The 70,220-nt window shown below is 43.6% G+C and overlaps 5 protein-coding genes and 1 long non-coding RNA gene across 9 annotated transcripts in view; 4 read left to right on the top strand and 2 right to left on the bottom strand.

Moving 5' to 3' along the window:
- Positions 1–9,957: 9,957 nt before the first annotated feature.
- On the bottom strand, positions 9,958–36,503 carry LOC110004128 (protein Wiz-like). Of its 4 annotated transcripts, none has more exons than XM_065965159.1 (17): positions 35,231–36,503; positions 34,508–34,683; positions 33,624–33,813; positions 33,332–33,407; positions 31,918–32,087; positions 30,256–31,806; positions 28,319–28,765; positions 27,186–27,629; positions 22,268–22,390; positions 20,094–20,645; positions 19,039–19,488; positions 17,633–18,151; positions 15,835–16,401; positions 15,299–15,510; positions 13,154–13,415; positions 12,814–12,979; positions 9,958–12,041 (listed from the first exon to the last, which is right to left on the bottom strand). In XM_065965159.1, exons 2-17 carry the CDS (start codon positions 34,607–34,609, stop codon positions 11,690–11,692), a joined length of 6,183 nt encoding a protein of 2,060 aa, XP_065821231.1. In that variant the 5' UTR covers positions 34,610–34,683; positions 35,231–36,503; the 3' UTR covers positions 9,958–11,689. The 4 variants fall into 4 exon arrangements, with proteins under 4 accessions (XP_065821231.1, XP_065821232.1, XP_065821233.1 ...); XM_065965160.1 differs by having other exon boundaries at positions 27,186–27,626; XM_065965161.1 differs by having other exon boundaries at positions 33,332–33,368.
- LOC136183126 (uncharacterized) lies at positions 24,433–30,199 on the top strand. Its single transcript, XR_010668944.1, has 2 exons — positions 24,433–25,341; positions 28,342–30,199. It is a non-coding gene; the product is annotated as an uncharacterized lncRNA (long non-coding RNA).
- Positions 36,504–36,652: 149 nt separating the features above from the next.
- Positions 36,653–41,202, bottom strand: pglyrp6 (peptidoglycan recognition protein 6). Its single transcript, XM_020659686.3, has 5 exons — positions 40,851–41,202; positions 38,355–39,185; positions 38,057–38,267; positions 36,826–37,120; positions 36,653–36,735 (listed from the first exon to the last, which is right to left on the bottom strand). Exons 1-5 carry the CDS (start codon positions 40,912–40,914, stop codon positions 36,721–36,723), a joined length of 1,416 nt encoding a protein of 471 aa, XP_020515342.2. The 5' UTR covers positions 40,915–41,202; the 3' UTR covers positions 36,653–36,720.
- A 958-nt stretch (positions 41,203–42,160) lies between these two features.
- Positions 42,161–48,261, top strand: LOC110004129 (trafficking protein particle complex subunit 5). The gene is made up of 3 exons (XM_020659689.3): positions 42,161–42,250; positions 45,214–45,490; positions 46,866–48,261. Exons 2-3 carry the CDS (start codon positions 45,221–45,223, stop codon positions 47,160–47,162), a joined length of 567 nt encoding a protein of 188 aa, XP_020515345.1. The 5' UTR covers positions 42,161–42,250; positions 45,214–45,220; the 3' UTR covers positions 47,163–48,261.
- Positions 48,262–49,209: 948 nt separating this feature from the next.
- Positions 49,210–61,662, top strand: mcoln1b (mucolipin TRP cation channel 1b). The gene is made up of 13 exons (XM_020659687.2): positions 49,210–49,419; positions 50,908–51,137; positions 51,249–51,410; positions 52,493–52,649; positions 53,530–53,611; positions 53,718–53,814; positions 54,755–54,854; positions 55,249–55,355; positions 55,669–55,818; positions 55,931–56,032; positions 56,160–56,282; positions 57,411–57,617; positions 58,720–61,662. The coding sequence occupies exons 1-13, from the start codon at positions 49,383–49,385 to the stop codon at positions 58,852–58,854; spliced, it is 1,689 nt and encodes a 562-aa protein (XP_020515343.2). The 5' UTR covers positions 49,210–49,382; the 3' UTR covers positions 58,855–61,662.
- A 6,386-nt stretch (positions 61,663–68,048) lies between these two features.
- prr36b (proline rich 36b) overlaps positions 68,049–70,220 on the top strand; it is a 28,741-nt gene continuing 26,569 nt past the window's right edge. The window contains exon 1 of the mRNA XM_020655024.3: positions 68,049–68,356. The gene's annotated coding sequence lies outside the window, so the exon portion shown is untranslated. The remainder of the gene's footprint in view (positions 68,357–70,220) is intronic.

The raw sequence follows: 70,220 nt of genomic DNA, 5'->3' as shown, positions 1-70,220 counted from the left end.
AGAGACTCTTTAGACTGAAACCTGAAGATGAGAACAATAACTCAAAGCCTGATTCAAAGGTTTGAGAAGAAGAAGAGAAAGTCACTCTGTGTACGTCTGAACAAACTGTCAGAGGAGGAGATGAGAGTGTGTAGAAGAAGATATAAGTGACCGACAGCAGGTTTTTAAGCCTAAGGGGGGGGGGGGACTCTCTCTGTCTCGCTCTCTCTCTCTCTCTTCTCTCTCTCTCTGGTTTCATACTTATCATCCACTCTCCAATTCAAGGCACAAAGCCCCCCCCCCTCCCCAAAACACTTACTGAAGAAAAACTTTAACTCTGGACTTGACAGGAAAACGTATTTTTAGTGTTTTAGCGTGATGTGTCACCTCGTGTTTTTACTGACTCAGACGATAGAGAGACAGAACAGAAGAGGCTCCGCAGTTTGGCTCTGATCCTCATAACGCCCTCAGGCTGTCATTTGTCATCTCAAATGACAGAGAGAGAGAGAGAGAGAGAGAGAGAGAGAGAGAGAGAGAGAGATCCACTTGGCTGGTCTGGGTCCCCAAAGCTGTCAGTAGTTGCCCGCCTTGCCTGTTGACATGCAGCACCACTACCTCCAGCGTCACATCTCCAACCCTGAAAAAATCTGATACAAATTTATGAAAAAGGAAATGTGGGAACATAGGCATGCTCCCCTAACACTACTTCATTGGTTACATGACTAAACCTAAGTGACACTCATTTATTTAAAGTAGGATTCAGATGGAAAAAGTGTGGGGACCCCTGCTGTAGAAAAAATCCAAATCTGAAGTGGACCCGCACACACGCTGCTGCTCGGAGGTGGTCTGTTCATGTACTGTTCAGGGAATGTGGTAAATCTCTGCTCTGCTTTTCTCTAAAAATTTGAAATGACATGAAACATTTCAGAGTTTCTTTTGCCAAACAGCACGCAGAGACGGAACAACTGAGCTGAACTGGAAATGTCTACCTCCTCTTTTTTTAACATCTGGGATATAGACTGAAGTACTAACACATGGTGCACATGTGTTTTTCTCCAGACATACCAGAAGACAACTCAGCTCTGTTTTATGGATATTTAACAGGTCAAGAAAGGAGCACAACGTCACTTAATCAAGCGTTTGCATTCCCAGTTTAAAAAAAATATGTGTTTACTCTGACAACGATCAGCGCCATAGGAATGAGTTGAGGCCGAGCAAACACTGAAGGATGCTCAAAATGTCTCTCATTTTGACTTTCTTTTTTTTTTCTCATAGTCCACTGTACAGCTCCTACATTGCACCTTTTTTACATTCTGTGTTTTTTATTTAACATTTTTAAATTGTATTTTTTATATTGTAATATCTTCTTATTCTGTATTATTTAACTTGTTGCTAGTTCTGTTTTATTTCCTTGTTAACTGTTCAGCACCAATACACCAAGTCAAATTCCTTTATGTGTAAATGTACTTGGCAATAAACCCCGATTCTGATTCTGATTCTGATTCTGATTTACGACGGTCATGAATGATGTGCTCATACAGTAGACCCCGGGCTCTGAGTGGTCTCTGGGTGGTCTTACAGCTCTCATGTTGCGCCTGGACGAGGCTTAAACTGACGTGCTGCTCTGATGGATTTTCAACATGTCGGACACATTCTGTTACACAAGTTCAGATTGATGTCTCCTGTATGCTGCAAAGACAAATCCCTCTGCAGGGGATTCTGAATTCTAACTGGAATTGTCTTTCCTGTGAAGGATTGTTCTACCAAACTGTGTGATGTTTCCTTTGTGTGTATTCTTTGTATATTGTCCATTTACAACTCTGTTTTTGCACATTTACATCGACCTCCAGCAAAGTATGTTGTATTTAATCTTTCATATTTAAGACTAGAAGTAATGCTAAGTTAAATCCTGTTTGTATATATTCACATTCTTAGTTTTGATATTTTTAGTGCTTATTTACTTTGTATTTAATATTAAATTGTGTTTATTTGCTAATATTGTGTGTTTGGATAACCTGCTGCTGTAACGCTACAATTTCCCAGTTTGGGATCAATAAAGTAATTCTATTCTATTCTATTCTATATCTGGAGTAATTTAAGGTCCGGTTGGGATGTCCACTCAGGGGGCCTCAGGGGGGTCAAAGGATCTAATCTCAGAGCAGAGGTATGAACTTTTCCTGTTATTTCCCTCCCCGTGAATGAGTTTCTCTGAAGAAATGTTCAAAGAGAAAATGAGGATGTGTTGAGATGAAGGAGGTCCAGAAGAGTCTTTTCAAAGTGGGTCATAGCTTTTCCCCTGCACATGGAGAACATAAAAGTCGTACTTATCTCTGACTTTGGTACCAAAAATGGTCTGGAAATGAAAGAGATCATGGATAATCACTTTTTCAAAGGATTTCCTGCTACTTAAAGACCGACTTGTATACATCTAAAATAACTTTTTTAAGCCTTTGGTGCAGTTTGACCTGGAAAAGTTTTGCTTCATCCCTCTGACTGTGGATTTAAAAAATGATTTTTCATTGTGTTTCTTCAGTCAATCTACCAATCAATGCACTCCTTAATATCTATTTCTTATCCCATCACTGATCGATCTTATCCCACGTTGCATGTTTGACTCTCATCCTGCAGACCTCATAAGAAGCTGAATGATGTCTGAAATCTGTTAGAGAGGTCTGCAGTTTATTTTGGCTTTAATCTGCCGTGTCTCCTTGATCTGTGCAGCGTCTTCATAAAGAGCAGAAGCGAGCGCTGTGAGTGGTCGATATCAAAACTCTGCAGGGGCTGAAAGGAGCTCAAACTGCAAACAGAAAGCAGGCGGGTTAGAGAGTAAAAAGAAAACACCTGGATTAAGCTGTTAGCAGAGAATAACAAAAAGATGGCAGATGCAGAACAGCTGATTCCACATGCTGTACGTGCAGCAGGATGTCTCCTAAAACCTTCATGTAGTGCTGTAGTCAAGACCACTAACCGAGACCAAGACAGACCCGAGACCAGGGTGCTCCCAGACCGAGTCAAGACCAAGACATTTAGGGATCCAGACTGAGTCAAGACCAAGACATTTAGGGATCCAGACCAAGACAAGACCGAGACTTTTAGGGATCCAGACTGAGTCAAGACCAAGACATTTAGGGATCCAGACCAAGACAAGACCAAGACATTTAGGGATCCAGACTGAGTCAAGACCAAGACTTTTAGGGATCCAGACCGAGTCAAGACCAAGATATTTAGGGGTCAAGACCAAGACTTTTAGGTATCGAGACCGAGTTAAGACCAAGACTTTTAGGGATCGAGACCGAGTCAAGACCAAGACATTTAGGGATCCAGACCAAGACAAGACCAAGACATTTATGGATCCAGACCGAGTCAAGACCAAGACCTTCATGTTACTCACAGGTTTTCTTCGTCTTTAAACCTCGGGGTCAGTCACATATCTGACTCTGTTTTTTTTTATGCATAAAGTGATCGTCATGGCGATGCCTGCTGGGGGATAAAGACAGCTGGAGCGTTTTATCCCGGGACACTTTGATGAACATCACAGAGCGAGCAGCTGGAGTTCATTCAGACGTGGAAACTTTGAACATCTTCTGATAAGATTTCATCTTTTTCCTATTTGTTTGTGCAATCCCTGCTTTCAACAGAATGTTTCAGCGTGTTTGTTTTTTTCCATCTCAAAGTGTAAATATTTCTGCAGTGGTGGAACTGGTGACCTTGTGCATGAAGGACGCGGTGATGACGCTCCTTAAAGCAGTTATTGATCACTCTGTTGTTTCTTTTCTCTGAATGTTTGAGGCACATGTCAGCAGCCCGAGGATACGTGTTTACTGAAATGTGTCTTCATGTTTTTTTTATGGCACGCACACAGCAAAGGAAACTTTGTCAAACCGAAAATGAGACCTTAAAAATATACACCAGTGTGTTTTCCTTAAGACACACTTTTTCTGACAAGCTTTTCCTGATTTGTGTTGATTTTAAATTGTTACTATTTACACTTTTGGAATTCCTTTAAAGGCTTTATATGCGATTTTTTGATCCAGCAGATGTCGCCCTTGAGCACCTGCATGAAACCAAAACAACTTGCGCTGCATTGTTGTGTTAGCATGCTAATGCTAGCGATCTTTATTATGCTGGTATCTTCACACTGCATGTAAATTTACCTGAAATGAGCGTGATCTAGAAACACAGTTAAGCAGTGAGTACAGTATGTTATTCTTCTTTTCTCTAGTCCCTCAATTAAACAACTTTGATCCACGAGGGGAGGAGTCAGCCGGCCGTCCTGGCGATGTAAACAAAGTGAAGATAGGACTCTGAAAACTCTGAAAACATCACAGACAGTGGGACTCGGGTGTTACACCCATTGTAGACAGTCATGACTCACAGAGTTATTTTCAGAGGAGATACTTGATTTCTACATTTAAGTGTGAAACATATAAAGCCTTTAAAATAATTGTATGTATTTTACAGTTTTTTTAAAAGGGATTTTATATCTTAAAGTGATTTTTATTCCTTAATCTTGCCTTGTTTATTATTCTATGACCTGCCTGTTTTTATATTTGATGTCCTTGTAAAGCACTTTGTAACTTGTTTTTTGAAAAGGGCTCTATAAATAAAGATTATTATTATTATTATTTTCCAGTCTGTCAATAATAGTAAACGATTCTAGAAGTAATCAGCTCTGCACAGCGTTATGAAGTCGCCGACCACCGAGTCTTACTGTCCCAACGTACACAGATCCACCTGCTGGTCTCACCTGATCCAAACGGATTCTGTTCCTGAGGACGTCTTCCTGAGGATTCAGGCTCACAGTTTGCTCCGTCTGTGTCAGCTTTGTGTCTCACAGGTAAGAGATGAGAGTTAGTGAGATGTTATTGAACCTTTTCTTACTGCACCCTTGTTTTCATTTCAGATTCTTCCTCTACATTATTTATGTGTCCATGATGTTGGTCTGCAGCTGGCCCAGCATGGAGCTCTCTTCTCTCTTTTGTAGGTCCAAACTAAACAATTGATAACAGCACGAGTGACTCCTTCTTCATTTAAAAATAAAGCCAGCGCTTTGTTTTCCCCGCAGCACCATCCTGTCATTTGTTGAACATCTGTTTGGAGTTTCTCCGGACAATCGCAGGAAAACACTGACAGGAGTGTCAGTGGCTCGATCCCTGAAGGAGAAGAGTGGAAGTAAAAATGATGAGAATATCTGAGTTTTATTAGACTAGAGACATTCATCATCATCATCATATTTCAAATAGGCAACTTCAAGTCTGAATACAAATTTTAAATTGACATAATAAATGAAAAAGGTTGGGAACCACTGGACTAGGGGGTTCTGTTGCTCGCCCCATGTACAAAGGCCCGTCTTCTACAGCCGTGGTTCTCAAGTGGTGGGTCAGGACCCAAAGGTGAGTCATGGTATGTGTTTCAAAAAAAAGTCTGTGAAAGCTTTTCCAATGTGTTTGTTTTTTGTCCGGTTTCTTGCTTCTGTCACAAGTTGTGTATCCTCTTTGGTTCAAACTGCACAATTATTCACCAAATAAATCTTAAATCTTAAATATCACAAATTGGGGTCACAATGTCTCACAGAGGAGTTGGTGGTGGGTCCTGAGGTCTAGAACAGTTGAGAACCACAGTACCCTACAACAAAGACCAAATGATAATCTTTACAAAAAATCTGTTAAAATGACACCAGAGTCAAATTTCAAATCAACCACCAACTTAAGACTGACCTTTGGTCTCCATGGAAACAGGAGGTTGAGCAGTATGTTGTGGACAAACAGAACGTACTGTGTCTTTGTTTGAGGTCTTGATCCCAGCTCTCGTGGACCCACCTCACCTCTCCTCTCCTCTGTTCTGTTAACCTTGTGAGTTTCCCACCACCGAACCGTCTGAAGGGGATTCAAACAAAAGAGGACAGATGTTTCCATGAACACGAGGAGCCATTGTCCTCTGGATGAGTTCAGGAGCTTCACGTCCAAATAAAACAAAAGAGAGAACTTTATAGGCCTCTGGACAGTTTCTGACCCCCCACACACACACACACACACACACACACACACACACACGCTGTAAACCCACCTCAGAGGTATTTCAACAGAACATTTAAAGCCCTGTATCGATCAACCACACTGTGTGTTCAATGTCTTCTCTCAATACCGACTGAGATATTAGCTTTTGGAATTCCCTGCTGACGCATAACGCTGTTACTTCAGAGAACTCATCAAGTCCATCATTGATCAGTCGTCTCGCTTCGACTCGTTGCCATGAGTCAGGATAATGAGGATCGATCTGGAGCGAGGTGGATTTGGGAAATTAAAGTCATAAAACATGAAGTAAAGTCGTTAAGGTGTCACATGTCTCCTCGCTTACAGGAAGCTTCTCCTGCAGGCGTTCAGCTGAAATTAAAGGCAGGGTTTTTAGAAAACTAGCATGATTTTGAAAGTAGCATTCCCTCAGTGCTACGTCTGCACCCCCTCCCCTCTATGCTCCCTCTTAAAGCCACGCCCCCTCACTTACACGCACGAGCGCCGTCTCTCCAGAAGCCGACCTCAGCTCATCTCATTGTGTAGAAACTACGTCGTCTCATGTCTCATTCAGCGGGAAGTAAACTCACAGTAAAAACTCATCGGTGACGCGCGTTGAGTGTGCCTGACGTTGGTGTCAGAGGGGACTCGGGTCTGGACTCTCTCATTAACCTTATTCCAATATTTCAGCCTTCTGATTCTTTATATTCTGGGGGCCGGGCTGTGAAGTGTGGGGGGGCCGGATGTTGCCCGCGGGCCGGCAATTGGTGATCGCTGCCCTTTGGAGACTGAAAAATGAGAATACTCTGTGTACCTGCTTTTACACAACACCAGTGGTTCTCAACTGGTGGGTCGGGACTCAGAGATGGGTCGCAAATGTGTGCCTCCAAAAAAATGTGTGTAAACGGAATTTCCTTATTTCAACTCTTTCAGATCTTTTTCTTGAACAAATATAACCGGTATTAAAAACAAAACGTAAACTTACACTTTTTGTGAAATTGTTTACTTGAATTATATTCATTTTATTTTATATCTGTTTATTTGTTTTAGTTTTATTTATTGAGCTGTGTCTATAGGTTTTATTTTGTGTGTATATATATATATATATGTGTATATGCATATTATAATTTCATTCAGTAATTTTGTCTTTGTTTCAAATTTTATGTATATTTTTCCTCATCAAGGCAACGACGATCTGTAAATATGTTTGTATTTTTGATGTTGTCATTGAAGCTCATGTGTATAAACATCTTGTGTAAAATTTCAATAAAAAGTTGATCACAAAAAAAATGGTTGTAAACAAGTCTGTGCTTTGTTCAGTTTCTTGCTTCTGTCACTTCTGTACCGACTGAGGTCCAAACTGCACCATGTTTCAGTAAACACATCTGATTGATTGGAGTTGGTGGTGGGTCCTGAGGCTTGATGTGTAGAGAACTACTGACCTACAATACCCCACTGGATGGAGGTTATTGAAGGTGTCAATGTGCAGACACTAACTGAATACACAAGAGGAGTCTTACATGTGACAGTTTATAACAGAAGCTGTTTCTCCTCTGCTGGACGGGACCCTGAAAGAAAAACACATTCAGAGTATACCCACTTCACTGCTCCCATCCTGATTCTGAAATATTGGATGTGATGTTATACCTCCCCCTACTGGCTAAAAGACCTTCCTACAAAAGAAGGTTCAACTCAACACCTCCAATATCTGTTCACTGTGTTTCTATAAAGATGGACGTCAAGCTGTGAAGTGAAAACAAAGACGACCGGTTCATGTCAGAAATTGAAATCACATTTATTTTTGTTTGTTCTCGATTGACTCACCTAAAACTTAACCCTTTGTGTACAGTACACATCTTTCTTTAACTGCATCTTTTGTCTTCTTTATCGTTATTGTCTTGCTTTCTTTTTAAACACTCTCACACACATTCTCTCACACACACACACACACACACACACACACACACACACACAAACACAGATCAGCCGGTTACACCAGCTGAGGCGTTCTCAGGTGATCTTAAAAAGGAGCTCTAATGCACCCGCGTCTGATTGAGTAATGCAGTCAAGAGGCTGCAGCATCCTTTAACCCTGTGTGCGTACAGATGGGATCAGACGTCAGCGTGCACAGCTCCTTTTAAGACACGCCTTTTTTTTTTTCTTTTTTTTTTAGAGTCCTTTGATACCAGGACGTGACAATCACATTCAAATGTTTTTCCTCTCTCTCAGCACCAGAGTTTTTCAGCTCGGAGAAAACTAACAGGTTAAAAATAAAAAATACTCTAAAGATTCACCTTGCAGGACTGCAAATACAGAAATGCACAGAGCAATAAAAAATACAGAGCATCGAAGGTGGAAATCAAATCACAATAGAGGAATTAAGATCACTTCTTTTTTAACTACCGCCGCTAATAGAAGTGCCGATAGCTCTACTAGCATCAACAGGTTCTTTAAGTACATGTAGTTATATATGTAGCTATACTCTGCAGAAGGGTTCAGAGAGAGAACGTGGGAGCAAAACGTTTCAAAGTCGTCAGCCTGCGTGGACCCTTCGCTGAGTGCTTCAGTAGACGGAGGATATGAAGACTGAGTCTGCAGACTGGACACCAGAGGGCAGACGTGTTCCTGCGTTTGGACCCACAGTTCTCCACGTTCAGTTTGTGTCCTTGTTTAATTGGAATAATCTAAACCTACAGTAACAACATGAGTCCCATGGAGCCGCTCCGCTCGGCAGAAAGTGTGGAAAGTCGGGGAACTCGCGGAACTCGCCGATAGCTGTGCAGAGTTCCCTCCACCATCAGGTCCAATGTAAACAGCTTTTTACAGAGGAGGCAAGACAAGGAAGTAAACAGACTCTTTGGCACATCCTCACACACCGAGGGATGCATTCAAGTCCCGCCCACACGACACACGCAGACAGACTCCCGAAGGTCGCTTCACTTTGAGCGACGGAGACGTCTTTCTGTCGAGCAGTTTGACTTCTGTCTTTCTCTCTACAAAGGGGGAAACAAATGCACATTTTCTATGTATACACACACACACACACACACACACACACACACACGCACACACAGCGTGCACCAATGAAAAAGGTGCACCTCTGACCTATACTCAAACATTCTACCGTTAGCTTTAAAATGACCTAGCTTACCACATTCAGATGCATAATAATAAATAAATAATAGTTTGGGTTGAAGAAGGCAGGAAGATAATGGCAACGTCGTGAACACAAACATTTGAAATGTGGAACTTTGAAGGTTTTTTTATGGCGCCGTTTATGTAGAAGAAAGCAGATTAAAAACACAACGGGGGGGCAGGTGGGGGGGGGGGGGGGGGGCGCCGTGTGCTGCAAACACGAGTCTGCAGAGACGAGACGCCATCTGTAGGCGAGGGTTGGGTTTGAGTATTTGTAGCAGAATTGTAGTTTTAATGTATTGACCAATTACACTGCAGCAGGCTTTGGTGTATGCAGGATGAAGAGTCCGTATGGAGCGCAGAAGCAAGTGGAACGCAATCCACCTTTAACGACATCCCAGCTCCCATCGACGCTAGTCTGACGACGATTTCTTTAAGTGCGGGTTATAACACTTCACACTTAACAAAAGCCAACAGTGTTTGGATTTCCCGACTTCATGAAATGCATCAGAAACGACAGATACGACCTCCATTAAACAAACATTTTAAAAGTCGTTTTCTTCTCCTCTTGAGGACAATGCTCGACTTTTATCTTTCTACAAATCTCATCATGAAACTTAAAGGTCACATATTCTGCTAAACATGTTCCTCTAACTCTAACATGTGTCTCTAGTCTGTCTACAAACCCCCCAATGATGAGAAAAGTCCATCCTCTCCGTCTTCTACCTGCTCCACTTTTCAGAAAATGTGTGCTCAAACAGGCCAGTTTGGAGATTTTCCCTTCATGACATCACAAAGGGCAGTAGCCCCTCCCCCAGGTGGGTGACACTCCACGGCAGGAAGTCGCTAATCGCTGGCTACAATGGAAATTATGGAGAAGTCGGCAAAAGTTTATAGAAGTAAATCGTCGTCAGATTCGAGTCGATGGGCGTTGAGTTTTGTTTGTAGTGTTATTTGGGTTTTTGTTTGTTTGTGTGTTTGTTTATGATGATGTGCAAATATAAGGTTCAAAGGTATCATTAGGTGCTTTAAGCTACATTCAATCTAAATGTATATTTGGGGATCACTATTACGTTATAAAGTTAACTGGGGGGGGGGGGTGTGTGTTCCCTTTTTGGGTGTGCTTGCTCTTTCACTGATCAGGTTAGGCTTCTTCAGATATTTGGCCCGTTTCAAAAGGAGGCTTCAGTAAGTGCTCGTTGATGATGTCATCATTAAAAGTGCCTGTTTTTAAAGTCTCAACTACGAGACGAGCATGGTTAGAAATGGACCTTCATGCACTGCAAAAACTCCACAACCACATTCACCTGACGAGCCCAGGTAAACATCTGACTTCAAAGAATAAAAAAAACAAAAATTAAGATATTTACAAAATCTGACATCGGGGTAAGCAAACTTTACTCGAGTGTCCTGATATGAGAAGTCTGTTTAGACACTTCAGTAGAGGTCGACCGCATGAAGCCGAGTGCTCGACGACTCAGTTCAGTCAGAGCCTCAGTCGACTGCCCGTCTCATGCTGCATTCAGGTGCTGCTCGGGTGATCAGAGTGTCTGAGTTAAGAAGTCGTTTTTCTGACTTCAGTGTGTTCATGTGATTTCAGTTTGGAAAGTCTGAATTTTGTAACAACAGCACAAAAAACAGTGTTGTTGCTACAATGAAAAATATCTGTGAAATGTAAATGTTAAAAGTCAGATTTAAGTAAAAAGTTGATATGCAATATGTGAATTAATAATAAGTAGTATGTTGACATTAACAAAATGTATTTTGCCCCCCCCCCCCCAGGTGATGACGATTCTGACGTCAAGTCGGGGAGTCGATACCTTAATTCTTTCCCGAGTTGTTGTTCCGACTTGAGCAGGCGTTCATGAGTATTTTACAACTTGGAAACTCGTTTTTCCGATGTGTTGAACAACACATGAATGCACCGTCAGAGTCCGCACATGGATCCGGTTCTGTTTTTATATCTTGGAATGAGATGTTTCTCTGGGCTCATCAGGGGAATGTGGCTTTTTGTAATGAGAGATTTTTGATGAGAAATTACACTTGTTAAGATTTGAGTTTTTGCAGTGTGAGAGGCTGAAACCAGAACTACCAGTATGCTGATTGGACTGGTCAGAGTCTCAGAGGTCTGAGTTTATAAAGGGGGGGATAAAAGGCGAGAGAGGGGGGCATGAATGTAGTAAAAAGTAGGAGGAGGGCGAGGTTAGATGGAGGGCTACATTAACGCTTAAATCAGCCAGTGAAATGTTTCCATCATCGCCTGGACATTCAATCTAAACAAGGCAGAAAAAAAACAACAAACAAATCATTGGTTCTGTTCCGTCTCTTAACCTTGGGACTCTTCTGACAGTCGTCCGTCCCTGTGGTGCACAGGTAAGCCAGGAGAGCTTCGTTCCCATGGAAACGGGACTTAGTAACAGTCTAGAAAGCTGCTTCAAAAAGGTGCTCAGAGGGCAGACGCTCCTCCTCGACAACGCTCTGAAGGCCGAGGGGAAGAAACAGATGGACGAAAAGAAAAAGGTGGGGGGGGGGGGGGGGGTGGGCACTCAGGGAGTCAGAGGAGCTCACACCGTCTGGGCGGGGAGGGGGAGTGGAGCCGGAGAAGGGGTGGGCTGCTCCTCAGAGACCTTTACAATCTTTGTGGCAGTGAAAGGCGGGGCGGGCTCAGAGGGGGGCGTGGGGGGGGAGCTGCTGTTGTGGGCTGAGGTGCGGGTCGGGGTGGAGGTGATGCTGGAGGTAGAGGTGGAGGCCTGGCCCGGGACCGGGACGGGGTCTCCGGCCGGGGCGGGGGGTCCAGCGGAGGCTTCTTTCGGAGCAGCGGGCTTGTTGTAGTTCATCTTGAGGATGTGCTGCTGGAGGTGTCGGATCCAGTCCTCCTGCACCGACAGCGGGCCGTGAAACTCCACCTCACAGAACCTGAGACACACACATTTTGACTTTTTGCAAATTCTACATTTTTATCTTTTGACAGATGTTTTTATTTCAGAGCAGTGAGACTAAGAGACGCTCATTTCCTCTGCAGACCTTTTTTTTTTTAAAGGTGCACTCTGGAGTTTTGGTAGAGAAATGTGAACGTTGAAGAAATGTACAGATTCTGTGGTAAATGTTCATAACTCTATACACAAACTGTCCTCAGAGGAACATGTGGCCCCTGAAACACTATTTGAAGATACAATTATACGAAAGAAGTTGTGTTGTGGGGCCTGCAACAGTGAAACTGTAACTGTAGCTTTTTAAGCTCCAAACAGTGTCCAGGGATCCATTTTTTCCTCTGAATAAAGTCTGTGTATTTAGTTCAGAAAATATAGCATAGATTTGTTTCACTTCTCCAACTTTTAAATTTCCCTACAAAATCTACATAGTGCTCCTTTAAGGGTCATGGGAACAAAATCTTGAACACTGGAGTAATTCAAATCACAAATTACTTTTTTGTAATATAAACGCATGCTGCTAAATTCAGCTGCAGGATCTGATCAAATTTTTTTGTGCGGCAGTTATTTCTGAATTGAAGCCCTCGCTCGTTGCTGCCAGGAAATCCCAAATGATTCACTGTTCTCTATATAGAGCAGAAGCAACTAAAAGTGGAGTAAATCCAGCAGGGGGTGGGGGGGGGGGGGGTGGATTTAACAACTATTAAAAATATATCACGGCTGGTCTACTGTTGCTGCCCTGAATATGTTCCACTCACCGGCACTTCAGGGTGTAGAACTTCCCCACCAGTTTGACCAGCGGGTAGGAGGGGGGTTTGGGCACCAGGGAGGGGACGGTGCCTGTGCGGGGGGGCTTCGGGGGGCCACTGTCCCTCTCTGCTCCGTCGGGGAGAGACGGGTGCTTCAGAGGTCGACGCTCAAAACCTTAAAAACAGAGGAGGGGGGAGGAGTCAGACGGGGTACTTTTTTTTTTTTTTGTTTATTTGCTGAGAGTGAAATAAGCTGTTCTCCCTTTCTTCTTGATGTTTATATTCTGTTTTATATTCCACCTTTACCTGACTGAGTGCATGAGCAGAAGGGACATATGTTCTCACGTACCCCTGGGCAGCCGGACGTTGAGCTCGCTGCGCGCCACCTGCGCCTGCAGCGGGAGGCCGCTGGCGAGCCGCGAGGGACTGGGGCTGCCACGGTCGGACCGGATGAGAGCGCCCTGCAGGCTGATGCTGCCGGCTTCATCCTCGGCGGTCTTGGAAGAGCCGTGGCCGACCTCACGGCTCAGCGGGCGCACCAGGCCCACAGCCAGAGAGGAGGGCCAGAGGGAGGAGGAGGAGGAGGAGGAGGAGGAAGAGGAGGAGGCCTTCTGTGAAGACGAGGAGAGGAGGAAATGATCAGAATCTGCAGAAGCATCGAGGTGAGCTTCTCTTCTTTCACACTTGGATATGGAGCTAGTGTAAGCGACATGGGTGTATGTGAAGGAATCAATCAGTCCAAACACGTTCTGGGTCTTTCTCCTAACTTTCTCTTCTCTCACTACACAGCTCACTCCTGCCTGAACAGCGCCCACTAGGTGGCCTACCTGATAACAGGATAGTACCATTACTGTAAACACTTGTAACCAACATTATAGTAATCATTGAAGAACATACTGAAGTTATGTCTGCATAAAGAAAGAACATAATAAACGTATGTTTCTAACGTGTTTGCATATTCCATTTTCACTCTAACACTAGTAAAAATAAAAAAACATCAATGTTTTGATACCAAGGCAACAAAAGTAGAAGTCTGAAGAATCCAGTATTGGGTAATTTCTCAAATTCAAAAATTGCAGGAAAACTCCAACACACTATAAATTGCAAAAGAAAACACATCAACTTATTTGAGCTATTTAGACGGCGTGCAGAAGCTTGTCGTAATATTGATGGAAAAAAAAACTAAATATTCGGTTTACCATTGCAAAGCAACGCGAAGTCATTTGAGCTGAGAATATGTTCAGCCTATTTGTCCAGAAGTGACTTAAAAAAACAATAATTAAGATAATCAGGAGCCACACACACACACACACACACACACACACACACACACACACACACACACACACACACACACACACACACACACACACACACACACACACACACACACACACACACACACACACACACACACACACACACACACACACACACACACACACACACACACACACACACACACACACACACACACACACACACACACACGAGGATCACTTCGTCGCCCCAATTACGCCTCTGCAACATTCACATTGATGGCAAAACGTCTGAGGTGTGTTAACACTGCAGGATGAAACAGCGGTCTGAACTGTGTTCATTTTCTCTGTGTTAAACTTCAGTCTCTCAGTCGCTGATTCCTGCTGTGGTATAAAACCTCACAGAACAATAAACGCAGCTCAGTGTGTCGTTCATTACTGAGGTATTACAGAAACAAAAAACCCTTTACAATATGATCACAAGGACGTTAGAATCTTGTTCTGTATGTGTGTCACATCTCTGCAGGGAAAAGGTGTGACAGTGACGCAAATGCACCAGAAAGTAAATTCAGCGGGGAGAGAAAAGAAAAGAAAGGGGAAAAAAGCGTACATTTTCCTCTATCAACAGCTCGCCATGATTTATCTTTGTATGAAACATAAGCTGCCAGGCACCCCGGTTACTATGGCAACTATCAAGTCAATAGCTGAGCTGTTCTGGCATCTGTCCCCTCAGTGATTTTTTTTTTCGCTGGGTGTAAAGAGAACAGAGTCTAACAGTAATGCTCAAAGCTGTTAGACAACACGTCTGAAGCTTTCCAAGACACAAAATGTCTGTCGAGCCGCCAGCTGAGGCGTGTTAGATCTGCGAGCGAGACGCCCGTTAAGAGACACCGGGAGGAGAGTGAGTGTGTCAGAGAAGCAGCAGCAGTGTGTGTGTGTGTGTGTGTGTGTGTGTGTGAGTGTGAGTGTATCCTGTATCGTACTGTCTGAACTCCTTTTTTTACTCTTTTACTCCGAGGAAACTCCACACTGTGTCTGAGTGTCAGAGAGCAAAGATAACGCTGCGTAATAACAACACCTGCTCTGACCTCAGGCGGATTACCTGCCCACTCGCCCTCTTCTCTATCTTTCTCCTCTCTCTCTCCTCTCTCTCCTCTCTCTCGCTCGCTCCCCTCTCTCTTCTCCCTCTCTCTCTTCTCTCTCTCTCCCCCCCACCTCTCTCTCTCTCTCCTCACCTTCTTCAGGGTGGAGCGGCTGCCCTGCATGTAGCTCCGGTGCATCTCCAACACCTTCTGCGGCCGGCTGCGCATCCAGGCGCTGAGCGTCTCGATGGGGGAGCCGTTCACGCACCACTCGGTCACACCGAACTGCCTCAGGTGGGCTCGAGCGTGGCTGGCCAGCGCCTTACGGTTCTCAAAGAAGAAGCCGCACAGCTCGCAGCTGGGATCTGAAAAACACACAAATGTAATGAAGATGAACTAAACAGATAATACAGATGCTATAACTACTATTTTTTTTTCCAATCACAGCAACTTTTTTACCAATTCAACCAATCATCTTAGCCCCGCCCCCTCCCAGCCCCATGTGTCAACATCTACATCTTCAGACTTCTTTACTTCCTGAGATTTTTGTAGTTTTACATTTTTTTGCTGTGCTGAAAATAGTTGTAGTTATTTTTGCAAATCCACTTCCCTCAAATTCAGTCTCAAAACATCTCAACTTTTTTCAAAAGCTGCGTCACAATCAGAAAAAACCAGCCTGCAGGACTCACCCTGGTGTCCGTGTTTATCTGGGGAGGGTTTCCTCTTGTAGGAGAAGTCGTGTGGAACGGGTGAGAAGGTCTTCAGCTGATGTGACGGAGAGAGGCCGCTCTCTGCTGATTGGCTCTCCTCAGACAACGCTCTTTTCCCCAGAGCAGACATCCTGGAGAAGAACTTCCCTCCAGACGTGCCCACAGACATGAAGCCCTGCTTGTGGAGTCTGGACCCGGACTGCAACAAACTGAGGGGGGACTTCCTGTACTTGGAGGCGTGGTAGGCGGAGACGCCGAGTCCCTCCGAGCCGCCGTAGCTCGCCGCGCTCTCCCACAGAGGACTGCTCGCCCCATGGCTCGCCTCCTTCTTCACCCGGTGGTCTGAGAGGGGGGAGGGGCCGGCCCCTCGCTTGTGCATGACCTCCCTCAGGGTGTCGATGGGCGAGCCGTTCACCGACCACTCGGTGATGCCCATCTGACGGAGGTGGGAGCGGGCGTGGCTGGAGAGGCCTTTACGGTTCTCAAAGTATTCTCCGCAGAACTCGCAGCGGATGTCCCGCGTGGGCTCCACGTCGTTGGACATGGCTGAGACGGAGAGAAAGAGAGAGAGAGAGAGAGAAAGAGAGAAAGAGAGAGAGAAAGAGACAAAGAGAAAGAGAGAAAGAGAGAGAAAGAGAAAGAGAGAAAGAGAGAGAAAGAGACAAAGAGAAAGAGAGAAAGAAAGAGAGAAAGAGAGAGAAAGAGAAAGAGAAAGAGAGAGAGAAAGAGACAAAGAGAGAGAGAAAGAGACAAAGAGAAAGAGAGAAAGAGAAAGAGAGAAAGAGAGAAAGTCAGCGACAAGAAAATATGATTATATTTCTCTCTCTCTCTCTCTCTCTCTCTCTCTCTCTCGACAACAAGAACAACTGGTTTAATGCAAACGTGCACACATCCAGTAACTTTCCACTCAATACTTCTTTTTCTATGACCTGCAGTATGCACCCCCAAAACACTTTCAGATCATCAATCTGAAAGTTTTCTTCCAGAACATGTTTACATATGTTCGCTGTCTTTTCCAAACCACCAATCATTTCTGTGCATTAAACATGAAGCTTAGCTTAGCTTAGCTGTAGAGTGCAAACAGATGGAAACAATAAGCACTCTAATTGACATGTTCTATCACGTCTGTTTCATTAACTAGAGTGAGCTATTGGCTGCTTCACAGGTGGTTATGTTTGTACTCTTCTTCATTAACTGGCTCTTTCTCTCTCTCTTTATGACGCCCCCTCTGGAGGCAGCAGCTGACTTCTCAAAGCTGCAGGTGGGTCCCCCTCCCCCCCCCCCCCCCCCCCGTACTGAGCAATAAAGAACTCCGCCAGCCAAGACTTCCATTTTCATCTGCTGCCTTTTGATCGAAGTCCAGCCAAGGAGAGAGAAGCTACATCGAAGAGGAAATGATTATCTGTACCTGAACGCAGAAATCTTTTCATGGATATTCAGTCGAGCTGAATCGTTCTTCTCACTGGAAACAGGGAAACCTGTTTCTTAGAGAGTCCCCTCCCTGCTCATCATCTTCAGGGGGACAACATTGATCTCTGTCTGCATGAGAGTGCAGCTCAGTGCAGATTAAAGGGCCAGACAACTTCTCTGCACTTTCAGATGCAAAACAGGAGCAAACTGCCCGGAGCAGGACTCTCTGGACATCATTAGTGCTGTATGCTTTGAGAATTAGACTTTGGGACGGAGCAAATGATGCTATTAGCTGATGTAGTGAAGCCCCCCCCCCCCCCACCTCTGCGTATTACCCAATGGTTGAAAGAAGTAGCGCTGGGCTTACCCAGGTTGAGGGGGAACACGCTGTCAGAGCCGCTCCAGCCCAGAGCTTCACCGGAGAGGAGACCTGCAGATCTCCCCACAGCTTCGGGCGCCGTCACCTCCAGCTGCACCGGCTCCGGCTTCAGCTTCAGGATCAGCCCGCCGGACGAGGCCGGGGACGCCGAGCTGGATTTAGAAACAGAGGGAGGAGGACTGGAGGGGCGGGCAAAGGCGAAGGGGAGACGACCGAGGAGGGAGGCCGAGGAGGGGGAGGAGGAGGAGGAGGCTGACAGAGGGGAGCGAGGAGGAGGCCCCCCGGGGGAGGATGGTGGAGGAGTCTTTAGATGTGGTTTTAGAGGAAGAGCGCAAGGCAGGCCCCGTCTGGTGATGATGTCCCTCAGGGTGTCGATGGGCGAGCCGTTCACCGACCACTCGGTGATGCCCATCTGACGGAGGTGGGAGCGGGCATGGCTGGAGAGGCCTTTGCGGTTCTCGAAGTATTCACCGCAGAACTCGCAGCCAATTTCCTTTGGAGGTTCACCTAAGAGACCAGGAAGTCAAATACAGTCAGTGTTGAAAAATGTAAAAAGTAAATGTGTTTTATCAGCTCCCCCGACCCCACAGCAACAGTTTTTAGCGTTATCTCGATTAGCCTCGGTGACCGATGAATTATCATGCGTTAATTTCTCCCTCTGTTAAACTTGTTTTAACCCTCATGCATCACTATGGACATTTTTGTCCATTTGGTCAAATGTTTCCTCTTCATCTGGTCATCATTTTGTCTGTTCCTGCATATGGCACCATTTTTTGTAAGAAAGACTCTCTCTTGACAAATTTTGGAATGCACATTTTAATTTTTTTAATAGATCAATAGAACACTGTGAAACATGTTTACTACCCTCTTAAGTCATTAAGGACAAAAATGTCCACTTACAAAATTAGAACAGATTGATATTTTTTCTACTTTTGTTCTGCATAAATCTCTTAAACAACTTCAGCCCTGCTCAAAACTACCAAACATTCAATCATTTTTAGGAATTTAACCCTTTAAATGCCAGAATCATGTAATCAAACTGGCATTTAAAGGGTTAAATTCCTAAAAAAAATAGAAAAAAATATCAATCTGTTCTATTTTTATAGCAGTTTTTTTTTGTAAGTGGACATTTTTGTCCTTAGTGACGTAAGAGGGTCGTAAATGAAACTGATGCCTGAGGGTTAAAGAATCTAAAGAAAATAATATGTGAAGAAGAATGAGTACATCACATGCTAGAAAAAAGTTGTCTGTAGAGCTCCAGACCTCACAGCCTCGCATGTTGAACGACAAACCAGAAGACATAAATACAGAGCAAACAGACAAACTGCCGGGGGTCTGGAGGGTCAAATCTAATTACAGCCGATGATTCTTATTTCATGTTGATCTGAACTCACTGTGTGGCAGGGCCATGAGCTCCCCGCTGCTCAGGCGGAAGACCCTCATGGAGGAAGATTTGAGACGCTTGGCAGGCGGGCCGTGTAAGGACGAGGCAGAGGAAGAGGTAGCTTTGGATGTGGACCCGCCCCTCGCCGTGGTCACCTTATACAGGAGGGATGAAGAGGAGGAGGAGGAGGAGAGGTTCAGCAGGGAGGAGTGCTTCGGGCCAGAGGCGAGGGCGTGCGGCTCGGCGTGGTCGTCGAGCTGCAGCGTCCCGGCTTTGTGCTTGAAGTCGTCGCTGTCCATGAGCTGGTGCAGGAGGTCGATGGGGGAGCCCTTGGATTCCGAGTACTCCACCCCGAAGTGCCGCAGGTGGGCTCGGGCGTGGCTGGATAGACCTTTGCGGGTCTCGAACCAGGCGCCGCACAGCTGACACACGATGTCCTTTGTTGGATCGACCTCCAGAGCTGCATGAGGAAAAATCATAAAGTGAGACTCACAGGAACAGCGGGAGACTTTCCCTTTGTGATGTCACAAAGGGAAAGTCTCCAAACAACCTGTTTGAGCACACATTCTCTTTAAAAGCTTCATATGTGATGTTTTGATCCAGCAGATGTCGCCCTTGAGCACCAGCATGAAACCAAAACAACTCACGCTGCATTGTTGTGTTAGCATGCTAATGCTAGCGATCTTTATTATGCTGGTATCTTCACACTGCATGTAAATTTACCTGAAATGAGCGTGATCTAGAAACACAGTTAAGCAGTGAGTACAGTATGTTATTCTTCTTTTCTCTAGTCCCTCAATTAAACAACTTTTATCCACGAGGGGAGGAGTCAGCCGGCCGTCCGGGCGATGTAAACAAACTGAAGATAGGACTCTGAAAACTCTGAAAACATCACAGACAGTGGGACTCGGGTGTTACACCCATTGTAGACAGTCATGACTCACAGAGTTATTTTCAGAGGATAGACTTGATTTCTATTTAAGTGTGAAAAATCACATTTAAAGACTTAAAAACTGACTCTTGATCTTTACAGCCCAAAGAGTAAATGCAGTTAAAGAAACTTACTGAGGTTGAGCGGAGCGTCATCCTCCTGGGGGGCCCACAGGGGCTTTGTTGTTGTGATGGAGGACGAGAGGCTTGAGGTCAAACTTTTCATTCCCCCGGCCTTGTGCTCCGGCGAGCGTAAAGGGGAAGACACGGGCAGCAGAGAGGAAATGGGGGCTTTCCTCACCACCGAAGGAGGGGATCCAGAGTGGGGCGGGGCCGGAGAGGCGCCCGGAGGAGGCGTAGGCGTGGACGAGGAAGAAGGGGGCACCGATTTCGCCGCTTTGGCCAGGAAGGAGAGGGGGAGGAGTTTCTCGTCCACGTCCATGTCGTCTAGCGGCTCATCTTTGTGAGGAACGCTCGGGGAGGAGTTCTTGGCGGTTGATCGGGACGCCGCCACGAGGAGCGGGCTGATGTTTCGCTCTTTGGCGATCTGGTGGAGGAGGGTGAGGGCGGCTCCGCTGTGCTCTGCAACACCGATGCCCAGCCGGCGCAGGTGGTAGCGGGCGTGGATGGACAGTCCCCGCTTGGTCTCGAACCGAGCTCCGCACACCTCACACTTCAAGTTGTGGACTACAGAAGACAGGAGAACATTGAATCAAACCCTAACCCACCATGTGTACATGTAGGAGTCCTAATAACTGAAAGATACACATTTGGAGTCATATTGCTGTGATGTAATCACCAATCTGTTAAAGTGCGTCCACTTTAAGTTCTTGTACTTCTCCCTGACAGCATTACACAAAGGATCCCTACAGAGATCGACCTTTTGGTTGAAGACTTGTGCTGTTAAAAACTAGGAACATCCATTACATCACTCTTGAGAAATTCACCAGGTCTCTCTCTCTCTCTCTCTCTCTCTCTCTCTCCCCGTCCCCCCCGCGTCTATCCCTATCCTTCTTCCTGCATCTCCCTCAATCCCATTTTTCAAACCCGGCTCAGTTTCTACAATTCTACAATTCACTTATCAGACTCTTTTATCCAAAGCGACGTACATCAGAGAGTAAGAACAACACAAGCAAGGATCTAGAAAAAAGGGAACAATGTGAGTAAGAGCAAACGATCAGCTTTGAGTCTGATTGGACACACAGGTGCTGACAGGAAGTGACCAGAGGCAAAGCACAACATTGAGGGCAGTTCTTGAGATCTCTAATCAGTATAGAAACCATCTTATAAGTCGTCGTTATCAAACAAAAACCATCGTCATTACCATCATCATCATCAATAATATGGAGACCATCATCATTAAGTTAGTAGGTATTCATGAAAGAGCTGGGTCTTTAGCTTTTTCTTAAAGGTGCAGAGGGAGTTTGGAAGTTCATTCCACCACCGGGGGGCGACAGAGGAGAAGAGTCTAGTCAGAGACTTAGGACCCTGTTGTGAAGGTTGGATCAGACGCCTTTCATTGGCAGAGCGTAGTGGGGGGGGGGGGGAGTGTAGACCTGGATCAGAGAGTTAAAGTAAGGAGGAGACATTTTTGTCTGTTTTGTCAGCGAGCAGCAGAGTTTTAAATTTGATGTGAGCAGTAACTGGGAGCCAGTGTGAGGAGATGAACAGAGGAGTGACATGTGCTCTTTCAGGAACGTTGAAGACCAGTCGTGCTGCTGCATTTTGTATCATCAGTTTCAGCAGACAGCTGTTCTTCATGAGTCTGCCTCTGCTCCAGATTTCTGCCTCTGACAGGAAGTTGGTTTTTTTACCCGCTGTAACTTTGCTAAATGTTGCTTTGAGCTCATGACGTTGGGTCTTTGTAACACAGCAGTGAGTAAGGTCTTTACCTGCTTTTCCTAAAGTTCTTTGAGAACGAGACCAAGGAGTCGGATGAAGCAACTCTTACACCACAACACAGATTTCCTCCTTCATGTATTCTTCCGTTGTTTTCTTTCTAACTGAAGCACCAAAGTTTTTTCGACAGCAGGTGGTCACAGATGTCCCAGAGGACGTTTCCCCTCACTTACCCTCCTGTCTTCACCCAGCAGTTAGACGAGCGCTCATTAACTCCTAAACACATCCGTCTACCTTTCCCCAGAGACCCCCCCTCCCCGATGTCTGTCATCACGCCTCATCACCGCCCTCGGGTCACTTCTTTTTAACTATTTCCCCCACTGACAGCTACGAGAAAGACTTGTGCTGTGACAAATGCGATCCCTTGTCAACACTCGGGGGGGTCAGCACTCGCACATCTTTCCTCTCACCCTTGGTGTTTGCATCGTCCCCAGGAGACGGGCTGTCTGAGTCCGCGCTGCACGGCGCTGTTTTCCCCGGGCTCAGACCGTCCTGCTCCTCATCCTCTTCATCTGCTGTTCCCTCCTCCTCATCTTGAAGAAAATCACAGACAGAAGTGTTTTAATTAGATTGTTATTAAACCTTTTAGTGAGCGTGGTTATGAATCACCTGGAAGAAGTCTGATAAATCTGAGTTCCTAGGCTTCTAAAACGTCAGCCTTTAAATCGATCTGAATGTACTCTGAAGTCGGGCTGTCATGATCCCAGGAGTTTAAAAAGATATGATCGAAGTAAAAATCAAACAGTTTTTAGACAACAGCAACAACAAAAAGAAGTCCCAGGACACCAGAAGCTGCATCATCATTTCAGGAAAACTCCTGCACGCCGTCTCAACATGGGCAATGATTCAGTGCAGCACAGTAACCAAAATCAAAAACTTCACAGCAACCAAGAAATGAAGAAGATTCAGAGAAGATTCAGACACCCAATGTTGTTTAATTCTCGTTTCCAAAAGTTGCAAGCTGCACACTCTCCTGCACACTGAGTCAACGGCACAGATTTCTGCACTTATATATATTTTTATTTTTATTCTTATTGGTGTGCATTAGTCTCTCAATGATTTTATAAACTACTTTGACAATAACTTTTCTGCACTCTCGTAAAGCACTTTGAACTGCAATTTCATTTGTCTGAAAGTTGCTTTATAAATAAAGTTTCATTGATTGAATTGGGTACCTGAACGTTGCCAACATATTTTGCAGGAGTTTGCATGCAGTCGGATTCCTTCCTCTCCTGTGCTCCTCTCTCATGATGTAGATGTTTTCATAGCTTTGGTACTTTTGGATAATAGAAAGATAGATACTTTATTGATCCCGAAGGAAATTCAAATATCTATTCTATTCAATATATATTCTAATATTGAATATTTTAAAAATAAAATAGGAGATTGAATTGTTTTAAAATGCGTGGTATGGATAAATAATGGAGTTTTGGAACAACCTTAAACAATTCTAGTCAAAATAAAACATTAGAAATTCTATCTTTTTGGGACAATATGAATAAAAACCTAACAATGCCGCTACAGCAGCAACAAAAACAGAAGTCTGAGGCGGCCGATATCGGGTCTTTTCTTGTTTTTAATTCACAAAAAATATCAGGCAAACTTCTGCAAAATGTCTGAATTGCAAAAACACATTGGCAACGCTATGTGTAGAAAAATGTCACCAATGTGTGCAAAGCAGCTGTGAGTGTGTGTTCAGGAGTTTAACTGCAATTACTGCTGGATTCATTCGTCTCTGACTCGTTTTCTCATCAGATAAATGTTGTTTTTATTTAAGCTTTGATACTTTAGGAATTAATGGATCAGACAAATAATGGAAAATATATCTTTTTAAAACACGTGTCAAAGAGTATCAACATTTTTCAACAACCAAAACAACAATACTTGTAAAAATGTAATCAAAATCGATGCAGCAGCAACAAAAACAGAATTCTGAGGCGGACAACATCGGGTCGCTTTGTGTTTTTAATTCACAAAAATTGCAGGTAAACTCCTGCAAAATGTCTAAATTGCTTCTGCAAAATGTCTAAATTGCTTCTGCAAAATGTCTAAATTGCTCAAACATGTTGTCTGTATTGTAAGATTTGTGTTATTCAGACAGTGCTCTCCCTCTGTGTGTTGATTTGATACCATTAAAATAAATAACAGAGGTTGTGTTTTTAAAATGTGGCTTCAAAAAGTCTCAAAGATGTTGACACCCTGATTCTTCATCGCCTCCCAAATCAGATGAAATAAAAGCTGCAGGCTGAGAGCCGAGTAATAACAGCACATTATTATTATAACCTCTTCTGTGAGGAAATGCAGATGGAAAAAATAATGCAGGCAATGACTCCCTGTCTCACACACACACACACACACACACACACACACACACAAGTGATAATTGCATACTGTATGAAACAAACATGGCAGTCTCTGTTCCCGCAGTCAGGCATTCCTGGGACAAAAGTGCCATTTTCTGCGACAAATGGTTAAATCAAAGAGACGTGCAGGAGACAGACAATGCTTTCTGTCTGGTGGGCGGCTCTGCGCCTGTCAGTTCATCTCTTGACTGTAAAAGATGTGACACCTCGACGCGCAGCCTTTATTATAACACCATCTATTATCATGATTATCATAAAAACAGAAGCACCACTTTATATCCTAAAGGGGGAAAAAAGAAAGCAGCAAGTTGACTTTTATCCTCATCCAGGAGGAGGAGGAGGAGGAGGAGGAACCCGGACCGACCCCTCACTTCCCGAGTAAAAAGTGATACTTCGATTACTTGGTTGTAAGTTGTAATAAGATCACCGACTACCACTGCTTTCACATGTCTACAAAGTTAGCTGTGTGTGTCCAGGGAGGATCCAGCTGTTTAGTTTAGAGTGGAAACAAGCCGAAAAGGCGAGCACTTGAAAGCACAGCGTGTCCTCTATCAAAAATCAAAGCAAAAGTAAAATGGCGAGGATTGGGCAACTGTAGGTAAATTTTGTAGAGATCCTGCAGCACTGGAAACACTGGACGTCATCCCCCGGCATGCACAATGAAAAACCTGGCAGGCATTCATAATGAAAACACAAACTATCATTAATCACTACTATCGATCCGTGCGCGCCACACGGAAACACATCCAGTGACCTGCTTTACGAGCTTTTGACACGCGTGACATGGTTCTACCTGCATTCATTCTCCTCTCACATATTTAAGAGGGTTTTTTTTTGTTTTTTTTTTAATGGCTACAATGAGGAAGAAGAAGATGCAGCGCGAGACGTGTGATCTGAGGGCACGCGGGTGCTCAGGAATTACAGCGCGCGGTACTCACCGGTCCGCAACCGCAGTGCATCCGGACCTGATCCGGACCTGATCCGGACTCCCCCCCCGGCAGCTGAGGCCAGACAGTTTTTTTTTCTCCGCTATTGTTTGGGTCTACGGGGAGGTGGAAGCAGCCATTTTGCCCCCATATGCACCGCTAAGCTAAGGCGTGACCAATCGAGTGGAGGCGGAGGTTTGGGATAAATGCACCGAGTGCCACATCTACCATGGGCATGAGGGACTCTGTCTCTTTCTCTCTCACTTACATACACACACACACACACACACACACTCTCTCCCCCTCTCTGTTAGGGCTGCTTTACTAAAACACACACCATCCTGATTCAAACACACACAGCACAAAAAGCAATCTGATAAATGCCCTTACACCACAGTGCCAGCTTCTCTCAGCTCACATTTCAAACTTCTTCATGCATTTTCATCGTCTTCTTACATCCATCCAGGTGGTTAATACTCTGTGTGAGAGGTTTCATCATGGCACCAGATTTTAACACTTCTATAAGCTTCTGTTTCCACACCACAGCACCAAAACCTTTTGGCACCTCATATTGAGTAACTTCTTGATTTTGTTTACTCCTGCACACGGTCTCAATTTCACAATAACTTTGGCAATGTGTCTCTCCTAAAGGCGGCTTTTAGTTTCCAACATGATTCAAAGATGTGAATATTTTAAAGCTTTTTTATTTCTTTGAAGATACCGCACATCACTGGTTCTCCAAGTGGGGATCGGGGACCCCCCAAGAGGTGCAGTCAGGACAGAAGTCTGAGGCGGCCGATATCGGGTCTTTTCTTGTTTTTAATTCACAAAAAATATCAGGCAATCTTCTGCAAAATGTCTGAATTGCACAAACACATTGGCAACGCTATGTGGAGCAAAATGTCACCAATGTGTGCAGAGCAGCTGTGAGTGTGTGTTCAGGAGTTTGACTGTAGTTATTGATGGATTCAGCCCCTAACAAGGTTGTGACATGCCCTTCCAAAGAAAACAAATTCAAGGTTAAAATCATCATCAGGTGTCGCTGTTGGCCTGGTGGTTGGGACGCTCTCCCCATGTACAGTGCCTGTAGTCCTCGAAGGGGTCACCCGGGTTCAAATCTAACCTGTGACCCGCATGTCATCCCCCCTTCTCTCTGTCACAAACGTCCGACTCTAACCACCGTCCTGTCTCTCCAATAAAGGCAGAAAAAGCCCAAACTATCTCTCTACCCAGCTGCTCCTGGATGTTCCTCCATCCATTGTTACACATTCACACACCACTGATGAAGCAGAGGGAGCAACTTGGGGTTAAAGGGATACTTCACCCATTTGCATTAATCTTTGTATCATTAGAAACCTGGTAGTATTTTTCACTGGTCGCCCTCATTTTCCCCTGAGATGGGAAATCTTTGTATTTCTGAGTCTGAAAAGGAGCTTCCAGTGACGCAAAATTACGATTTTTGCGTCACTGGAAGCTGTTGTGGTTAGCGTGGTGAAACTACAACGCTAGTTCCTCATATTTTCGACCACTGAAGCTACAGACCAATCACAGATCAGTGGGCGGGAACTCACTCCCAGAATCAAAACTTTAACGTCCGCCATATTGCTTGGAAGCTATTAATAAAATATTTCTGATTCTGATTCTGAAAAAGAGGACCTTAGTGGGAGTGGCCTGCAGTGCTGTGCATTCTGGGATTTGGTGTCTTTCATCCACATGAGCCAAAAAGACACTTTCTGCCTTTTCACGGCCAAGAAGGCTCCAACTTCAAAATGTATTTCACATTTCTACATATATGACCCAATGTCAGTACAGACTCATGTTTCAACGGGTGAGGTATCCCTTTAAATGTGTTGACCAGGGACACATAGACACCGCTGCTAATCAAAACAATGCAGGTTATACTGAATGAGAACATGTGGGATCGAAAAGTAGTGCACATAATTACGCGTTCTCTATCACATGCAGGAACCTCCAAAACAACCAAACAACCAATGAGCAGCATCAAAACGGTCATGAAGACTTCAATGACTAAGACTTACCTTCACGTTCTCCATCGGCGTCCTCCTCCTTGCAGCGTTGAGGCGATGTTGAAGAAAGAGCATCGGGGTCAGCGGCACTCAGCGTCCTTTCACTCGTCTCCCCCTCCAGTTTTACCTCGACGATTCCCTCCCCTTCCTCCTGCGTCTCCTTCTCCTCGTCCTCATCCTCATACTCGACCTCATCCTCGACCTCATCCTCGACCTCGTCCTCGTCCTCGTCCTCAAACTCCTCCTTCGGGGGGGCGGTGGGGAGGACGAGGTCGGGCCTGCTGGAGAACAGCTCCCGCAGGATGTGGATTGGCGAGATGGTGACGTCCCAGTTGGTGATGCCGAAGTCGCGGAGGTGGGCTCGGGCGTGGCTGGACAGGCCGGCCCGGGTGTCGAAGCCGGCGCTGCAGAACTCGCAGTGCATGACGCTGAACGTGTCCGGGTCAAAGTTAGCTACTGTGGAGAAGACGGGGACATCACGATGTTATGTTCAAGTGGAGTGGGATATTACACATCTGTATAAATCTGAGGCAGAGTGTTTAATCCACTCTGATCCTGTATTTGATCATGTCTATAAACCCCTCTATTTCAGCCCTGCCCAGAACAGGCTGTTTCTGTGTCTGTAGCTTTAAATATGTAAATGAGCTGTGTCTGACCACGCCCCCTCTCTGGAAGGACTTGGGTGTACTCGGTCTTTCTCGCTCCATGTCCTATTGTTTACGGTGAGAAGGCAGACTCAGAGGGCAGAACAAACACCTAGCTGTGGGAGTGTCACCCACCTGGGGGAGGGGCTACTGCCCTTTGTGATGTCATGAAGATAAAATCTCCAAAACCGCCTGTTTGAGCACACATTTTCTGAAAAGTGGAGCAGGTAAAAGATGGAGAGGATGGACTTTTCTCATCATTGGGGGGTTTGTAGACGGACTAGAGACACATGTTAGTGTTTTTAAAATATTTTAAAATAATGTGTGACCTTTAACCTTTAAAGACTTCTAAAAGCTGATGACATCATCTGGGCTAAAGGGAAATCTGAACTCACAGTGGTGGTTGAACTGAAGCACATGTCAGGGTCATAGAACAATAAAAAAAGTGATCTTCTCTTCATCCCCTCAGCTCTAAAGAAATGAATTCAACAAGCGGCTGACCTTTCTTCTTCTTCTTCTGATAGGAGAACTTCTTCTCGATGGCGTTGACCTCCTCGGGGGAAATGAAGTGACGCACGTTGTAGCTGACGCCCACCCTGTTCAGGTGTCCCCTGACGTGATTGGCGAGCCCGATGCCGTTGTGAAATCGATCGGGGCAGTAGGGGCACTTCCTCTCCACGCTCTTCATCGCCTCGGCGTCCTCGTCCGTCTCCTCGTTGTCTTCATCCAAGACGGCCTCTGACAGGAAACGCCGCACGTTGTCCTCATCAATGTCGTACTCGTCGTCGTCGCTGTCGATCTCTACGGGAGCGGCGGCATGAGGAACGCGGTTTCTCCTCCTCAGAAAGAAAACCTTTCCGTCTTTCTTCACTTCCAGCTCGTCCTCGTCCTTCACACTGCGCTCAGGAGGGAGCGAGAGTGGAGCGCTCTGCTCTGCTGGACTTTCATCTGAAGAGACAGAGAAGTCAGAGAACTGAAGCAGCACTCATACCTGACTCAACAACTCTTTTTCCCCCTGGCCAAACGTCTGTACAACAGACTCTTGCACAGAGAGACTCTTGGACTAAATCTTCCTTTTTCCATTTCCCATCTGCACAGCCGTCCCAAGAGTCAGCCTCTAGTTAGACACTTTAATGCTAACCTCACAATTATTTAAATTTAAATCGCACCTTTAATGTTTGCACTGCCTGTTACTTGATCAATTTGCACTATCTGCTCTGTTTTGAGGTTAATTTGTAACAAATGTTTCATGTCATGTACGTCTTTGTAACCTGCTACTGGATGCTTTGAATTTCCCTCGGGATCAATAAAGTATCTATCTATCTATCTATCTATCTATCTATCTATCTATCTTTAATAATTTGCAGCTTCAGCTTGGACTGAGAGGTTCTGTTCCTTTAAGAAGCTCTAAAGAAGAGTATTGCATAAACCAAAGAAAAGTCTTTAATAGGACCCCTTATCTTGAAGTTACAACATCAGGATCTGGGGTTAAGTGCCTTGCCCAAGGACACATGGGACATGTGGTTTCAGGAGCTGGGGATCGAACCCCCGACCTTCCTGTTGAGAAACGACCGACACTACCAGCTGAGCCACAGCCACCCGATCACATGGACTACAAATCCCACAAAAAGTGATAAATAAATCGGTTCAAACATTTTTATTGTGCCTGATTTTAGAGGATGCAGCACCCTCTCATAAAATAAAACATAAAACAAGGACGTCGTAAAATCATGAACAAAGTAAAAAAATTAAGAAATAAATATTTGAAGTCATTTAAATTTAAAGGAACTCTAAAGATGTAAAATTCCTTTCCCGCAGGTTCTCTCTCTCTCCCTCTCTCTCTCCCTCTCTCTCTCCCTCTCTCTCTCTCTCTCTCTCTCTCTCTCTCTCTCTCTCTCTCTCAAATGAAGACACCTGATTGGAGCGATGATTTGAGAGATTTCTGTGGCCAAAGATTTGACAGACTTCACATAGATTTTAAACTTGAACTCTGCACTGTAACTTTTAACTCTTTTTATATTACTCTTTTTACTTTATTTATTTCAATTAATTTCATTTGAATTATTTTTTATTAATTTAATTAGAATTATTTTTTATTAATTTCATTAGAATTATTTTTTATTAATTTCATTTGAATTATTTTTATTAATTTCATTAGAATTATTTTTTATTAATGTCATTTGAATTATTTTTTATTAATTTCATTTGAATTATTTTTATTTGAACATATTTTCAGATTTAATAATTTTTATGATTTTTAAATTTTCTATTTTAATGTTTCTTTTCTTTCCTCTGTCATGATGCTTTTGATGTCTTGTGTGAAGCACTTTGAATTGCCATGTTGTTGAAATGTGCGACAGAAATAAACTTGCCTTGCCCGTTTTCAGCGTCTTTGCTGCTGTGTACAAATACTGTCAGGGTCACCTGGTGAGTCTCACCTGTGTTGGATCGTGCTCTGTTGTGCGGTTTCTCCTCCACAGGTGAGTTCTCTTCTTCTGCATCGATCTCTTTGCTCTGATCTCCGTCCTGCTGCTCCTCCTCTTCTTCTTCTTCTCTTTCACTCCCTGGAAACTCATCATCATCATCCTCCTCATCAGAGCCTCTTGGATGAAACTTGACCAGACTGGTCCAGGTCTCCCCCCTCCGGCTGAACCTCCTGTTCCTCACACATCTGAAGGCCACCTGACTCGCAGGTGGCGCTGCAGTGATGTCTGTGATCGTGCAGTCCTCAGAGTCGCTGACTTCTGAGAGACGGTCCGAGTCCAAGCTGTGTTTTAAAACCCGAGCGCCGACTTTAGACCTCGAGCGTCGCCCGGTTTCTCCCGCCTGCGGCGCCCTGATGTGTTCCTGATGAACCAGTTTGTGGTGTTCCCTCATCAGAGTTTGAGTCAAGGCCTGAAAGGAACAGAGACCACAGGACAGAGTGCATGACGATGAAGCGGGGGAAAGGGGGGCGGTCTTGGGAACAGCTTTTTTTCTGTTGTGAGTTTTGGTGTGGTTAGCGAGCGCCTGTGGGGTTCTCGTGCTGAAGTCACACGTGGCGCAGACGAAGCGGCGACGGGCCTGCGCCGGAGCTCGAGCTGAATTTGGAGGAGTTGTGTCAGAGAGGAGAGCGGCTTCAGATGCAGAAAGTGGGGAAAGAGGTGGAGATGTGACTATTTTTGGGTCTGACATTTCGCCTGGAATCGAGGCCGCTCCTGCATCTTGCGTCACATCTGAGTCTGAACTCAAACGCTTCATGAAGTTCTGCATCTCTCCAGCGGTCCCGTTTTCATTCAGCTTCTCGATCTCCTCCAGGATCTTCAGACGGGACTCTTGGTGCCGCCTGTGGTGGTCTGCCAGCTCGAGGCGGTTCAACAGACTCCATCCACACTCCACGCACTGGAAACGGCCATTTTGACCCTCGCCCCTCCCCCCGCCCTCCTCGCTCTGACAGTGCTCCACCATGTGCTCCTGCAGGTGCTTCTGCTTTTTGAAGTAAATGCTACATTCAACACAGGTGAAGATTTCTGTACTCTGCACTCCCCCGCTTTCTTCTTCTTCTTCTTCTTCTCGGTCTCTGAATTTAATCGGTTTCTCCACCGTTTCAAAATCCTCAAAATCGTAAACCCCTCCGGCTCCGTCCTGCTGAGCCGAATCAGCAGGCTTCAGTTTCTGAGGGCTCGCTCTCGCCCGCCCGCCGCTCGCAGGTGAAGTGCGTCTCAAGGTGCCGAGTCCGGAGAAAGGCCTGAGCAGCACCCTCTTCTTCCTGCACCGCTGGATGAATGTGCAATGAGCCCAGGGTGCAGGAGGGGGACTCTCGGGGTCTGAGTCTCCGGGGAAGCTGTACACATCCCTCTCAGGCTCCTTGCTTCCTGCTCCCTTGGGCCTTCTCTCGTCCTCTCCATTGTCTGCCTCCTCTTCGTCTGTTTGGCATCCTTCCTTTGGTTTCACTTTGGACACAAACAGCTCGGCTCCCTCTGATACATTCCAGACTTTGCCGTCTGACACTGAGGAGAGAAAAAACAGCAGAATGAGAGGATCAATGAAAAGGAGCCTAAAAATAAACCAGAAGATATCGAGTGCACTCGCAGGTTCTGTTTCCTCCGTATGGTTCTTACATTCTGTTTGGCAGCGCTGAGATGTATTTGGCTCGTCTGTCTTTGTGCTCTCGTCGTTGTTGTTGTTGTTGTTCTTGGTGTTATTGTGCCCCTCCACGGGAGCGGGGGAGTCGGCCTCGCTGTGCAAGAGCGGCCATTTATCAGATTCTTGGTCCTCTTCACTATCAAGTCTGGACACCATGAGAGAGGAAGACATTAAACACTGACTTTCTGTAAACATTAAAAACTTCATGTTTGGATAAAAAAAACACGCTTTTATTTTGAAAATAAGGAAGTTACAGTAGATCCTAAGTTACGACATTAACTGAACCGTGGAAAAAAGGAGCTCGCTACAGATGGAAAAGTTTGAGCGAACGGCTAAAGGGAACGGTTAAAACTTTTGACTTGTTAGCTGAGCCGTCTGTGAGATTTTTGAAAGTGAAATGATGCGTTCAAAGACGCAGCAGTGTCGTTTATTTCCATCATTCTGGCTGCTGGAAAATTTCAGTCTTAAGATTCTTTGATGGTTTAACTACGGTGCTCCAAGAGGGACAAACTGGCATGACATTAATGGGAATAAAAATAATAATTACGGCATAAATCTTAGACCTTAACCACATTGCGATTTAACGTGGTAACGCTGACAGGGCTAGAATTTATGCTATGCTACGCTAATTAGCTGGTGTTTGATGCTTCATGTGTTGCATACAGACACGAGAGCGGAATCAGTGAAAAGATAACATTTCTCTGACTATGAAACATTAAATTGTTACTTTCTTTAAAAGCTTTATGTGATTTTTTGATCCAGCAGATGTCGCCCTTGAGCACCAGCATGAAACCAAAACAACTTGCGCTGCATTGTTGTGTTAGCATGCTAATGCTAGTGATCTTTATTATGCTGGTATCTTCACACTGCATGTAAATTTACCTGAAATGAGCGTGATCTAGAAACACAGTTAAGCAGTGAGTACAGTATGTTATTCTTCTTTTCTCTAGTCCCTCAATTAAACAACTTTTATACACGAGGGGAGGAGTCAGCCGGCCGTCTGGGCGATGTAAACAAAGTGAAGATAAGACTCTGAAAACTCTGAAAACATCACAGACAGTGGGACTCGGGTGTTACACCCATTGTAGACAGTCATGACTCACAGAGTTATTTTCAGAGGATATACTTGATTTATATTTAAGTGTGAAAAATCACATATAAAGACTTTAAAGTTATTTTCAAAGGTGGGTGGGGGGTCAAAAGGAGACCTCAGTTTCTCTAAATTCCTGGTTACGGCCCTGGATATATTTAATATTAGTCAACATTACTTCACAAAAAAATGTCTGTTTTTTGGGCTCCTTCCTGAACTACCCTGCAAATGACCGCCCCAAACACCTTCCTCCTCCTCCTCCTCCTCCTCCTCCTCCTCCTCCTCCTCCTCCTCCTCACCTGAGTCCAGAAGAAGGAGATCCAGGGCTGTGAGCAGCTAGACCATGAGGGTTAGAAAAGTGCTGTAGCTCCTCCTCTGACACAGAGCAGCACGCAAAACACACAACCACAGCAACACATCACTTCACAGCTTAAAGGTTACAGTGAAAAATACAGTGCATACTCAGGTACTACATAAAGAAAGAGAGAGAGAGAGGAGAGAGACTTCTGACTCCATGCAGACAAAAAGGAGACAACACTACGCTGCGTCTCTTTAGAAATGTGCAACAGGTTTGAAAATGCATTGTGTTACCATCAAGTGTTTCCTTCTCAGAGTCAGAGTCCCAGCTGAGGGAGGAGGGAAAGGCTGAGGACCTGAATCTCCTCTGTGCGCTCCTCCCTGGGTCTAAGCTCTCGGTCTGCTCGGGGCCCTCGTCTCCAGACGGGGCCCATGAACGCTTGGCGGACGTTGGGCCATCGCTCACGTCTGGAGAGCGTGAGGACTAAGAGAAAACAGATTAGAAGTGGACGGGAATGAGTATTTATCAGGACAAAGCGAGGGCTTGCTTTTGTTTTGAAAAGTCTCTCAAAGTAGTATGGGAGGTGGGCCCTTCAAAGAAAACCCCCTTTCCTCTGTGCTATCTTCATTCAGGGTCTGAGGTGTAGTAGAGGGGGACTACCTTTCTTCTTTAAGAATGAATAGCCTCTTTACTCTCCTACTTTGGTTTAATTTAAAACAACTGATTTAGGCTTAGACCGGGCCCTCGTTATGCTGCTATAGGCTAACTGTGAGCAACAATTCTCCTACATTTTGCCTCCGCACTGTCTCGCTGCTTACTTGTTGACATGAATCGAGGGGTCGATTTGCAGCATGGTCCACGTTGCTAAGTGTCCCTGCTTTTATTTTTGTATCTTTCTATTGTCACTACTTTAGGCCTGTAGCTGCTATAAGCCTGTATTATATGAAGCTCTAACGTCAGGAAGACTTTAAATATGCCTTCATGGTCGGGTCGGTTTCTCATTCATGCACTGTGTCGTCCCTCAACCACCGCCCGACGCCCAGCCTCCACCATCGTCCCATATTACAAATTATTCTGTCTAGACCAGCTCTATCACACGATAACTTTAGTGCTTCTTTGAGCCTATACAAAAAAAATTAATGTAACTGAATGACGTGCTTCCTTTTTGTTTTCTTACTTGTAAAGTGCAGCTGAGAAAGGTGTCAGGGTCTTGTGCTGAGTCCGAGGCTGGGAGCCCATAGCTGGTCCCTGGGGTGTGGGGTCGCCCTCCTGGCTCCATGGTCCCCCCCCAGAGATCAGTATGGAGTCCCACTGATGACCAGCCGGGCCTACATTGTGCTGTCTCCTCTTCTTCTGCAACCAAGAAACACCAACAAAACAAAACAAAAACAAAGTTTTATAACGCCTTTTAAAGTTTAAAAAAATCCTCCCCCCCCCCGAGCTAACTCAAGGATTAGTAACTGTGAAACCTGCATGCAAGATATTTTAGAGAAGATTAGAAAAGCATATCAGCATTACAAAAGTGTCAAATCTGCAGAATCTGCCGTGCTCTGGCTGTCCTAGGTATCTTTTCCAGCTGTAGTTTTCAGCCTGTCTGACCTATTTCTGCTCTTAAAGAATGAAACAGAGCGCACACATGGTTACATAAATAAGTGGCCTTTATATTCAGGCCCATGTCCTCTCCTGCTGCCCCTCTGATGAAAAAAGCAGCAAAATTCCCCGGGAACATCCAGGTAGGTGTCCCCTCGGGCTCTGAGTCTGAGGCTCACATCGATCCGTTGTCTGTCTCTCTGTCTGTCTGTCAGGTGACTGCAACAACAATGCATCCACGCTCAGTGCATTTTGAACCCAAAACGCCCAGAAACTGCAGCTTTTTTTTTTGTGAAGTGCAAATACTCACAGAGATCGGCCTGGTTTTGGTTTTGCGGGTCGCAGTGGCAGCAGGCTGTTTTAAGCGCCCTTCGTCATAGTTTGTGGAAGGAGCTGAAGCTTCTTACGCCCCCGACACGACGCCCTCCGGAGGCTCCCGCAGCTCCCGGGGACAAAGTTGCTCTCCTAACCGCTGCTCAGGTTTTTTGCATGGATCCCTGGAAGATGCCAGACAGAGGACTCCATGTTATTTGGCTTGCAGGCACGCCACGGCTCTGCGTGCGTAACGTCAGCGGGGAGGGCGAGGAGAAGAGTTTCGAGTAAAAACACCGGAGAGCAACCGGGGATAAGTTCATAACTTTTACCACTGCTTTGATTTTATTCCCGTTTCCGTGACGCTGCGTGGATTTACGTGACAGTATTTGTGTTCTGACGCGTTTTAATCACGATGACACTTTTCTCTTACTACGAAACTGAACAGAATGACTTCATCACAATGACATCGTCTCATAGTGTGACACATTTATTGATTGTAAACAAAAATATATAAAACTGTCACTTATTGCGTAAGTAGTTTAATTCTGCAGCACCCTTTAACCCCCACACGTGACCTATTTAAAAAAACGTCTTTATTAAAGATGTCACACATTTATCACTCGGGATAAAATCAGGACATTCGTGCTAATTAATCGATAATTAGGAGTAAAAAGAATGCAAAACGCTGCACGTTAATAATCACATTATGTGTTCATCTGGCGCCCTCTAGCGGCGAGACATGGAACTGTGTTTATACCATTCAGGACACTTTCCCCACCTCTGATAAAGGAAGAGAAAACTACTGTGTAAAACATATTACTCCAATTAAATTCCCAAAAGCAATGAATTACAGATGTAGAAGCGTCCAGACATGCTAATTATTTATTGAAAAAAGTTAATGTTTTCTGGATGCAAGTAAAGCATTTAAATGTGTTAAAAAGGAAAAGATAAAAAGTTTAAACGGACTGACTTAAAGCAGGTTCCTGTTCTGCAGCATGTAACACTCAAAGATCACATGAGGCAGGAGACTCAACGGGGCGGCGGCTCAGTGGGTAGAGTCGGCCATCTCTCAATTGGGAGGTCGAGGGTTCGATCCCCAGCTCCTGACTAAACTCCAAGTTGCTCCTGCTGCTTCGTCGGTGGTGTATGAATGGATGAGTTAATGATGGACACTTCACATAGCAACATCTGACGTCAGTGTGTGAATGTGTAGATGTTTAAGCGCTTACAAGTTTTTTTAAGGGGCCCCACCCCTCGATGTGAAAATAAACTCTTGATAAATGTTACAATTTGAACCAATAACAGCAGCTGTAAAATACATTTTGTGTCGTTTAAAGTACGGTAGTTTGGTGTAATAGAAGTATAAGCTCTCATTCGTCTCACACACAAGGTCCAAGAAAACCATCAGAGCAAAAGATAGAGACAAACGTTTATTTATAAGTTTTGGTTTATCCATAGTTCCTCTTCTTGACCGGCAGATCATCGTTATTTCTTCACCTCCTGAAAAAATAATTAAAGATCAAATTAAAAGTAGTGTGATAAGTGTTTTATGTCGTGTGATCATGTTGTGTGTCTCTCCTGTGTACGCACCCCGAAGTGTTCCCAGCCTCTGATCTCTTCATAAAGAGCGTCTCCGGGACAGGAAGTGTTCACCACCTGTCTGTGTCCCTGCAGGGTGAAGTTGGCTTTCAGCCGCCCCCCGTCGACGGCACAGGACGCCAGCTGATTTCGCACCAGCCCCATGGAGTGCTGCGACGGCAGGCTGGAGGTGTAGTCACCGATGAAGGACACACCGTAGCCGACGGAGTTGTGCCCGAGGGTGTGGGCCCCCTGCCAGGTCCAGCCCCGGCCCTCGTAGAGGAACCCGTCAGAGCCTGCGACGAAGCTTCAGGAGCACAGAGAGAGATTTGACACTGTGAGTCAGAAAAGCTGCAGCATGTTGAAAGTCAAAGGTCATATTTCTCCCTTACTAGCTTTTCTGCATTGGCTCCTATTGGGATTATATGAGTTAAAAAAGATTGATTGATTGATTTTATTTATTTATTTGTAAATTTAATTTCATTCAAACAAACATAAAATCTCAAATTTTGAATGAAAAGGAGCAGAAAGAAGAATACTTATAACATCTGCCCCTCTTTCACAAAACATGAATTAAAACAAAACAGAGCACTTCATTCAAAAACAATGAAAATTAAAATAAATTGTCTGCAGGCAACCACAGCCACTGGCAGCCCCATCGTAGATCCTCTTTAAAGTCTTTAAATGTGATTTTTCACACTTAAATTTAGAAATCAAGTATCTCCTCTGAAAATAACTCTGTGAGTCATGACTGTCTACAATGGGTGTAACACCCGAGTCCCACTGTCTGTGATGTTTTCAGAGTTTTCAGAGTCCTATCTTCACTTTGTTTACATCGCCAGGACGGCCGGGCGATGTTACAGCATCTCATTGACATATTTCTTCAACAAACTGGCTTTAATTTGTCTTTTAAATATCATGTTTGATTTTGATTCTTTAGTTTCTCTGTTGAGATTGTTCCAGAAACCGATTCCTTTCACAGTAAAACAACGTTCCCTCAATTTGGTTCTGAATCTCGGTTTCTTAAAGATCTCTGTTCCTTTTTAAATTATAACAAAATCAAAATCTGTTTTGGATGGTTTTTTTGGCAATGTTTTCTGATTTAGCTTTAAACATCATTTGCAGAAAACTGTAATCAACTAAATCATGAAATTTCAACAACTTTTAAGTGAATGGATATCAGGGTTTGATGGATCTCTAGATTGATGTGTGAGAGGTCCTGAAGCTGTTCTTCTGTCGTTACCTGTAGCCGATGTCGTCCCAGCCTCGGTCGTCCTGGTGGAAACGCTGCATGGAGCGCATGTCCTCGGAGCACTTCTGGAAGGTGAGACAGGGCCGTCCAGGAGTGGAGGTGTGGTGGATGAACATGAAGGAGAGTGGGAGAGACAGGTTGGTGGGGGTTCCTCTGTACGGCCTCGCCCCCCACATGCAGCGAGGGATGATGGGAGGGCAAACTGAAAACAGATTAATTAAAGGGATTAACATTCATGTTTTAAAAAGACAATATACTTCTTTGTTGTTGGTTTGAACTCTTTTCTCACCGATGTACTTCTGGACAAACTCTCTCATTCCCTCTCTCACCGCCGCCTGCAGCTGCTTCTTCTCCCTCACCTCCATCTTCGATCGCCCCAGCACTCTCCTCTGCTGCTCCACCGCTCTCACCACCTGCCGGCTCAGCGCAGAGACCTCCACCAGCTCTCTGAAGTTTTCCCTGCGCCGCCGGCCGACGAGACGCGGGGCCACGTCCATGCCGCCTCCTCTCTCCAGCAGGTGGCAGTAGTACTCGGTCAGCAGGTCGCTCAGCTTCACGGGACGTCTAAATCTGTCGGAGAGCGCCATCCCTAACACCACGCCGTCCATGCCTCCGTTAATCTGAGCGGTGGTGAGCAGAGCGGGGCGGTCCCGCAGGGTGAAGACTTCAGGGGAGGTGATGTTGTCCCAGCAGCCGTCGGGTCCCAGGAGCTGCTTCTGACGAGATCTGATTCTGAACGACAGGTTCAGATCTTTAGCCAGAGTGAGCTGAACCAGCCCCCGAACCGACCCGTTAGACGTAGACATGAAACCGGCTTCCAACCCCAGGAGGAGCGGTGTGAGGGCGACGGTGGTGCCATCAGGGGTCAGGACCACGCCCTCCTCTGCAGCGTCCTCAGTCACTCTGTGCCGCACGGCCCGGCTGATGGACGCAGAGAGGTCAGGGTTCACCTCCGGGACACCAGAGCCTGCATCACCCAGGAAGTGCTGAATGAAAGCGTCGTTAAGGCCGGCCGCGCGCCGCAGACTCTTCAGAACAGACACCGGTTCTGATCCAGGGATCCCGTCCTCCACCTGCTTCACCGCCGTGATGAAGTCCTCCATGTGACGGGAAAATGAAGCTGCAGAGAAGAGAAAACAGAAAATCCTTTAGATTAATACATCTCTACAGCTCTGCATAATAAATCAATCAGTCAGTTAAACTTTATTACAACAGGTAAAATAAAATTAAAAACCCCATTAATGGCCAAAGCGGTTGATGTCCCCCATCTGTTCCTGCAGGGGGCGCTGGAGTCCCATCGATGGCGGTCTCTATGCTGGAAATGCTGTCTCAGTCTAACTTTCAGTCAACCTAACGACAGGCTGAGAGCTGGAGCTGAGGCGGGTTTTAAACCTCCTGACAAACCGTTACACCGCGCCCACCTGTCAATCAGGTCAGCTACACGCCTTATTGTGAATAACTCTTATCCTTCATCAAATCAAAACTGATGAGTCATCAAAACATTCACCCCCCCGTACAGTGTGTGTCCATCCAGACATGAGCTAATCACACCTATTTGGTTTTTTGAACCAGGCTGTAAACATGTTCATCTCTGCTGTAAAAACAGACTTTTTAGAATGGGTGTGTATGTGACTTCCTGTGCTTCTGCAGCCAGCCTCTAGTGGACACTCCTGGAACTGCAGGATTTTACACTTGTGCTTCATTTTACAACAATGGAGGTTGCTGCTGGGTAAAACCACGCTCATGTGCAAATTACCAGAAATTATATCAAAGCCATATAAGGAGCTAAACATAACAAATAATCAACAGAGGATTATGGTATTTTTTTTCGAGGCTGCGTAAACATAGTGAAATGAAAATGACAGATATGACAAAGGAGACACCAGACACAGTGTTGGTGGTCAGAGCGTCAGAGGAACGTTTAGCAGGTCAATAGTGTGTGACTGTTGAAATGCTTTCCTGTAATGCATGCAATGAAAGTACCTAGTATTTCACCTGTATACTTAGAAACACTAAAATGTATAGAAGAGTAAATGCAAGTTTAAGAGAACTGCTGTGGGAGGAGGATACAGTAGCTCAGTCTGTAGGGACTTGGGTTGGGAACCGAAGGGGTCGCCGGATCAAGTCCCAGTGCAGACCAAATATGGAAGTTGGTCTGGTAGCTGGAGAGGTGCCAGATCACCTCCTGAGCACTGCCGAGGTGCCCTTGAGCAAGGCACCAAACCCCCTCCCCACCACCAGCTCAGGAGCGCCTGCTGAGGGCAGCTCCGTCACTCTGGCTTTCCTCCATTAGTGCATGTCTATAGGATCCTGTTTCTGCATGTGTGTTTATATTTCAGCCGATGTGTGTGTTCATGATTTACAGAGTGTAAAAACTGAAATTTCCCCTTGCGGGGCTCAATAAAAAGTAAATCTTAATCTTAATCCTAATCTTAAACACATCATGGCTGTTACAACGTGATTAAAGGAGGTAAATAATGTGGAGGTAGATCTCTATTGAAGTGTTTAAAGGTGATTTATTTTCCACTGTAGATGGTAAGGCAACTGAAAAATAGGTAAAAGAACTCAAATGAACTGGAAGGCTCCTTGAGTTAAATGAACATCTGACCGGAAAACAACTTAGGGGTCATTTTACTGAGGACATAATACTGTATAAAGCTGATGTCATACTGCAACATAATCAACATATAACAAAAAGAGATCTTCCCCACAGACAGACTGTCTCACTATATTAACTTAACACTAAACATGCATTAATTAAGCACTAAATAAAAACAGTCTTTACCTTCTGCATACGTGCTGACAAAGAGCAGCAGAACCAGGATCTGTCTCCAGCAGCTTCTGTCCATCCTGAACCTTCAGCTCGGGGACTCAAACTGTCCGTCACCTCGTTCCCCTCTTATTTATAGACGTTCACGTGCAAAGAAAGTTTCTGGTTGTATAATCACATGCAGACTAATCGTAGATACGCCTGTGGTGAGTCTGATGGTGGGAAACCGACACCTGTGACGTGAGCGGAGTGGAGTCGCTTGACCTCGCTCAAGGTCTTCCATTGGACAAACACCGAGTTGGATAGTTTTGAAAAATTCTCAAGTTCTGCATTAAATCTCAGTTATTTCGTGTGTGTCTTTAATGTGGCTGCTTACACAAACATCCTGGGATAAAATCTGCCTCTCAGAGGATGTGCTGTTCACATCACTGGCAGTCCTCTGTGTGGCAATAAACATGTTGGTGTTGAAGTTCAGAAAACACACAACCAGGCTGCAAAGCTGGGGAAGTTCCAATACCATAAATCACTTATGTGCCATGTTGCACGGACAGAAGTCCTCTAATGTATGTCCTGTTTCTGTGTGACTTTGTTGAAAATGCCGTTATGAAGAAGTGCACAAAGACCAAACTTCTCCGTTTAATGCATATACAGCAGTCTTATGAAAACAAGAACAGGAAGTAGACCGGGGTCTGGAAAGTACATTGCAGAAGGTCCAACATGCAAATCACAGACGTCAGAGATTTAAATCTAAACAGTAGAGGAAGGGAGTTCATGATACTAAAGGGAACACATGCAATAAAAAACTCACTGATATTGAGAGTAACATGCATGACTAATGAGGTGCATTTGGACACGATTGATTTTTGGCAGATATTTGGGCCATTAAGGGGCGAGTGCAACTGAAAATAAGAAAAACAAACCAACATTCAGTGTTTTGTTTTGTTATTGTTTCTGCAGGGGGTTACGTTTTATTTTAATAAAAACATATAATTGCCCAATAACACACTTTAAAAAAAGTGCAGGAACAGTTTTAAGATTTGGAAAATGCAGATATCTGACCATTTTTGTAATAATTATAATAAGAAATAAAAAGACATCAACATCAATAAAAACAACAACAAAGTCAAGAGTTGAGAAAAATCCAACAGATAAAAGTGTATAAAAAATAAAAATGACTATAAAATTAACAACTGTGAAAAACTGTTAGGAATCAAGTAAATGTGTTAAGTTAAATGAGGAATGTTAAGTGGCTGAATGTGATTTATTTTACAAAGAGAAACTGTCTAGTTCAGCCGCACATTGCAGATTTTCTCAGCTGTCCTCCGGTGCGGTAGGTGGCGCTGTGTTTTCTGTATTCTGCGTGAATTAAAACAGAAGAAGAAGACAGACTTGACAGAAGCTTATCTCCTACCCAGGTTCGTTAATCTTTAAATACTTCTCAGATAACATGCAGCACATACATTTCCTTTTATCTACGCTGTTAGTGCGTTTTAAAATGTGTGTGTTTCCGCTTTCGTAAGAGGTTCAATGTTAGCGCTACCTAGCATTGTGGCTAAGAAGCTAATCGGCTAATAACGATCAGCTGATTAGGTGTGGTGCTAACTGTGTTTCCTCTGACTCTGTGTGATGATCTGAAGCTTTTTAAAGGTGTTTTATTTATTTATTACACGATAAATAACGTAAACAGTTATGTGGATAACAACAATGAGTTAATGAGTTTCTTGTTTATGTCAGTTCAGGTTATTAAAGGTGAAAAGCTCTCATATAAATGACTCTAAATATAAGAATTGTTTTGTATCTGTTGTTATTACAGTGATCTCAGTTAGTTTGTAATGTTTTCAGATAATATAAGATGAATTGACCAAAAATATTTACATTGTAAATTGACTCTGTCCTGCAGTTTCCAGAGAATAACTTACTACTTAAGTTACTTAACTAACTACTACTTACACAAAATGGACAAAAATGTTGAATAAACATCAGAAAATGATGCAGAAAAGCAGGAAATTGGTGAATAACTATTCATTAGAATAATAATAATAATAATAATAACTTTTGTAGTGGCTATTTGTCCAAAAACCAACAGAATAATCTAAATAAACTAATATCATAAATAATCAGATGACCACTGATGCACCGTGGGGGATGTGATGTACGCAGGCTAAAGAAGTCCAGTGTCCATGCAGGAGCTGCGTTATTTTGGTGGTTTATTTAAAGAAAAGAAACAAAAGAACAAAGAAAATCGTGTCTCCTGCTGCCTCTCGTAGGCCCACCCAGGTGCATGCTGGTCCTCTACCTGCCTGGAGCCCACAGTGTTACCCAAACACCTAACAAAAAAAATACTAATACAAAACTACATTTAACAAATAACTAGAAAATATTACCCAAAATCTATTCTAAATAAAGAAAACGTGTAGAATAATTAAATAAACAACACAACACAAATATTAGTAAACTAAATACCAAAACTAATTCTAACAACAATTAAATACCTCCAATAACTTTATTTATATATCACCTTTTAAAAACACAGGTTTACAAAGTGCTTTGACAAAAACAAAAACAAAAACAAACTAAAGCAAACACAGAAGAACATAAACAACAACAAGAACAAACAAATACTAAATACTAAAACTAATTAAATACAATTCAACAGAAAAGAACCCAAAGTGCACGATACCCAACAGACATATAGAACCAGACCATCATAAGAACCATCACAAGAACCATCATAAGAACCATCACAAGAACCATCATAAGAATCATCACAAGAACCATCAGAAGAACCATCACAACAACCATCACAACAACCATCACAAGAACCATCATAAGAACCATCACAAGAACCATCACAACAACCATCACAACAACCATCACAACAACCATCATAAGAACCATCACAAGAACCATCAGAAGAACCATCACAAGAACCCAGGCAACACAAGAACCATCACAAGAACCATCACAAGAACCATCACAACAACCATCACAACAACCATCACAAGAACCATCATAAGAACCATCACAAGAACCATCAGAAGAACCATCACAAGAACCCAGGCAACACAAGAACCATCACAAGAACCATCACAAGAACCATCATAAGAACCATCACAAGAACCCAGGCAACACAAGAACCATCACAAGAACCATCACAAGAACCATCATAAGAACCATCACAAGAACCATCATAAGAACCATCACAAGAACCCAGGCAACACAAGAACCATCACAAGAACCATCACAAGAACCATCACAAGAACCATCATAAGAACCATCACAAGAACCATCACAAGAACCATCACAAGAACCATCATAAGAACCCAACAACACGAGATGAGACCAAGAGGAACCAAAGATTTAAAAAGATGTAAGAAACTAAAAGAGATAAAAGTAAATCAAAAGAGAACAGCAATAAGAAGGTAAGAGCAGGAAAAGAAATAAAAGGATCAAAATAAAATAAAAACTATAATATTAATAAAAAATTAAATAAAAACTATAATATTAATAAAAAATAAAATAAAAACTATAATATTAATAAAAAATAAAATAAAAACTATAATATTAATAAAAATAGATATAGAATAGAAGGAAAAGAAAATCCCAGAGGACTCCCCCTGACACCCACTTCTTGTTTGTTTCCTGATTTTGCTTGATCTCTCAATGAAGCAGTGATGAATGTGTTGGCAATTACTACTGTATAAATATTCAGGTTCCAGTCAATCAATTACAACTTTTTTACACTCTCAGGGTCCAGATTAATTCAAATTCAAAAAACTTTATTTGTCCCCGGGGGGAAATTCAAAGGCACACAGAGCAGTAAATTAACAACAGTGCAGGTAGATGAAACATTTTAACCTAAATAGAAAGTGTCAATTTAAATACAACTTAAAGCTTAAACTTAACTTAAAAATACAAAATATAAAAGAGTAGATATAAGTGGACAGTGATCGGACTAACAGATGTAAACAGATGTAAACAGAACTATGTGCAGTAAACGAGAAATAAATATATATATATATACAGAATAAGACAATACAGACAACAAAAAATACAAAGCACAGGATATAAACATGCTACATAAATGAAATGCTCTCAGAGGATACGACTGCACCAGTGTTTCCATATTTCCATCTCTTTAAAGTGAGTTTATTTTAAAAGTGTTTTCTCAGATTAAACTGTAGGGGGCATGTTCTACCTTCAGTGCATAGAGACTGATGAGGAACGATGGTAAATGTGGGGGTTGGGGGGGGGGGATTATGGGGGGGACATAATTCACAGATTATGTCTGAATCTGTGAAGTGACAGCTGCTAGTTTTGAACAGGTGATCTCTGTCTGTGTGTCAGTAGATACTAACCTGCGTCTCTCTCTCTCCAGCACAAAAATGGACACGCGGTTCACTCGAGGGAAATCCAACATCCTGGAGCGACCGTTAACCAGACCGAAGACGGAGGTCAGCGTGAGCGCGTTCGCCCTCCTGTTCTCGGAGATGGTGCAGTACTGTCAGAGCCGTGTGTACTCCGTGTCCGAGCTGCAGACTCGTCTGGCCGACATGGGTCAGAGCGTGGGAGCCAGCATGCTGGACGTGCTGGTGCTGAGGGAGAAGAACGGGAAGAGGGAGACCAAAGTGCTCAACATGCTGCTCTTCATCAAGGTCAGCTCAGTCAGAGGGTTCTTCTTCTATTTATTATTGTTTTTGTTTATGGTTTTAAAAATAGAACAGAACGGGCTGCAACATTACAGAACAAGGTAAATGAGTAAATGGAAACATGATGTGAAGAGGAAAGATTCAGACCTAACAAGTCGTTTTCTCCAGACTGTCAGAGCTGAGTTCAGTTGTTGATGTAGAGTTTAATGGGAGGGGAATCATGCATCCATAAAAATCTTCAGAAGGTGTGTGCTGCTTTTTTCCGACACATTTCGGACTCTCAAGATTAAAAAAAACAAACAAATGAAACAGAAATCAGATATGAGGGGAGGTATCTCTGAGATTAAAGCTCCGTTTACACCAAGCGTCTGGTTCTGTTCAGTTCAGTACGTTTGCATTTATTGGTGTTTTGGTGTCAAAAGTTGAGCATGGTACCAAAATAAACAATCTGCACTGTCATACTTTTTTTGCTAACATTCTGTTGGGGGGCTAAGTGTACCGATCCGACCCTAAAAGCTGGAGCTAGACACACTGCAGTCCATTGATTGGTCGAAAGAGTCATCACTTACAGCTGCCTTTAATTAAACAATTTTAATAAGATTTTAAACTTTCACTCTGCACTGTAACTTTTAACTCTTTTTATATTTTTACTTTATTTATTTCAATTAATTTCATTTGAATTGATTTTATTTGAACATATTTTCAGATTGAATAATTTCAGTGATTTTTAAATGTTCTATTTTAATCTTTTCTTTTCTTTCCTCTGTCATGATGCTTTTCATGTCTTGTGTGAATCACTTTGAATCGCCTTGTTGTTGAAATGTGCGACATCAATAAACTTGCCTTCTCAGAGGACAAACACCAAACGCTGGATTTCAAGACAGTCATTTCAAGGCTTTTTCTTTTTTTTTGCAAATCATTTCAGCGTGTAGCTCCGCCCCTTGGACGACCTCAGACCTCTGCTGGACGTCCTCCCTTGTTGCCCTTTGTTTTCTGTGTCGAGTTTTTCTTCTTCGTTGAATTTATTAGCGGGCTACATTGATGTTGCGCTTACAACCCTCCTCTCACGTAAGGGGACGGTTTGCTGTGGAAACACAAATGAGATCAGGGTTTACTGTATCAAACCGTACTGAATCAAACCGGACCGCTCGGCGTTAGATGGTCCACTCCTCTCCTCAAAGGCTTCACATACAGACAATATCCAAAAATAATTTCTATATAGTTTGCCTAAACTGTTCCAGGCTTCCTCCAGCAGGGGGTGCTGTAGAGCCCTATAGTTTGCTAATGATGCGTTCAGTGTTTTTGGAATTAAAAGCGCCTTTAAACATCTTAGTTCATCATTCAGGGACTGTTGTAACGCAGCGTCTCTTCTCTCCTGCAGGTCAACGTCTGGAAGTCGTTATTCGGGAAGGAGGCCGACAAACTGGAGCAGGCCAACGACGACGACAAGACCTATTACATCATCGAGAAGGAGCCGCTGATCAACGCGTACATCTCCGTGCCCAAAGAGAACAGCAGCTTGAACTGCGCGGCGTTCACCGGCGGCATCGTGGAGGCCATCCTCACGCACAGCGGCTTCCCGGCCAAGGTCACGGCCCACTGGCACAAAGGCACCACGCTGATGATCAAGTTCAACGAGTCGGTCATAGCCAGAGACAAAGCTCTGGACGGGAGATAAGAGGCTGACGAGAAACAAAGATGAAGAGAAATCCTCTTCCAGGTCACTGATGAGACTCTGTGGAGGAATAACGGCGCAGAACTAAAGCCCGGTACACACTAACAGATTCTCAGAGTCCACACACGTCGACAGATCCTGACAGATGTTACAGTTTAGTTGTCATAGTGTGAGGGGAGCGACTCAGCACACCACACATCAACCAGAGTATCCACTTTTAAAAGGTGTTACCCTGAGCGCTCAAACGCCACTTAGGAGTGAAACAACATGGTGGTCGAGCTAAATGTGGCTAGCTGTTAGCTGGTTCATCCATTACGGTAAACATTGTGGTCCAGTTTGCTTTGTGGTTTATTTTACAGGAGACGTTTTATAAACTTTTGTGTTGTTTCCACAAATCAACAAGTTGCTCGTCCAGTTCTAGACATCCACATCAATTTTTTGTGCTTGCTGTCGTCGCCATGGTTACGCTCGTCCGTCCTCTTCGTTCTCCCCGCACAGCAGTAAAATATTGAACACGTTTGATATGTACAATTTGAAATCATGGCAGCCCTGATCGTCTTCTGGCAGATCGGGGAGGTTAAAGTCACTCTTAACACACCTCACACCACGGGAACATCTGGTGACATCATCTTTTAAGCTACAGATAATCGGGTCCTTTGATGACTTTGCTCAGATGGGGAAACGGGCCAGAAATCGTCCTGATTATCTTGTAGTGTGTACCGTGCTTTAGATTTAAAAAAAACCTGCAGCTAGTTGTTTCTATTTCACAAAATCATTGACTGATGAACTGACTGGAGCTTCTCTCGTTTCTAAACTGTAAATAATAATCAGTTATGAGATAACGCTAACATTAGAAAATGTTACGTTTACAAAAAGACTCATTCGATCAGCTCTCTTTTTATCTTTGATTCAAACGTAACCCCCGCTGTTTGGTTTTAATCTCTGTGAAAAAAAAGATTTATAACCTGTAGCTACCGCTGACCACCAGCAGGGGGTCATTTCATCTCAAAGTGTATTTTGTTATATTGTTGTTGTTTTATTTAATGTGTATGTTTACAAAGAGTTGATAAAGCAAAAGGGTAAATAAAAAGATACACAATGAGATGTTCAGAAACCGTGTTTTTCTTTGTGATTTATTCTGAGACTTGAACTGGGAGGTCGTACGATACGGAGCCGATACGGAGCCGATACGGAGCCGATACCAGGACGATATGATATTTAACTGAAATTTAAATGACAAACAAAGTAGACTGAGAAACTGACGACCCTGGTGAAGGTCACACACTGAAACCCATCGGTCTGATTAATAATAAAGAGCTTTTTGACTTCATGAAATTATATTTGAACTTTATTATCAGCATTCGACTTTTTATCAACTCTTCAATCAACGCACTTTAGAAAATGAAGATTGTTGTGACAAAGGTGTCTCCTATTTTAAAATTCAATTCAATATAATTCAAAACACTTTATATTTCCAATTGCAATTAAAAAAAAATGTCTTTTGTGATCTTGTATCATCTTACCAGGAAAGAGGAGTTAAAAAAACAGCAACAATTATAACTTTCTGGAATTAATTCTCCATTTAAATCTCGATATTTCGATATTTTTTCAACCCCCCTGACCCCCAAATTTCGACTTTATTCTCAACATTTTATCTTTATTCTCAAATTTATACTTTGCCATTATTCTCAACATCTCGCCTTCTTTTATCTTGATATTTCAACTTTGTTCTCAAAATTGCATTTCAACTTCATTTCAACATTTCTCAACAGTGCAATGGGGAACAAAATCTTCCTCCTGTCGTTTTTAAGCTTATTTCTGATGTCATCCTCACCTGTAAAGTCTTCCTCCGTTTAAAGATAATTAAATTAAAATTACTTTGTGTGACTGATAATGTGTTAATCTGGAATAAAAGAGTGTTAAAATCAATCTACTTCGTGAATCTGAATCATTTCAAATCCCAAACATTCACATCTTAACCATCTTTAATCATCTTCTCCCATCTGCAGCAAAGACATGATGAATCACGTGATGCAGTCACGTGGTGACCAGGAAGTTGCGGTCTGTTTACCTTGTGTGTCATCCATTCAGTGTGACACCCATCTACCTTTTTTAAATGTGATTAAACGAACATTAAGGAGATTAATTCGCTCACCGACCGATCGACATTAGCACCGATCATGTCCGGTCACATAATTTCAGCGTGGCAGTGAACGCATCACCATGTCGCATTCAGGATACATGGAGGACAGCGCCACAGGTTTGTCAATCAAAACATGTTTTAATGTTTTTACTGCACCGTGTCGCCTCTCAGACTCTGCTTCTCTCTCTGGTTGTGTTCATCTCTAACAGGTTCATGTATTTCTGCTGTTTGCTCCCGTTACTGTTCACTCATTATGCCGGGTTGTGATTTACAGAATGCAGGTGTTACGGTTTAAATAGTGACCGTGTTAACTTGTGACTTCCAGCCGAATTCGTCTGAGGTTGTTGTGGTGCAGGAGGTTGAAGACGGAAGTGTCCTAACTCTGAACGAAAGTCTCTTTGTTTTGTTTTTATTATAATGTCAAAACCCCGTGTTAGGAACGTAATTCATGACAATCTAAAAAAAAGAGGAATCATTTAGTTTGGACACTCCTGTCTTCTACGACAACCCACAGACACATTCGGCGGAAAGTCACCAGTTAACACGGTCACTTTTTCAATCATAACACCGGATCTTAAAGGACATTTTTTTTATATCAATGTTGAAGAGATTGTTCTTGCTGCTTTCCATTTTAACCACTGAAAAATGTTTGATTTAAATCAACATTAGCTCAAATAGCTCATTTAAATATTTAGCAGACAGATTTACACAAACAGGTAAATTCAAGGTTTAAGGAGCGCTGCAGAAAACAAGATACCTGTGCCCTAAAAAAAGCTTTAGAGAAAAATGTAATTTAAGGCTGAGAGGGATTCAACTTGGACATATTTACCCACTTGTTATTATGAAAGTCATATTTTTGTAAGTTTGAAAGCTATTATTCTGGACATTTAAAGCTGCAGATGTTTGTTAATGCTTAGCAAAATTAACTACAAACTAAAATATCTCCCCAACAAAACAAAACAAAAACACAGAGAAGTTATTTGACAATTATAAATAAACAGGGCGGAAAGAAGGCTGGTACTGAAAGATTCAATGGTGGTACAAAGTTCTGTAAAGAGGGGAGAGCAGCTGCCTGACAAAACTTTCACTTTACTTTATTGTTATATTGTGTTATTTATATATATATATATATATATATATATATATACTGTACATATATTCTAGTTTTATTTAAACTTTTGGTTCTTAATTGCACTGTATGTTGTTACTCTTTTTACTCTTATCTTCTATACTATTTTTTATTTTTGCATTGTTAAGGAGAGCTTGGAACACAAACATTTCATTGCCAGCTATGACTGCTTTGCCTGTTATGTTGTGCACTTGACTAATAAAGATAACTTGAACTTGAACTTCACTCCAGAGTGCTTTTGAGTTAAGGCAGGCAGGCAGACGTTTGTTGTGAAATCTCCCCAGTAAAATGTGGAGCAGAATAAGTTTTATTCTTCTTTTATTCCAACAACACAGACAGCTGCTCAGACGAGCTGTGTGTGAGGTGACGGTCAGAGTATTGATCAAAGTGCTCTGCTAAAGTGCCTCATTGACATCTTATTACTACTTTTCATTTCTTCTCTTTAATCTTGTTTTTTTCTTTCTTTACATTTCCAGAGAAGGATCGGCTCCTCTCTGCTGATCAAGGTTACAGCTCCGGTGATGTTCAGGTGAAGCCTCGTCCCACCGTCTTGGTGAATCAGGACATGGAGGCGATGGAGGAGGAGGCGCTGAGGAGGAAGCTGAAATATTTCTTCATGAGCCCTTGTGACAAATATCACGCCAAGGGACGCAAACCTTTCAAACTGGGCCTGCAGCTGCTCAAAATCATCATCGTGACCGTGCAGGTAGGGAACAGATTTGATATTGTTTATAATGTTATTGCATGTTAGTTAATGTTGTAACTACTCTTTTTTATATATAAGTTCCTGGTTGTATAAACTGACTCTGCCTTTCAGTTGGTGCTGTTCGGTCTGAGTAACCAGATGGTGGTGACGTTCAAAGAGGAGAACACGGCTGCTTTCAAACATCTTTTCCTTAAAGGTTTCCAGGACAACCTTCCTCAGGCCGTGCACACGCAGAAGGACATCTACAGCCACATCCACTTCGCCATCGAGCAGGTACACCTCCATGAATAACCTCAACGAGCCCCTGCAGGATTTAGACTCACAGATATCTTTGTTTGATTTCTCTGACGGTCTTTGTTTGGATTTTGGTGCAACTTAAAGAAGACATATCATCCCCCTCCTCCACCTTTTCAAACAGTCCCCTCCTCCACCTTTTCAAACAGTCCTCCTTCTCCACCTTTCAAACAGTCCTCCTCCTCCACCTTTTCAAACAGTCCTCCTCCACCTTTTCAAACAGTCCCCTCCTCCACCTTTTCAAACAGTCCTCCTTCTCCACCTTTCAAACAGTCCTCCTCCTCCACCTTTTCAAACAGTCCTCCTCCACCTTTTCAAACAGTCCCCTCCTCCACCTTTTCAAACAGTCCTTCTCCACCTTTTCAAACAGTCCCCCTCCACCTTTTCAAACAGTCCTCCTCCACCTTTTCAAACAGTCCTCCTCCACCTTTTCAAACAGTCCTCCTCCACCTTTTCAAACAGTCCCCTCCTCCACCTTTTCAAACAGTCCCCTGTGGTCTAAATGAAACATCTGTGCTGAGCTTTGGTCAAAATATAACATGAATCAAACACCAGAGGAGGTTTGTGACCCTGTATGAACCAGCTCTCTCAGAACGCTCCGTTTTGGTGTGTGTGTCTCTTTAAATGTAATGACCCCCCCCTGAGTTTTCCCAGTAGACATCACTCCTCTGTAGTGAGAATAAAAATGGCCGACCTGTGCAAAAGTTTTGCTCTAGTCTGGGGGTGGAGTCCATGGGTGGAGATATCAGCGGAGGGGAGGGTTTTTTTTTTTTTTACCAGAATCCCACTGTGACATCACAAGGAGAGCACATTTGAAACAGAGCATTTTCTTCTGTGTTGTAAGACTTATGCAGACCACAAACAAAGGACTGGATGGGTTTATTTCACATGTTGTGGGTCAGTAGACTCTCAGGTTACACAGATAAATGTTCAGAAACACTGAAGAAGTTTTCATAATATGTCCCCTTTAAACAAACTTTAAAGATAATGTATTATTGCCTCGACTTTGACATTTCATCCTTCTAAGATGTAGTCATATTTTCTCCTCTCTTCCCCCTCAGTACCTGGCTCTCCCTCAGATCTCTCTGGGTCGTTACGCCTATGTTTTGGGCGCCAGTGCAAACAACAGCGCTCTCTCCCTCTGCCAGAGGTACTTCAGGAAGGGAACCATCGACCCCGTCAACGACACCTTCGATATCGACCCCCACGTCATGACCGGTAAGACGACCGTTTATCAACCAGCAGCCCGTCCCTTCAGGATGTGGTCGTGTCAGTGAGTCATCGTGTTCCTGCTCCAAATATGTCAAGAAGCGCCCCGGCAACCGTGCCCTACTTTTTAAAAGCTGGAAATAGCGTGTGTCATATTTCGACACTGGCTGCTTCCTGACTGCCCCGAACATCAGACATGGGCGGGTAAATTTTAGTGATCCAATATTCTCCTCATGTTCTCCTCTCATGTCGTCAGTGTGTGAAACCTGCAGAGCAGTTTTTGCAGGATTTGGGGCACTTTTTGAAGGTCTCAGCCTCATCTTGGAACTCAGTCTTGTCTCAGTCTCCGACTGGGCGGACTCCAGATTTTAAATCAAGACCGGTCAAGACCACCACTGAGAAGCTATTTTTCCACATGATTACTATAATTAGTAGAAAAACGCCTCTTTCTCCTCTTCCTCTTCCTCTGGTCTCAGTTAGTCTGGTCTTGACTACAACACTAGTAGTATCGCTCAAAGGTCAAAGGTATCTTTATTGTCCCCACAGGGAAATTTGTTTGCAGCTGGAGACATACCAATACATAAACAACACTAATAAATCATCCAAACATCAAGTGCATAAGTACGTACAACATGAAACATGAAGCCCAGCAGAGATGCTCCAGCATCATGATAAAAATGGCTCCAAGAAGAGCCTGTGTTTGCAAAGCATGACAACGAAGTGAGACAAATACAACTCAGTGATGTGGGTCAGTCTGAGTCTTTGAGGAAGTGTGCAGTAGGAGTGCGGTTTCTCCTTCACATGATGTGGAAAAAAGGTTTAGTGTGCTTTTTTTAAAACGCCCTCATGTGACTTCCTCTAATTCTATTTTCTTCTGATGTGTTTCCAGAATGTTTTGGAATAAACCCGCTTAACGACAGCTCTGCTGCAGGAATCCATGACTACAAGAACTTCACCCTCAAGTTCTACAAGTCAGATGATACTTCTTTTTTTTCCACATTCAAAATCAGAAAAGTGTCATTTTTAATTCTCAGTGTTAATTATTCTCATTAAATTCTTTTGTGTTTTTGTCTCCAGGCTGATCAATGTGACGATCGACTTCCAGCTGAAAGCGATCAACATCCAGACCATCATAAACAACGAGATCCCCGACTGCTACACCTTCGCTATCACGGTGAACTATCCCCTCTTCTGTTTTTATTTAATGAACAGACCTCAGAGCAGTTAGAGCGCTGTGCTCATCCCGTCAGGATGTTTGTTAAAATGATCAAAAGACAGCCAGGAGGAGAGTTAGAGGCAGACTGATGGAGTCCTGACTCCTGACTCCTGACTCCTGACTCCTGACTCCTGACTCCTGAGTCCTGACTCCTGAGTTCTGACTCCTGACTCCTGACTCCTGAGTCATGACTTCTACTCCTGACTCCTGACTCCTGACTCCTGACTCCTGACTCCTGAGTCATGACTCCTACTCCCTACTCCCTACTCCTGACTCCTGACTCCTGACTCCTGACTCCTGAGTCATGACTCCTGACTCCTGACTCCTGAGTCATGACTCCTACTCCCTACTCCCTACTCCTGACTCCTGACTCCTGAGTCATGACTTCTACTCCCTACTCCCTACTCCTGACTCCTGACTCCTGAGTCATGACTCCTGACTCCTGACTCCCGACTCCCGACTCCTGACTCCTGACTCCTGACTCCTGACTCCTGACTCCTTACTCCCTACTCCTGACTCCCTACTCCTGAGTCATGACTCCTGACTCCTGACTCCTTACTCCCTACTCCCTACTCCTGACTCCTGACACCTGAGTCATGACTCCTGACTCCCGACTCCTGACTCCCGACTCCCGACTCCCGACTCCCGACTCCCGACTCCTGACTCCTGACTCCTTACTCCCTACTCCTGAGTCATGACTCCCTACTCCCTACTCCTGACTCCCTGTGTGTGTGTGTGTGTGTGTGTGTGTGTGTGTGTGTGTGTGTGTGTGTGTGTGTGTGTGTGTGTGTGTGTGTGTGTGTGTGTGTGTGTGTGTGTGTGTGTGTGTGTGTGTGTGTGTGTGTGTGTGTGTGTGTGTGTGTGTGTGTGTGTGTGTGTGTGTGTGTGTGTGTCACAGATCCTCATGGACAACAGAGCTCACAGCGGCAAAGTGAAGATCAGTCTGATGAACAAGGCGACCATAAAGGAGTGTAGAGACCCCAACGTGAAAGGACACGGTGAGGAAACGAGACATTCACTCATCTTACCTTTAATATGAGCTCAATCCTGTCCGCTGCACCTATGATGCTATTATTGTTGAAAAACTGCAAATGTGTAAATCAATCAATCACTCTAACGATCAACACTGTTAGGTAGTTAAACCCTGTGGGGTGCTGCTTTGATTAAAGTCATCCTTAATGAAAAGACAAGTCACCAGCGAGGTCATTTGGCAGGTAAGCCTGTGAGTCTGAGCTCAGGGCAAACGCACCCTCGCTACACGTTTGTGGATCTTAAACGCCAAGATTCACTTTTAAACTGACAGCCAGTTGACTTTTTACACATTTGGGTTTTACAACACGATAGATACTTTACAATAATATCTCCATGTTGTTTTTTTCTCTCCTGCCACAGCGGAGAATTACGCCCGGGAGTTTTTTGACGTGGTGGTGGCGATCGTGTGTCTGCTGTCCCTGCTGCTGTGCGGTCGCTCCATCGTCAGAGGCGTCGTGCTGCAGAACGTAAGAACAGAACACCGGACTTTATGTTTTCATGTTGTGAGGAGGGACTGAGGTAGTGTTGTGCAGCGAGACCGAGACATTTAGGGATCCAGACTGAGTCAAGACCAAGACCATAAATTTCACGATAAAATCATTATCTTGAGTTCAATCTGAGATCGAGACAAGGCCGAGTAAAAATGCTTTCCATTCCGAGACGGGACTAAGACCTTCCAAAAGTGGTCTCGAGACCAAGGCTGAGTTTGGCCGCTCAGAAAAAGTTTGTGAACCAACAGGTTAAACGTGTGTTCTCTTCTTCCTGTTGACCGTCTTCCAGGAGTACGTGCAGTTTTTCAAACACAGACTGGAGCGCGGTGTGAGCTGGGGGGAGCGCATGGAGTTCATCAACGGCTGGTACATCCTGCTCATCGTCAGCGACATGTTCACCATCATCGGCAGCTTCATCAAAATCGGCATCGAGTCCAAGGTGAGACTGAGGTCGCAGGAACATGATCCCCCCCCTCCCCATCTCATGTGGAACCCGTCCTGTTAGTCAGACGGGTTTTATTTTTTACCAGTTTTGCTGTTTTTTGTTGCAGAATATATCATCATACGACATCTGTGGCATCCTGCTGGGGACCTCCACCCTGCTGGTGTGGGTGGGGGTCATCCGCTACCTCAGCTTCTTCCAGAAATACAACGTTGGTGGAATCTCATGCAAACACACACACACACACAAACACACACACACACACACACACACACTCAGAGAAGATGTTATTTGGAGGGATGTGATTTTACTTTGGTCGTCTGTTTTTTATTCCACAGATCCTCATCGTGACCCTCAGAGCTGCTTTTCCCAACGTCATCCGCTTCTCTCTCTGTGCAGCTGCTATTTATTTGGGATATTGCTTCTGTGGATGGATCGTGCTGGGGCCGTATCATACAAAGGTACTGCACACACACACAAACACACACACACACACACACACACTCTGACCTCTAGCTTATGTCACAACAGCCTGATTATCATAAACCGCCCTCGAGCGTTTAAAATCTTTTTTGTAGTCATGAATAAAAAATGAAGAAAATTGACGTTCATTAAATATGAATCAAATCAGGATGTTTTGTTTTGGGCTCGCTCCGCTCGTGCACTGACGACGGGATGAATTCATGTAACTTCACAAACAGAAGCAAATAAAAGTTCAGAAAAGCAAAAAAACCTCGGACAACCTGTGACTTCTAAAATGCATTTAATAAGTTCATTTGAAGAGATATCCATGCAGAAGTGTGCAGTTTAAATCTCTGCTGCAAAGTAAAGGGGCAGGGTGATGATTTAGTGTTACAATCAGAATCAGATTTATTGACCAGGTTTGCTTACACACACAAGGAATTTAACGTCAGTGAACTGTGCTCTCTTATGAACAGGTACAACATTAAAAATCAACAATAAACATAATAAGAAAAGACTAATATTTACATGACTAAATATGAAACAGTGCAGTGGTGAATAGTGCAAAAGATGCTGAAGTAACATGATGAGTAAAATGCAGTTATGTGACAGATGGGTCAATGAAGATATCAATTACAGTATTTACATAAATAAGTGTGTGTGTGTATTGATCATTTGATTTAAATAATATGAATATATATATATGTATATTCACAGTGACGGTTGGTTTAGAGTCATTTCACCGCGACAGGTCTGACACTCTGTGACTGTTTAGCGTTCATCAGAGTGACAGCCTGAGGGAAGAAACTGTTCTTATGACGGGTTGTTTTTGCGTACAGCGTTCTGTAACGTCTGCCAGAGGGGAGGAGTTTGAAAAGTTTGTGTCCGGGGTGTGAGGAGTCTGCAGTGATTCTACAACAAAGTAGTACTATTCACAGTCTGCAGACTCACAGGAGACAGATTCATAAAAGAAAAGTCAAACTTTAGGCAGGATGTTTAGTCAGGGCCGGTTCTTGTCATAGTTCATATAAGCGTGGGACGGGGGGAGGTGACGTTTATTCCCCTGCGATCAGTGCACGCCGTCAGTCTCACCTTGTGCTGCTGTGCTCTCTTGTTTCCCTCCACAGTTCCGCTCCCTCTCCATGGTGTCCGAGTGTCTGTTCTCTCTGATCAACGGAGACGACATGTTTGTGACGTTCTCTGAGATGGAGCACAGCGGCACGATGGTGTTTATCTTCAGCCAGGTGTACCTCTACAGCTTCAGCTCCCTCTTCATCTACATGGTGCTGTCCCTCTTCATCGCGCTCATCACTGGAGCCTACGACACCATCATGGTACGCTCTCTCTCTCTCTCTCCGTTACTCTTTTTTGTTTTGATGCAGTGCGCATTCAAATGCTTCCAAACCTCCTCGTGCCCATTAGCTGACTCAATTATACAAGTGTTCAAAACAAAGCAGGATGAAGTGACCTTCAGAGTTAAAGTGCTTTAAAGTGCTGCTGTGAGATGTAAAGTGCAGAAGTGCTGCAGCGGTGCACATGATTATGAGGTAAATATCATGTAAAGGCCCCGTCGCTCTGGAGCCTGTAACTCACAGGTGTTGCACATCGCTCTATTGCACTGAATCTGCGTACACAGACATGTGTGAGGAGTGTTGGAGTACCTGAAGTCGGTCTACAATTAAATTCTACAATTCACTTCGCAGACGCTTTTATCCAAAGTGACGTACATCAGAGAGTAAGAACAACACAAGCAAGGATCTAGAAAAAAAGGGAACAATGTCAGTAAGAGCAAACGATCAGCTTTGAGTCTGATTGGACACACAGGTGCTGACAGGAAGTGACCAGAGGCAAAGCACAACATTGAGGGCAGTTCTTGAGAGCTCTAATCAGTATAGAAACCATCTTATAAGTCATCGTTATCAAACAAAAACCATCGTCATTACCATCATCATCATCAATAATATGGAGACCATCATCATTAAGTTAGTAGGTATTCATGAAAGAGCTGGCTCTTTAGCTTTTTCTTAAAGGTGCAGAGGGACTCTGCAGATCCAATGGAGTTTGTCTCAAGTCTCAAGTAAGTTAAAACAAAAGTATTCTATTATTAAAAAGGGAATAGGATTTTTGTATCTGTACTTGTTCAGATTTTTTTCCTCAAATCACAGCTGTCATGCATCCTAGCAGCTCTCTAATACTCTTTCACATAATGCTGTTGTTGGAAGTCATTATGTGGCTCAGTGGTAGAGTCGGTGGCTCTCAACCGGAAGGTCGGGGGTTCGATCTCCAGCTCCTGCAGCCACATGTCCAATGTGTCCTTTGGCAAGACACTTAACCCCAAGTTGCTCCCGCTGCTTCTTCATCAGTGTGTGAATGTGTTTGAATGGGACTAGCAGACTTTATGTAGTTTCTTCTGTGTTTGTCTTTGTCTCTCTGCAGGCACAGTCACAGGAGCAGGTGTGTGTCAGCGACCTGCACACCTTCATCGCAGAGTGTAAGGACACGCCCAGCTCTGGAAAGTTCCGCGGGCCCGATGGTTCGTCGTGCTCCTTCTTCTTCTGCTGCTGTGACTGATGAGGAAGAGGAGGAGGAGGGAGAGGAGGAGGAGGAAGAGGAAGAGGAAGAAGAGGAGGAAGAGGAAGAGGAAGAGGAGGAGGAGGAAGAGGAGGAGGAGGAGGAAGAGGAGGAAGAGAAGGAAGAGGAGGAGGAGGAGGAAGAAGATGATGCAGTGTGTGTGTGTGTGTGTGTGTGTGTGTGTGGAGAGGAAAGGGAGTTTTTTTTTCCCCCTTTTTTTTTTAAAACACTCTATTTCCACTCCAGCGTCAGCCGGCTCCAATTTAGTTCCTTTTTTCTCCAGATCCCCCGCTGGGACGATAAACGCCTCGAGACTGAACTGAACGACCTTGGGGCCGTGATGTCCTCTTGTTGGATTTTTTTAATTTGAAATGTTCTTTTTGCTGGAGCAGAAGGACGTCCTGAACAGTCAAAAGCCAAAATGACCTGCACCTGCTTTCTGCACTGTGTGAATAATTGATGAAACATTAGTTTGTTGTTCAAAGCCGGTACACAACCTCACTTCCTCTGAAAGGACTCAAAGAGGAAGAGGGATGCCTGTTTTCACTTGAATGATCCATGAATCTGTACATGTTATTGTCCACATGGCTGCACAGGTGACACCTCATGGTTATGTAAATATTCCAGCGTCCTCTGAATCTTCATAGCAAGAGGCAGAAGAGAGCGATCATTACCTGCTCTGCGTATGCATTAGCTTCTTTGATGTTTTCAGTCATCCTCCCTCCCTCTTTGTTCTCGTCCTCTGAGGAAGATGACGGCTTCTCGAGGAAGCCCCGCAGCCGAGCAGCCAGTCATCAATATGTATGAACTGTTTCTGCTTCTGGAAGGAGCCAGGTGAGCGTGCAGAATGATGCATCTCCAATCGGAGCCTTTCTGCTGTTTAGGGCTGCAGTATAAAAACTCCATTTGTATAAAAAGAAACAAAAGCATTCTAACAATGTAGGAGCTGCTTATTGTGCTGGACTTTACAAAGGCAGAAGGTAACTACAAGAATAGATTTTAAAAAAAGGGTTTGAAGGCTCCAAACAGAAGAAAAACTGAATTATTATTATAGTTGTTAGTCGTTGCTAAAGCCCTAACATTAAAGCTAAGAACACAGATTGATCATGCACTAAACGGTACAGGGGAAACAGGTTTCATCTTCATTAACAGTATATACCCATACATTATTTTATAAATACATTTTTAGGGGGATAAATAATTACTCGCAGCTTAAAGAGAGAATGTGCAACTTTTTGATCCTTTTTTGGGGATTTTGGTTTTCTCTTCTTTGCCACTACATTCCCATCCGACACATTCCCTGGATCTGAATGGCGTCCAGTTGTTGAATTGTGTCCACTCCTAAACTCACCTGCTGCGCTGTCATTGGCTGGAGGAAACACACTCCAAGCTCCCCGCACAGAAACGTTGACCAAGAGTCAACCAAAACCAACCAGAACAGTAAAATCCATTGAGAGGACTGAGCAGCATTACTTTTGTAAAAGTCTATATTTAATTTTTTAGGAAAAAGCTGCTGACTCTATCTGTAAATATTTGATAGTTACAAGCCCTTAAGGTTGAACGTAGCTGTCGATAAGGTGACTCAAAGTGGTGATCACATCGTTAAGTTAAGCCTCTCGCTGTCTCTCATCAATCCAGAGGGCTGCATGGAGCCGTTTGAAGGTCACTGTTCAATCCAGGAGACATGTTCTCTCTGAAATGTGCTTCAGGGCTAAAGGGAACAAACTGAAGGACCAGTGCCATTTGCACCAACGTTAACTGGCTAGTGTTGCTAAATATCTGCGGCCTGATTGTTCAAAAGTTATCCAACAGGAAGATTGGGACGTCGAGTGTGTAACCGGCCTTGCAGGAAAAACATGATCACCAAATCTGGATCATTTCTAACCAGATAAAACCTTTTGAACACTCAGGCTTAGGAGTCTAAGAAGAGATTTTCTCATCCTGAGAGGAATTGTGGTTAAATGAGTTGCTTTGCTAGCCGTCTCCACAGTCTGGTTTTCACTTCTGCTCTGGAGTTCTTTGGGAGTTATTTATGCTGATTTGTTTCCCTCACAATACATATGCAGCTCTTTGGTATAATGTCTATAACCTCAGTTAAGATGCCAAAAGGTCAGAATATGTTGTTCATGTGTTTTTGGCTTGGTAGGGTAGAGTGCAGCTCTGACACCGCATGTTGAAGGGAAATCACCCGGGTTTAGAATCTGGGATTAATTTAGTGTGTCTGTGAACCAGCAGTTCTTCTTTTTAACTGGTTTTTAAAGAAGAAAAATTTTAGAAGTGATTATTGAGCGTTAATAAAGTGGTAACATCCTGTCAGCGGGGCGTGGACTCATGAGTGTCACTGAGACTTTCTCTGCACAAAATGTGTCTCAGGGCTCTAAAGGGAACAGTTTTTATCTTTTTATTTTGCTTATTCTCATTGATATTGTTTACAATTGTAACAACCAGGTGGTATTTTAATGAATGTTTATTTATACTTGTTTGCACTCACTCAGCCTGATGCACGGCCTCACTTGATTAAAAAAAAAAGGTCACCAAGGGGCGCTGTCGAGCATAAAAATGAAAGCACTGTACTGTAAATTGTAAAAACATGGATGTTCTCCGGACACTTAAGGGAAGGTTCTTTAGCACCTCTGTGATTGAATTGCTAACACTGATGTTGCTCACTACGTTTGTTTTTCTCATGTTTTGTATGCTGTTTTATTTTTTACCTCATCGTAGACGACGTGTTAAGAAATGTCTCGACCGGGTTTTGTTTGCCTTCTGTACGAAAGAACACAACAGCAAAATAAACCGAGGAGACGGAAACTGTGTCCAGATTTGTTCAGGTACCTATTCTACATGATCACCATTTTAAACCTCACATATAGTCTTACGATGCTGGATGCCTAAACTAAACGAGGGCAAATTTTCAGATCAGATTGGAGTAATCCCAGGCTGAGTCTGCAGAGGGCGCTAAATATCCTGTTCTGCAATTTATGCGATAGTTACCCGTTATGAAACCAGGAATTTCACCAGACAGCCTCGACATGAGCCGGTGAATCCTCTTACATAGGGTAGCGTTCTGAGCTCACCTGAGCCTCAAACGGTTTAAATCACCACCCTGTCAGAAATAGAGAAGAGGGCTGCAAAATATCAGGGTGTAAACATGTTAATGTGTGCTGTGAAATTTGGCATTTTAATGTGAAGCCTAATGGAGATTGACTCACTTTTGGAGCCAGCCTCCAGTGGCCATTTGAGGAACTACTGCAGTTTTTTTTTCTCACTTTGCTTCATTTCAAACATCTTGGTCCAATAGTTCAAAGTGTGTGGTCAGAAAGGAAAGCATTTAAAATGTGATCTGATTTCAGTGCACCATTAAACAAAAAAGGCATTATTATTTAAATAAAATAAACCTGCAATTTATCAAAATGTTTATTTTAGTGTGGACAAAGTGCTGACACTGCAGGAAAGTATCCAAAAATCTTTTAAATAGATGATAATATTCTTAACAAACTTATAATTGTAAAGGTTGTCCTGCAGGACCAACCATCCTGGGGGGTCAGGGCCTTCTCCATTGATGCTCCCACCCTCTGAAATCCCTAAAACCTCACCTCGTCAACATCGCCTACAACCACTTACTAACTCTATTCTCACCCTCCTTCTTTAAGATCATGACTTTGTTCTGTTGTTGTTCTTTGAGTATTCAGAAAAGCGCTACAAAAGTCTAATATTTTATTACTGTTATAATTAAGTTTATGAAATATCCAATAGTGAACATCTTAGGAAATATTTAAAGCAAACTATCTCTCTGGTGGCAGAAGAGATGTCAAACTTGAGGGATTTGTGATTTACTTATCTCATATTTACATTTTTTTAAAAGTCTGCAATATATAAGATCAGTTTGAGGTTTCCTCTGCTCTCTCACTGGATTGAAATGAGAAAGAATTAAATGGATGTTGGGCTGTTTCCGTTTGACACCAGTAGAGGGAGAGATCAGGCTCTTAGTGCAGCCACCAACAAACAAGCCATATCAACCAACTGTGAGGAAATCAATACAACCCTGTAGCCATAAAGAATTCATGACATCTTTGACACAGGAACTTAGAAGGATGACGAGGTGAAACGCAAATAAAAGGAAAAAGGTTTGTTGACTTCATTAAAGTGAAAAAATGCTGACATTGCAGGTAAACTACTTAACCTTCATGTCTGCCATTATCCAAACTACTTCTCAGTAAACGGTAAATGGATGTCGAGTCGGGGTCAGATGGAGAAAAAAAGCTCTGAAGATGCAAATGGACAGATATCAGAGAGAGACAAAGATCACATGCACACTCAGTCCTCTTAGAGCAAAGGAGTGGTATAGCTGTCTTAATATCCTCAGTACATGCATGCATTATTTACTAAAGGATGCTACCAGGCCCTGAGACGAAGCACTTACAATCAGTCTGCAGGCTCTGGACATCATCAGGTTTCAGGGTTAAAGCTGATTAAACAGTCCCGCAGAGACAGAGTGCAGCAGGGCAGAAGCTTGCAGCTGGTTGTTTTTTCACCCATGTTAACTGAACTTTCAATGCACCTCTGCACATACATCCTCGATTTAAAGGCTAGAATAAAATCCAGCAGGATGCAGGTTAAAAGGTTTCTAATCTGAATTTGCTTTAAAATCATGGTGACATTCTGTGAGAGATTAGATCAAATGTACTGCATGTTTACAGTGCAGGAGCCACACATTATATAAGACGCCGGTCCATTAATGGCTTCACTCAGCCTCTCCTATGTTGCACCGTACTTCTTCACATGTTGCCTGCAGGGGCATTAGCATCCTGCATGCTAATGATATTCTGTGCTGGCACGTTGTCCATTCTGTGCAGCAGCTGAACACATGTGTGCTAACCTGTATCTGCCTGCTATTCATCCACACACACCCTGTTTAGAGGTGATTAATATCGGTGTTATTAGAGTTCAAAGTGTTACACCTAGTGTGCATTTTGCAGCCAATTGTGCAAAAGAGGGGTTTGATTTGTGAGTATAAAAAGATGTCAGCTGTTTCTGAGGTGATGGGTGTGTCTCTGGGTGCCAGCTGCTTTCTTTTGCAGGAGATTCAGACCTCTGTGTGTCTGAACACACAGCCAGAAACATGTCTGTATCTGCTGCTGATTAAAAAACAAAATGTTGTGTAAGAGTTTGTCGAAGGCAGCAGACTGTTGATTGAGCGCCAGCTCTTTTTGTGCGGTGTCTGTCCCAGCTGGACTGAAGGCCGGGAGGGAAAAAACAATGAGATAAATAACAGGGGAACTGTGCAGCGGGGTACACAGCCCTGCCCCTTCCTGCCTCCGCTGCCGAACAGCACCGCCTGTGTGAGGAGAAAAAAAAAAAAACACCTTCCTCTCTTTGTTGTGCCTGGCTGACCGTGCCAACACGTCCGAGCCAACAGGCATCAGACCCACGCCGGAGTCCCCACCCTCTTCCTGGGCTCCTTCCATGTCACACACACCTGCATGCAGCCTGTTTGTTCACACAGTGAATCACACAAAGCTGCTGCATGAGGGTGTCACTTCTATCTACACTCAATACACGACTAGTTTAATAACTGGATTAATCCTGCACATATATCTGCAGATAGGAGTTGTCTGATCACTTTTAAGGCAGACAAGTCGAGCCCAGAGCGTTAGTTTATGAGCCATTCTGCAGCCTCAAACAAACAAGGCATTTTTTATTTGTTCCAGAGTCCAGGCTGAAGACAGAGTGACTTTGTTTTCTCTGTAAGGATTTCTGAACAGAGGAAAAAAGGCTGCAAATCGGTTTCATCGATTACATCCATTCTAAATACATTCTTTTATGGACAGGCTTTGATATAAAAGGTCTTATGTGGAGACATAAATCCACCATAAATGTGGGCACTTAGTATGTAGTGTTAAGATTATTATTATTCATGTTGTTGATAGAATTTTATTTTTAGCAAAAGCAAGAAAACTGGTTCTTTTGAGGAGCTTCAGAACAAAACAAAACCTGATCTTAAAACCAGACAAAGATGAATACTTATCAGACATGTTTCTGGGATTAAGGGGGCATGAGATTTGAGGTTTTTTAACTGCAGTTTGTTTTTGCCCTTAGCTCAAACCACCTCTGCGGGGTTGAACACCATCTCCACAGTTCTTGGAAAGAGCAGACTACACCGCAGGCTGGACATGAAAGAAGCCCGTCCACAAACCAAGCAGCACACAAAAGCCCGGCTCATGCAGACAGTGGGCAGGCGGCCGCGAGACAGACAGACACACAGACAGAAGAGCAGACAGGCGGCATGCCCACCCAGACTGTCTCTGATGAAAAGCCGAGGTTCTGTTGAAGGGCTCGGCACACAGAAACAAAAGCTGGGCGAGCAAAGAAACAACGCCCTCGGTGTGTCTGATTGTGATGAGAGACAACACACAACATGACTGAAGGGAAGGCACGCTGTATCTGCTGATCTTCATCTTTATGTCTTGCAGGCTTAGTTATCCTTTTATTTTAATTTCCAATTTCAGCTCTCTTCTCTCAGGATGTGACTGACTGAAGCTGCAGACATGTTGCTCCTCCCTTTGTAATCTTTGGAGTCTGCTGCTCACAGGATATTTAAATTTTTTTAGTCAAAGAAACATGCAAAATATTCAAGGCTTTCAATCTTATATGCACACTAGTAGCAACATAATATCATGAATTAGAATTACAACATTTTGGATTATTACTTTAAAATAACCCCGATGACATTTCTTTTGTAATCAACAGGTCTGAAGTGAACTCAGAGATTTTAAATTCTGGATGCAACAGTCACATTGAAGACGAACAATGCCGGCAACTTGATGCATGTGGGACAGCAGTAATGCACCGTTAAAGGGTGTGTGTGTGTGTGTGTGTGTGTGTGTGTGTGTGTGTGTGTGTGTGTGAGTGTGTGTGTCAGTGTGTGCACTGAGGCATGGAGAAAGAAAGAAAAGGGCTTGAAGAGGAGAGAAAAGGGGGTGCTAGGGGCCTAAAGGGAGGGCAACAGACAGGCCCGGGAGGAACTTGGGCGAGGGAGAAGGGTGACTTGCATGAGGTGACATCATCCTTAATTTGAATAATCCCCCAGCCTGGGAGGGGATTGGCTGCGTTTAGAGAAAGCAGAGTCCCCCTGCTATTCGCTGTTCATCCCTTTCAATTTCAGCATGGCGCGCTGGTGGGGGATGCTGCCTTCAAGGACTCACAGTAAACCTCCTGTTTCTGCAATTTAACATTTGACAGCAGTCATGTCGTTTAAATCATGAGGAGACGTCCTACGCCCTTCTGTGTGTTCAGGTATGACAGGAGCCTTTGGTTAATGTACTTTTTAGAAGGTAGTTACACCCAGAATATAAGTAGACAAATACATATGACTTTGATCACTTGGCAGGGCCTCTGTGTTCTCTACAAGTAATTTCTTGTTCTGTGGTGTGAAGATGTGACAGGTTGTGTCCACACATGACACACTAAACAACCATTTCACCCTTGTTTATTTACCTTCCTGTCAGCAGGCCTGTTAGAGTGGAGAAACAGATCAGTGCTAAACCTTGATGATCCAAACTATTTTTTTTTTCTATTTCACTTGACGGAATATTGTTTTGCTGTAATAATTCTTTGTTCCTTATAATTTAGATTTCATTACATCGACACACCCACAAAAGGGTGGATGTCTACTCCACAGTAAGACATTTAAACTCTACTAACAGGTGTGACTGACAGATTTAATCATTTCTGCGTTTCATTTTGGTGTTTCAGCACCTCTGGGCATGTCTGATCCAAAATGAACTATTAACAGTCTGTTCTTAATTAGACCGACCTCCAAATAATGTAATTCATGCTTTAACAATCTCCAGGTACCAGTTAGGTTACTTAGATCCAGTAAAATGTTGTGTTTTCCTGGATCTAAGTGACCTAACCTATTGTTCTAGTAGGTCATAGTCCTTAACAAGAAAGATAAGATAAAGGTGTGTTCAGGTGTCACGAACTGGCTCAAAGTAAAAGACAAAGAAGGAGATAGAGGGAGACAGAAGAAAGAGTGGATGCCACTTAAATTAGCTGAGGCCTAATTAAGTCAGGTGTACCCAATGTCAGTTACCCTAACCCTAAACGGTAAACTGATGTCCTTCCCAACTCTCCCTATTGGCTGCTGAGCCAGGAAGTAACCCCAAACTAACCACACACAGGAGGAGAGGGCAGGACGTCACACAGGTCAGTTACTGGTCAGACTATAAACTTGAATAAAATGTCTTCTGGGGTTATATTGCAACAATAACAAGATGATAGCAATTAATTTAAAAGATAGACTAACATCACATAAAAGCGAGTTCTAAGAAGTGATTTACAAGAAATTAATGATTCTCATATCAATATATACTTAATAATAAGTCCACAAGCGGAAGTGTACATACCTGGTATTATTCTATTATTGCATTTTTTCTGCCTTTATTTAACTGATGTACATATGTTTGATTTTTAACTTCTTGTTATTTTTAATAATTATATTCCTGTTTCCTGTTTCCTTGAGCTGTTGTAATGAAAAAATGTCCCCATAAGATAAGGTAATCCTTTATTTATCCCATAATGGGGAAATGTACATTGTTACAGCAGCAAAGAGCAAAGATTGCAGACAAAAAGTGAACACAGTACAATTTAAATAAAAAAAAGAAAAATTAAGAATGTACAAAAAAATAGATTTAAAAAAATAAAATAAAAAATAGATCAGCTGTTGACAAAAGTGTAGTCCGTAATATTCCGTGGGGGATCAATAAAGCTTATCTTTATCTTTACACGCCTTATTTAGGAGCACACTTTATTCAAAGGTTGCAATGAAAATATCTTCAAGTCCTTCAAAAAGAAATGTTGTCAGTTTATCATTGTTCCGACATTTTAAGCAGCACCTGAAGGCGGCAGCAGCCCTGTCCTCTCCTCCGCCTGTCCATCCATCCGTTCACCGGTCTACTACAGTGTGTGTGTGTGTGTGTGTGTGTGTGTGTGTGTGTGTGTGTGTGTGTGTGTGTGTGTAATGTGTGTGTGTAATGTGTGTGTGTAATGTGTGTGTGTGTAATGTGTGTGTGTAATGTGTGTGTGTGTGTGTAATGTGTGTGTGTAACGTGTGTGTGTGTGTGTAATGTGTGTGTGTAATGTGTGTGTGTAATGTGTGTGTGTGTAACGTGTGTGTGTGTGTAATGTGTGTGTGTAATGTGTGTGTGTGGACTGAAGCGTCATTCTCCTCCTTTCTTCCCCCTCAGTCTCACGCGCATCACTTCTTGAGAGACGCGGCGCTCGAGACTCAGAAGTTTCTCGTCCGTTGGCTCGACTCGGCTCGGCTCGGTTTCTTCGGCTCTCTTTCCCGTTTTTTCATCCCGGTTTCATTTTTATCTACACTTCCCTTTTTTGTTCCCCCCCTCCTCCTCCTCCAGACTCGAGGATTCAGTCGGGGGGTGTACCGCTAACACAGGGCGTAGCTGGAGAGGCTTCTGTTAGCACGCTGCCGCTTCACACACTGGTAAGAGACTGTTTCAGCGTTAGCTTCATGCTAACATCAGTACGTTACGAACCGCCAGGCTAATTAACGTTTTTTTAAATTAACGTTATAACCGTTACAGACGTCACAGCCTCTCCTGTACCGACACTGTTACTACTTGTGCTTCTCCGTGTTGTAACGCAACAATACTGCTGTATCATAGTGTGTCTTTGTGTGAATTAACTCTTATTTGACGTTAAAATCTCTAAAAGCTTTAATTACAGTGTGACGTCATGTTGTTTTTAAAAATCGATTATCGGCTGTTTTCAGTTTCAGTTTGGTTTCCTAGACTAGTAATGCTAAGTTAAATCCTGGTTGTATATATTCCCATTCTTAGTTTTGATGTTTTTTTTAGTGCTTATTTACTTTGTATTTAATATTATATTGTGTTTATTTGCTAATATTGTGTGTTTAGACAACCTGCTCCTGCAATTTCCCAGTTTGGGATCAATAAAGTAATTCTATTCTATTCTATTCTATGAAAGGGGGCTGATGGGGCGGTGGTCGCTTCAAGTGCTCCTGTTAGGGTTAAAACAAACCACACATATAAAGCTTTAAATCGACACTCTTCTTTTTATTTTCCACAACGTGTTGCCTCTTTGTGTGAGCGTTTCTGTCTGCCTTTTCCCTCCCTCAACTTTTTTTTTTTGTCCTCCCTTATCTCCCCTCCTTTTTCTCCATCCTCCGTCGCGGATGGCCATTGTTCTGTGATGGGCCAAGTGCTGAGAAATGTTTCACTCGCCCCAGGGGGGGTGGGGGGCAAAACCCGGCAAATTAAGCCCTAATAATTGTGCAGATGCCCCATTCGGCACAATCATACAAGCAGAATAACTGAGGGCCATTTTGTGGCATGTTGAGGATATAATTTCCCTCAGAGTCCTGAAGGAGGAGGGAGTGTGTGTGTTGAGCTGAAATATCTCTCCGGGTGATTGTGCATATAGACTCAATCTGGCATTTAATAATCAGAGGTGATTAATGTTACCCCCAAAAGTGATCAGCTATTGTGGTGTGAGAGTTAAAGCTGGAGGCGCCTGTAGCTGCGCCTTCACATGGTGGGTGAGTGAGTGCAACAAGACAGATTACACTCCTCTCTATAGAACAATGGAGAAGAGAAAACACTGGCAGCTCCCAAAGCCTGCCCAAGAGCTTTTGATAAACTGCAAACATGCAAGCATTGAAAATCTTTACTAGCCCACAACTCCTTTATCCTCCCCCCAAGGTGCCTCAAAAAGCGGCCAAATTGTCTCCATTTTTTATGGGCATGTGCCGGTCAATATTCTGTGGCCAGCGACCATGAGGTATTGATTTTATTCTGAGTAAATGGCATCCCCCGGTCACTACCGCAGGGCACTTTTTAAGGCTGGGCCATTTCAGGGGCTTTGAGGCTCTCCAGGACTCTTCAGTCAGACGTGGGCTAAAGCCATCAGCGAGTCCGCCTCCTCTATGTGCTTGGATGAGAGAATGGCTGACTCACAGTGTTGGTGGATGAGGCAGGAAAATGGAGGCAGTCTAATGCAATCAAATGAAATGAAATTTAGCGGCCATTAAAGACCGAAACATCTGTTTTCATTAAGTTATTAAAGATGGTTCTAAAAAGATTACTGGTTGGAAGATATGGATTACTGCCCTGGGGGGAATTTTTTGTGTGGAGAGGATTTGTCAGGGACCGTACTTGAAGAAATGAAGCAGATTATTTAGATTTAGAGAAAGTATGTGTAATAAATGGCTCAATTCATCTCTTTCCTATAGTTTCATCTTCTCTTTGTTGCTGTGTTTGTTCAGAAGGTGTGTATCACTTTTGTCTCCTGTCATTATCAGATCTATTGGCGGAGCCAGATTCAAGGAG

Source organism: Labrus bergylta, chromosome 16 (assembly GCF_963930695.1).
Source record: "Labrus bergylta chromosome 16, fLabBer1.1, whole genome shotgun sequence".
Classification (NCBI taxonomy): Eukaryota; Metazoa; Chordata; class Actinopteri; order Labriformes; family Labridae; genus Labrus; species Labrus bergylta.
Note: the sequence above shows the minus strand (reverse complement) of the source record. Positions and strands in the feature narration are given on the sequence as shown.

What these genes read in the sequence shown, in the direction of transcription:
- LOC110004128 (XM_065965159.1), bottom strand. Translation starts at nt 34,609, where the DNA reads ATGGAGCCAGGAGGGCGACCCCACACCCCAGGGACCAGCTATGGGCTC. An exon ending in TTCTCAGCTGCACTTTACAA is followed by an intron (nt 33,814 to 34,507) that starts GTAAGAAAACAA and finishes GTTTTCTCTTAG; the next exon opens with TCCTCACGCTCTCCAGACGT. An exon ending in TCTCCTTCTTCTGGACTCAG is followed by an intron (nt 32,088 to 33,331) that starts GTGAGGAGGAGG and finishes CATGGTGTCCAG; the next exon opens with ACTTGATAGTGAAGAGGACC.
- pglyrp6 (XM_020659686.3), bottom strand. Translation starts at nt 40,914, where the DNA reads ATGGACAGAAGCTGCTGGAGACAGATCCTGGTTCTGCTGCTCTTTGTC. An exon ending in TGTCAGCACGTATGCAGAAG is followed by an intron (nt 39,186 to 40,850) that starts GTAAAGACTGTT and finishes TCTTCTCTGCAG; the next exon opens with CTTCATTTTCCCGTCACATG. An exon ending in TGGGACGACATCGGCTACAG is followed by an intron (nt 37,121 to 38,056) that starts GTAACGACAGAA and finishes GTGCTCCTGAAG; the next exon opens with CTTCGTCGCAGGCTCTGACG.
- LOC110004129 (XM_020659689.3), top strand. Translation starts at nt 45,221, where the DNA reads ATGGACACGCGGTTCACTCGAGGGAAATCCAACATCCTGGAGCGACCG. An exon ending in ACATGCTGCTCTTCATCAAG is followed by an intron (nt 45,491 to 46,865) that starts GTCAGCTCAGTC and finishes TCTCTCCTGCAG; the next exon opens with GTCAACGTCTGGAAGTCGTT.
- mcoln1b (XM_020659687.2), top strand. Translation starts at nt 49,383, where the DNA reads ATGTCGCATTCAGGATACATGGAGGACAGCGCCACAG. An exon ending in TCATCATCGTGACCGTGCAG is followed by an intron (nt 51,138 to 51,248) that starts GTAGGGAACAGA and finishes TCTGCCTTTCAG; the next exon opens with TTGGTGCTGTTCGGTCTGAG. An exon ending in GCTTCTTCCAGAAATACAAC is followed by an intron (nt 56,033 to 56,159) that starts GTTGGTGGAATC and finishes TTTATTCCACAG; the next exon opens with ATCCTCATCGTGACCCTCAG.